This window comes from Camelus ferus, chromosome 16, assembly GCF_009834535.1.
Source record: "Camelus ferus isolate YT-003-E chromosome 16, BCGSAC_Cfer_1.0, whole genome shotgun sequence".
NCBI lineage: Eukaryota > Metazoa > Chordata > Mammalia > Artiodactyla > Camelidae > Camelus > Camelus ferus.
The window spans coordinates 50,853,103-50,921,985 of record NC_045711.1 but is presented as its reverse complement, the minus strand read 5'-3'; the positions used below and the strand labels follow the sequence as shown (position 1 = coordinate 50,921,985).

General features: G+C 48.7%; 5 protein-coding genes across 7 annotated transcripts; 3 read left to right on the top strand and 2 right to left on the bottom strand.

Moving 5' to 3' along the window:
* The first annotated feature begins 3,321 nt into the window (after positions 1-3,321).
* Positions 3,322-12,207, top strand: LOC116669305 (endoplasmic reticulum protein SC65-like). Its single transcript, XM_032498665.1, has 4 exons — positions 3,322-3,349; positions 4,983-5,314; positions 5,438-5,722; positions 7,417-12,207. The coding sequence occupies exons 1-4, from the start codon at positions 3,322-3,324 to the stop codon at positions 7,510-7,512; spliced, it is 741 nt and encodes a 246-aa protein (XP_032354556.1). The 3' UTR covers positions 7,513-12,207.
* Positions 12,208-19,312: 7,105 nt separating this feature from the next.
* Positions 19,313-33,191, top strand: XYLT2 (xylosyltransferase 2). Of its 3 annotated transcripts, XM_032498065.1 has the most exons (11): positions 19,314-19,524; positions 25,900-26,389; positions 26,669-26,844; positions 27,141-27,343; positions 27,795-27,875; positions 28,059-28,275; positions 28,361-28,537; positions 28,810-29,072; positions 29,358-29,553; positions 30,161-30,494; positions 32,018-33,191. In XM_032498065.1, the coding sequence occupies exons 1-11, from the start codon at positions 19,390-19,392 to the stop codon at positions 32,338-32,340; spliced, it is 2,595 nt and encodes an 864-aa protein (XP_032353956.1). In that variant the 5' UTR covers positions 19,314-19,389; the 3' UTR covers positions 32,341-33,191. The 3 variants fall into 3 exon arrangements, 2 of the variants coding, with proteins under 2 accessions (XP_032353956.1, XP_032353957.1); XR_004326526.1 differs by lacking the exon at positions 32,018-33,191 and having other exon boundaries at positions 19,313-19,524; positions 29,358-29,829; positions 30,161-30,299; XM_032498066.1 differs by lacking the exons at positions 30,161-30,494; positions 32,018-33,191 and adding an exon at positions 29,692-30,011.
* A 5,557-nt stretch (positions 33,192-38,748) lies between these two features.
* On the bottom strand, positions 38,749-43,879 carry MRPL27 (mitochondrial ribosomal protein L27). Its single transcript, XM_032498172.1, has 4 exons — positions 43,747-43,879; positions 41,493-41,624; positions 41,003-41,070; positions 38,749-39,161 (listed from the first exon to the last, which is right to left on the bottom strand). The coding sequence occupies exons 1-4, from the start codon at positions 43,784-43,786 to the stop codon at positions 38,955-38,957; spliced, it is 447 nt and encodes a 148-aa protein (XP_032354063.1). The 5' UTR covers positions 43,787-43,879; the 3' UTR covers positions 38,749-38,954.
* On the top strand, positions 43,842-50,139 carry EME1 (essential meiotic structure-specific endonuclease 1). Its single transcript, XM_032498141.1, is given in 10 exon segments — positions 43,842-43,894; positions 45,184-45,994; positions 46,078-46,205; positions 47,358-47,444; positions 47,538-47,659; positions 47,864-47,990; positions 48,222-48,337; positions 49,109-49,163; positions 49,165-49,299; positions 49,531-50,139. Coding segments are annotated over 9 exon segments (1,734 nt in total). The 5' UTR covers positions 43,842-43,894; positions 45,184-45,207; the 3' UTR covers positions 49,708-50,139.
* Positions 49,997-62,939, bottom strand: LRRC59 (leucine rich repeat containing 59). Its single transcript, XM_006177014.3, has 7 exons — positions 62,602-62,939; positions 60,805-60,864; positions 58,853-59,011; positions 58,522-58,626; positions 55,781-55,853; positions 53,547-53,720; positions 49,997-51,981 (listed from the first exon to the last, which is right to left on the bottom strand). The coding sequence occupies exons 1-7, from the start codon at positions 62,704-62,706 to the stop codon at positions 51,737-51,739; spliced, it is 921 nt and encodes a 306-aa protein (XP_006177076.1). The 5' UTR covers positions 62,707-62,939; the 3' UTR covers positions 49,997-51,736.
* Positions 62,940-68,883: the final 5,944 nt, after the last annotated feature.

The window sequence follows — 68,883 nt, the reverse complement described above, 5'->3', positions numbered from 1 at the left end:
AAAAAAAGAAATAGACTCATAGACATAGAATACAAACTTGTGGTTGCCAAGGGGGCAGAGGGTGGGAAGGGATAGACGGGATTTCAAAATTGTAGAACAGATAAACAAGATTATACTGTATAGCACAGGGAAATATACACAAGATCTTATGGTAGCTCACAGAGAAAAAAAATGTGACAATGAATATATATATGTTCATGTATAACTGAAAAATTGTGCCTTATACTGGAATTTGACACAACATTGTAAAATGATTATAAATCAATAAAAAAAAGTCAAAAAAAAAAAAAAAAGAAATTGCCTACAGTTTGCACTGTGAGACTAGGAGGCATCCTGTGTTTAAATCGTTCTTTTGGAGAACATTGCGGGATTTAAGGTAGGATCGCCTACTTACTGGGATTCATGTGCAGGGAAGGTTTCAGTCTACTTTTGATACCATGCTTACTGGGTGCTTAAATGTGATTTACCTACTTAAATATCCAGATTTGTGTCATCCCATGTTCCCTCCTAATTCACTGCTGTCAATGTCATGCATCTTTCACTGTCTAATATTCACCAATAATTTTAGTTCTACCTTTTAAATTATGTGTTACCCTTTCATATTTATATTTTGTATATGTAATTTCCACTTAAGAACACAATTTTCATACTTGTCGTAATTATACATTTTAAGGTGTGCCAGTACACCCCTGCCACATAGTTTTGTCAAAAACTGTTCCACTGTACTGTTTGAAGATTAAATCACACTTTTTAGTGTTTGCTTTAGGGTCTACCATGCACATCTTAACATATTGGAAGTGGCTTCAGATTTATACTCGCTTAATCACAGTGATACATAATAACATGATTCCTACGTAGGCCTATTCTCTTTCCTCCCTTTTTTGTGCCATTATTATTATAGATATGAAATCTATTAATTCACAAATCCAACAATATATTATGGTTTTTACTTCACTATCTGAAACATTTTCGTAGACAACACAACTTTGCTCCCATTCACTCCATTGATGCTCTCTGACAAACACCTAGATGTGTTATAGGCTCAATAATTCATCATATACATATTTCATACACTTGGTTTGAAAATCAGTTAAGACAAAAAAAGGAGAAACTAAGTACTTAAATTGTATTTTATATTTACATAATTACCTTTACCACTGTTTTTTTGGGGGGTTTTTGAGTGAACTACCATCTGGAACATTTGCTTTCAGTCCAAAGAAACTCCGTTACTATTTTTTAAGTCAGGACTACTAGGAACAAATTCTCTTAGTTGCTTATCTGGGAAAGATTTTATACTGCCTTCATTTTGGAAAGTAGCTTCACTGGACGTAGGATTCTTGTTTGATGGATTTGGGGGGTTTTTTGTTTTTGTTTTTGTTTTTTTTAACATTTTGAATATGTTGTCCCGCTCCCTTCTGGCCTCCACTGTTTCTGCTAAGAAGTCTGCTGTTAATGTTACTATGGTTTCTGTGTAAGAGTCATTTGCTCCTTGCTGCTTTCAAGATTTTCTCCTTGTCTTTGCCTTTCAGCATTTTTACCATGAAGGTGTAAGTTTGTGGATCTCTCTCTGTTTATCTTACTTGGGAGTTTGCTGAGATTCTAAATGTGTAAGTATTTTCCAATAAATTTGAAGAGTTTTTAATTAGTATTTCTTCAAATATTTTTCTGCCCCCCACCTCTCTTGTTTCTGACAATCCCACTGTACATGTGTTGGTGTGCTTCATGGTGTCCCACATTTCTCTTCATGTCTCATCATTCATTTTCTCTCTCTTTTTTTTTCCCTTGTATCAATCTATCTACAAGTTTACTAATTCTTCTGCCACTTCTAACCATACTGTTGAGGTCTTCTAGTGAATTTTTTATTTTAACTATTTTACTTTTCAACTCCACAATTTCCACGTGGTTATATTTCAAAATTCCCTTCCTCCTATTGATAGTCTTGATTTGATATGGCACTGTCATTATATCTTCTTTCACTTTTTAATTAATTCATTCATTTATTTATTACTATTTTTTAATAGAGGGACTGGGGAATCAAACCCAGGACCTCGTGTATGCTAAGCACACACTCTACCACTGAGCTATACCTTCCCCACTTCTTTTACTTCTTCTTTTTTTCTTTTTTTTAATGGAAGTACTGGGGATTGAACCCAGGACCTCATGCATGCTAGGCATGCACACTGCTACTGAGTTACACCCAGCCCCCTTCTTTCACTTCTTTAATAATCATGTTTTCCTTTAATTCTATGAATATATGTTAATGATTACTTTGAAGTTTTTTTCTGTTAAGCCTGTCATCTGGTCACTCTTCCAGGTGGTTTCTCTTGCTTTTTATCCTGATGTATGGGTCATATTTTCCTATTCATTTCTACAACATAAAAATTTGTTGGAAATGGGACATTTTAGACAAGACACTGTAGCAACTGTGGGTACTGGACCTCCCTTCTGGATCTTGTTATTATTATTTACTTACTTATTTGTTTAGTGTTGGCTGGATTATTTTATGGCAATCAGTTTTACCTCCACAGTGTTAAGCCTCTGGTGCTGCTCCTAGGGCAGCCTAATCTTGGGTGTGCCTACAGTCACTGTGAACTGATAGTAATATTGCTAGGGCTCTTCGTCTCTTTCCTCAAAATACTCAGCTGTTCAACTCCACTAATTGGCAGCTGGTTGCTCTATGACTTTCAACAATTCTATGGGGCAGAAATTGTCCTACAAACTAATCCAATCAAATTTTGACTCCTTTGAAGGAGTAATGTTTTAGGTCAATGTTTAATATTTGTTCTGTCCCCAGCAGAACTCCTTCCCACTCTTATTCCTCAGTTTTCTAATGCACATGAGCTGGCCTACAGTCTAAACTGTATCAGTCTTACATCCATGAATATCCTCTCAATTGCCTTTTTCAACAAACTCAGTTGTACCTGAGAGCATCTTTTGGCTTGATCTGCCATGTTATGTTGCAAGTACAGTTGGTTCCTGGGAGAAGAGATTAAGAGCTATTTTTGGGGGCTGGGGAGGGGCTGCTTCTATACCGAGGCAAAATCTCTAAGCCATGGCTCTGGAGCTAGGGGTGAGGAGATTTGCAATCTTCTCTCTGAGTGTCCCCCAAAGCCCCGGAAGCTGAGCAGCTTTGTTGAAGTATGATGAGATTATTTCACATTTATTATTCTTATACATAATAACATATATATATATAATTATAAATATATGTGCACCCAAGATCAGAGCACCTAAGTATATAAAATAATATTGACAGATCTGAAGGTAAAAACAGACAGCAAGATAATAATAGGAGGAAACTTCAATACCCCACTTTCAACAATGGATAGATCACCCAGGCAGGAAGTCAGTAAGGAAACAGCAGGTTTGAAAAACACCACAGACCAGATGGGCCTAACAGACACACACAGAACATTCCCTCCAACAGCAGCAAACACACCCCCCTCTGCAGCGCAGTGAGCATTCTCCAAGACAGAGTACACACGAGGTCATTGGGCCTTAACAAATGTAAAGAAACTGAAATCATTGCAAGTATCTTTTCCAAGTACAATGAAATGAAACTAGAAATCAGTAACAAAATGAACACTATCCACAAATCCATGGTAATTAACATTCTTGAATAACCATGGGGACAAAGAAGAAATCCAAAGGAAAGTGGAAAATATCACAAGTAAAATGAAAACATAACATACCAAAACTTAGGAAATACAGCAAAAGCAGTTCTAAGAACTTCGTAGTGATAACCACCTACATTAAGAAAGAAAGACCTAAAAAAACTTTATTATGTACCTCAAGGAACTAGAAAAAGAACCAATGAAGTCCACGATGAGCAGAAGGAAGGAAATAATTAAGATATAGTAGAAAGAAGTGAAATAGAGAATAGAAAACAAATTGAAAAAATTGAAACTCAGAATTCATTTTTTAAAAAGATAAACATTAATTAACCAACACTTGGAAAGACTAAGGAAAGAGAGAAAAGGTGTAAATAAATAAATCAGAAACAGCAGAGGAGACTATCGATGTCACAGACATAGAAAAACAAGTTCATAAAGAACTATTATAAAAAATTATACACAAACAATTGGACACCCTGGAAGAAATGGACAAATTCCTTGAAAGATACAACTTTTACCACGACTGAATTAAGAAAAAACAGGAAGTATGAACACAGCAATGACAAACAAGGAGATTGAATCAATAATAAAAAAAATTACCACTATCACCACCAACAACAAAAACCAGGGCCAGATGGCTTCATTAGTGAATTCTACCAAATATTTAAAGAATTAATATCAATCATTTTTAAACTCTTCCCTTCTCCCCCCACCCCCCCCACAAAAAAAGAGAGAGAACACTTCCAAACTCATTTTACAAGGCCAGCATCATTCTGTGGCTGAGTAGCATCTTGTCCCTCTGGACAAGGCATAAACTCCCCAGTTCCCAGCCTTTACTTGGTGCCCTTTTGGTATTGAGTCTCAGAAGTAGGCAACATTTACTGGATTCATGCAAATATAACAAACAGAAAAAACAAACAAAACAATTATGTTTTTCAGGGAAAAGTGAGTGGCAAGACTTTCCGCACCCACTCACCATCTGCCAAGGGGAACATCCCCAAGGGCAGCAGGTCAGGGACTCAGGACACCGCTGAGCTTTCTGAAAGGAAAGGAGACGCAGCTCTCAGCCCCTCGGGGATCCTGACCCAAGTCACCACCCCATCTTGCTAACCCCAGTGCCCGGCGCTAAGACCCAAAGGGCGGGCCGGGCCCTGAGTCGGCCCGCCCAGCGGGGACGCCAGCTCGGCGGGGAGAGCCGGCGGGCGCGGAGTGGGCAGCGGAGGGGGCCTGGCTCCGGCGGCGTGGTGGCTGCTGTGGCTGCTGCTGGGCAGCGGCGGGGCGCAGTAGGAGTACAGCTTCCAGGGCTTCCCGCCCGAGGACCTGATGCCCCTGGCCGTGGCCCACGGGTACGCGCTGGAGCAGGATGAGGGCGAGAGCTGCCGCAAGAGCGTGCATTACCTCGAGGTGGCGCTTCGAAGGCACCGGCTTCTGCGGGACAGGCCTTCCCCGCCAATTGCAGCGGCTCCGAGCCCTCAGCCACCGCGCCCCCGGGCGGCGGCGGCGGCGGCGGCGGCGGCGGCGGCGGCGGGTGGGCCGGCCCGGGAGCTGCGGCTCTTCAGCCATGTCCTGGAGCGCGCTGCCTGCCTGGGCGCTGTAAGCGTTCTCCTCCCGCCTTCCAGGTGCCCTACCCGCCACGCCAGCTGCTGCGTGACTTCCAGAGCCACCTGCCCTACCAGTACCTGCACTACGCACAGTTCAAGGTGAGCACCCCGTCCGGTCGGCAGGAGCGCGGCTCTCACCCAGCACCCTGACTTCCGAGTCCTCCCGAGCGCTCGGGGCTGCGGGCTCTGGCCTCGCTGACCAGCTCTGTCCCCACCCCGCAGGCTAACCGGCTGGAGAAGGCGGTGGCCGCCGCCTACACCTTCCTCCAGAAGAACCCGAAGCATGCGATCACCACCGACGGGCTCCTCCCGAACTTGGAGGCCCAGCCCGAGGAGGCCGTCTTCCTCCGGGCTGCGAAGCTCTACAACAGCGGGGTTTCCGGAGCAGCACGGAGGACAGGGAGCGGGCCCTGGCCGAGTACCTGGCCATCTTTGCCCGGTGTCTGGCTGGCTGCGAGGGGGCCCACGAGCAGGCGGACTTCAAGGACTTCTACCCAGCCAGAGCAGGTATGCCCTCACCCAGACTCCTGTGGGCACCCCTCTCACCCACAGGCCCTGCTTCCCAGAATTCCTAAGTTCCCTTAACGCAAATATTCATTCCATACACATTTATGGAGCCCCTACTAAGTGCTTGGGAGGCGGACCAGAATACCGTGTCATCCCAGCCGTCAGAGCCTTTAGGCAGCTAACAGGTCACCTGCCACTGGGCGCAGAGGGCTACAGTGGGGAGGATCCAAAGTGCTGGGCATTGGTGCAGAGAGGATGTGATATCCCAAAAGGGTCTGGGGAGGTTGGGGTCACAGGCCTGCCACGCAGAGGGCAATGCAGATGCCAAGGTGCCGAGGTGGGAAGCAGCCCAGCAGGTGTGTGCAGAAAGGAGTTTGTGGCCAGAAATCACCCCTGGGGATTCTGAAAGGCAGAGTCCCTCAGCAACGGCAGAAAGGACTGTCCTGAGGTTCTCTCACTGGGCTTCGGTCCTACTTCCAAACCTCACCTGCCATTTTCCCAGAATGCCCTGGCTCCCTCTGGCTTGGGGGTGGCAGGTGAGCTGTGGGGGTGGTGCCCAGCCCACAGCAGTCTTCCCCAGCATCACCTGTCACTTTACACACATTATCTTATGTGATCAGAAGGCAGAGCTGGGATTGGAAGTCATCTCTGTCATCCTCACTGCTGCCAGCCACTCCTCTCCTCCCCTCCTTGAGTTGCCATCCCTATACCTGTCTCTACCAAGGTTCCACACCAGTTCCTCCAGCTGGGCCGGGACACATGGCCACTTCATTCCTTCCCTTCTCCTCCTCTCTCTCCTGGATTTTCTACTATGCGTGTGTGTGTGTGCATGTGTGCTCATGCACAGTGGCACATGCTCCATGAGAGAAGGTATGTTTTGCCCATTTTATTCACCATTGTATCTATTGTCCAGATCAGTACGTAGCACATAATAGATGCTCAAGAAACTTTATAGCATGAATGAAAAAAAGTGAGTCCAAGAAATCCTCCTGCCCCCTCCTTCAGCACAAAAGCCCATGCCCCCATGTGTATCATTTCAGACAGAAGCAGCCCACAGGGTCCCTAGTCCACCAATTTCACAGCTCAGCTAGAATCAGCCAGGTCCCCCAGCTATATGAGGATGCTGCAATCAGAGCTGTGTTATCAGCACACCCTGGCCTCAGCAGCCTGGGCCCACAAAATGCACACAAGTCACAGGGGCTCCAGTTCCATCCCATTCAACCCTAGGAAGTCCAACCTTCCCAAGCACTCCGAGGATCCACGGGGGCTATTGCCATGTTTCCTTCTGCCGTCCTGTGCCCCTTGCCGCCTCACCTAGCCTTCTGCCCCTCCTGCTGCTCTGCTCTATTCACCCACTGCCCCTCTGTCACAGCCTGTCCCCAGCCTCCCTCAAGCTAACCCTCCTCATCCCCGACACTGGCCCAGACCCTTCCAGGACTTCTACGCACTAGTAGGAGACTAGGTTCCAACTGCTAAAGGTTTTACTGGAAGTTTGAGGGGAGAGAAGAAAAGGAGAAGATAGAGAAACACTTTCTACTGCCTCTCACTGACCCTGGACCCATCATCCAGGGCCTCTGACGTCTCTTTGACCACTCCCACTGGTTGCCACAGACAGGGCAGCTGCCCTCGGGCACATGGCCTGGCCTTGGCCACCACTCCTACCTCGTCTCCCCTCCTTGCTCATCAACTTGCAGCCCTTGGAGCCTTCACTCTGTGCCAAGAATGCAGTCAGCTCACTCCTGCTGCAGGACTTCTGCTCGTCCTGGGACACTCACCCTCAGGATCTTTGAGGATAACTGACTTCCTGGCTGACTCCTTCTGACCTGTACTGCCTTTCCTAACGTTGCTCCAGGAGGCCTTCCCCAAACATACCCTGTACAAGAGCCACCCAGCCCCTCACTGTCACCTCAGCCAGTTTTATGATCCTTGTAACACCTATCACTGTCTAAATCGCTCCTGTTCATTTATCTGCTTGTGTATCATGTAGCTCTCTTCAGTAGACTGTCAGCCCCATGACAGCAAGGGCGTGGTGCTCTGATTTGTGGGCATGTGAACCACACACACATACATACAAGACACAGACCATCAAAAATCCATTCTGAGAAGCTGTGAGTCTGTAGACCGAGGTCCAGTTCTACCCAAATGTGCACCTCAGTAATATTTGGAAGTAGACCACCTACTTCACCTCTGGGCATGGACTGGTCAGTGACTCCAGGGTCCTCCCCAGAAAGGACAAGTGGGAGCTTGCTGGTCGTCACAGAACTCATGTCTTCTCCTGGTGTTTTGACTGAAATAACAATCAGCCTTGGCACAAAGGTGAATTCAAGTGTCCACCACAAAACTGCTTCTACTTTTTAAAAGGCAGTGTGTTCAGGTCTGGTCATCAAGGTTTCCCAAGGCCTCCTGGCCTCCACACACCCGCTTACAGCCCTGCCCTGGGCCTTCTTGTTGGCTCTTCTTCTGCATCATCTCTGGTGCAAACACCTGGGGGGGTGGGGTGGGCTTGATTACCTGGGAATGGCTTTAGCTGTGCTAGCCCCTCTGTGATAGTTTTTTAAATGTTAAAAGCACAGAAGGTGACTCTTTATGTGTTTTCACAATCAGAAAGGGGGAGAGGAAGCCTTTAAAGTCTGAGTAGGCCAAGAACGGAGCACTTGCCAGCAAATGAGGAGTAAGGAGGGGGAGGCTGAGGGATGTGAAGGAGGCGGGCGGGGGAGGGGGAGGGCCCAGGTGATCATGTGCCCACCTCTGCCCACAGAGGGGAGGGCCCAAGTAGTGTTCACCAGTTACCCAGACCCGTGTCTCTTCCATCCGACACTATTATGCAGAAGTCTCTGCCTTCAGTGCCTTTAATCACTGGAAAATTATATCATGGTAACTGGGATAAAAGAGATCCCAAAAGCCTGGAATGTAGCCCAAGAGTAGGAAAAAAAATGAGTTTCCCTGTTTTCAAGTATTCAAGTGGACACAAAAATTGTGAATAAGTGAGCAAAACCCAGCTGGGAATTCCCGCAGGAGGGAGGCATACACAGCACTCTCTGGATATTATTCTTGTCTTCCCTCCCTCCTGGGAACAAAACACCCCGGAAATGGCCATCAGAAAAGGGGACGATATTGGCCATCCACACCAGGGAAACTCGAGGACCCTCTGCCAGACTGCACCTTATGGGACCAAACAAGGCATCTTCGAAAGAAGGCAGCCTGGTACCCCATCGGGCAGGGGCCACGTGTTCAGGACAAAGTGGGGATGCTAGCTACCCAGGGAGTCCCCTTCATACATCAGGTAGGGCTGGAGGCCAGGGTGGCCCAGGGATGATGGGGTGAGGGTGCATACCTGCAGCTCTCACACCACCCCCAGTGCACTCTGGGAGCTTGGCTGGTCACACCTGGGCCCAGTCACAGAGGAGCCCTGAGGAGCAGCTGGTGGCTCCATGAAGCAGAAAAGCAGGCAGGCACCCTGCCTGGAATTCCCTAAAGCCTTTGATTAACTTATTTGCAGTGGTTATGTCTTCCTGAAAACTTAAAAGTAATAAAACTTGCCGTCAGCCCCTGATACACTGCCCCCTACAGGGCCAAGCCAATTATTACCAGGCAAAGAGTAGCCAGAAAACACGCTGAGGACCTGATTTGCCAATCAGATTCCTCTGAGAGTGGGTGGCAGGCACGGCCCACCACCCGCAACTTTAATCTCAACCCCACGTGGAAAAATAAAACCAGGGAAATCAAGGTTCCACCCTGACAGTCACACTGGGTAGACTGACTTTCCTCTGTGAGGATGAGGCAAAGAAAACTCATAGAATCTGGGAAGATTCTGCAGCTCAAAATAAACATCCCCCAAAGGTTCGAGGAAGCTGCCTCCTGGGGGAAAACAAAAAAGGTTTACTGCAACACACATTTTTAAAAAACATCAGAATATCTGATTCGAATTCTCAGTAAGATTCCAAGGTGCTTTGGAAAAGATCTAGAAACTAGAAAAGATCATGATAAAGAGGCAGAAATCTGAGAGCAGGAAGTGTAGCAGGGAGACAGAAACCACAATAGCTGGGTTCAAACCCATGATGAAGGCTGTAAATAGCAGGCAAGACACTGCAGAAAATAAAATTAACATGGTCAAGGGTAAAATGGTAAAGAGATGAAAAGGAAAGAGGCAGGCAGGCAGACACAGGGGATGTAACCTGGGAATAAGAGGAATTCCGGAGAGAAAAGAATAGATGAAGCAAAAACAGTAATCAAAGACATGAGAGGAGGAAACTTTTCTGGGACACAGAAAGAACTCAGTTGGAAATGAGAGTATGTTCTGAGTCCTGAGCAAAGTTAATAAAAAGATTACCACATTTAGACACAACTATGGTAGAATTCTCAAAGAAAAAAAGTTAAGAAAATTTCTGGAACACACACACACACACACACACACACACACACACACACACACACCCTTGGAACAGGAAACTGAAGAGGGAGAGAGATTTTATTTTCTTTATATCCTCAGTTCTATTGTTTGTTTTTTAAAATGTGCATTAAAAATAATTTTAAAAATAAGTTTACATTAGGGAGAGGAGTGATAAATAAGGATCTTACAGACTAGGAAATAAAAACAAAGAGCCTAAATTAAAATGGTCTCAGACTTCTCACAACATCCAGGGAAGTAAATGGCCATTTTTTAACCTCAATTTGTTAGAACTACACTTTACTTTGTTAACATATATAAATATTATATATAGTATTTGTAGCAGGATAAAGGATATCAAAATTTAAATCTTCTTACTTAGAACTTCAGACATTCATGATGCAATAACTATCTTTACTACATTCAATGCACTTTAATATTTTCTATTCTTGTCTATATCATTTTATGTTTCTTAAAATGCACTCTTAGTGTTTCAAATTGAGGGGTTGTGCCCTGTAGTTTGAAATATACTGATCCAGAAAAACCTAAAGGAAAAGCCATGTTGTCATTCATGATGAAGGCAACAAAAAGGCCTTTTCGGATGTGGAAGTTTTTAAAAAAACATAATCCCCTCGAATACTCTTCTTGAATAAATCACATACTCTTCTTGAAAATATATTCTAGGACACTAGAAAAAAAATCAGATGCAAAAACTCATGAATAAGAAAAAAGAATCCAGCTTGAATCACCTGCTTAGAGGTTTAGGGAAAGGAAGACTTTCATACATTTCCCCCCCAAAATATGAATTGCTAGCATCTTTTTTTGCAATCTTTGGCAATATCTTTATTTGCTTATATATATATATATTTAATAGACTTTATTCTTTTAGAGCAGTTTCAGGTTCACAACAGAATTGAGCAGGAAATACAGAGTGTTCACACATAGCCTTTCCCACCTACACATATATACTCCCCTACCCTCAACATCCCTCATCAGTGTGGCGTATTTGGTACAATCGATGAACCAACATGGGCACATTATTATCAACCAAAGTCCATAGTTTACATTAGGGTTCACTCTTGATGTTGTACGTTCTATGGGCTTTGACAAATGCATAATGACATGTAGCCACCACTATAGTATCATACAGAATAATTTCATTGTTTGGCAATATCTTTAAAAAATTAGTATGTACATACTCATCTCAATCTTGGAAACCTATCACATACAAACAAAGACACCAGTATATAAAGATATATGAACTACAGTTCTTCTTGCAGCAATATGTATGGTGGCAAAATAACTAGCGATGACCTACCTGCCCAATAACAAGTTCATGGTTTAATAAATTGTGGTGCATCTATATGAAAGTAATAACCATCATGTAGCTATTTCTAAAGAATAAGCTATATATGTATTAACCTGTAAGACTGTCCATGATAAAACAAACCTAGAGGAGTGTCTATGATAAAATGGTTATTTTAAAACGCAAGCAATTGAATAATTTCTGTGTGATCCCATTTCTGTAAAACATAGAGGGGGAGCCTATCAAAGGGTTTGCATCTGCATGTATTTATGTGAGTAGAGAGAAAAATGTGGAAGGAACAAAGCAAATCGGCAAGGCTGGTTAATGCTAAAGCATCGGAGTAGTGGGGAAAGAAAGGGAGATCATTGCCTGTTCTGAAACACTTTTGAACTGACTTGTTGCAGTAAATATGCCTTACTTTGAAAAATTTAATCCAGTTTTTAAAATTATCCTCTTGGCAAAGGGCAACTTTAGTTACACAACTTAAAGTTACTATATGTGCATTACTCTAAATAATTGTTTTTTTAAGTTTCACGTTGAAGAGTCAAAAAAGTATTTTTCCTTCAAAGATGTTAGCTATTATAAATAAAAATAATGAAGTTTATGATCTCAGATAAAATGAAGAAAAAGTGGGAATGAATTGGGGACAACTTATTTTTCACAACAGGGAGCAAAGAGTACACTTCTATATGGACTCTATTTCTATATGATCTTTGAATGCCATATCAAAAACCTCTGAAAATCTTTAAGGCAAACCAAGTAGAATTAATAAAGAATTCTAATTCTTTTTTTTTTTTTAGAACATCTTTATTGTGGTATGGTTCCTGTACAAGAACTCTAACTCTTGCTTTCTAAATTATTCAGGATTATAGTAAGCAGTCTACACAGCACTAAAAAGAAAATTAACAGCAAAGTGTGTGTTAGGCCTAAAGCTAAGGCCCAGTATTAAGTGCTGCCTTGACACGTGGTGAAACTGGGAGGGCCTTGAATGGCCTAGCTATAACTTCCCCTCCCCACGCTGCTCCCTCCAGTAAAGCCCCCCAGCCAAACAACCCTCCCCATCAAGGGGACCAGCAGCAGGTCCTGCTTACTCCAGAGAAGTGGGTTTCAATTCCCTGCTAGCCTGCACAATTATTACAATAAGCCAATAACATCCTCCCATGAAGACCAGGGTTCATCTCACTCTTTTGATACTGTAATCCCTGCCTCCTACAGTCCCTGGTGGTTCACTCTCCTCCTGAGTGCAACCCCATATGGCCCTGCACAGTATGCTATGACTTCTTCCCCTGGACAGTGAGTTTATGTGACTAATAAACTTCCCAGAATTGAGTGTCATGTGTTCAGCCATCCCCATAATTCTAGGGCGGTAATCCTTCCCTCACCAATGGGGTGAAAAGGTGATTAAAACACAAGAAGGTATAAAAAAAGCAGAAGGCATCAAATAAGTTGACAAAAGCTGTACCAAACCTGATATTACTGGGAGAGAAATGGGAAATAGAAGATTTTATCAATTCAATAGAAGGTAGAAAAGGAGAAGGAAAAAAAAGTGAAGAATAAGGATGGTGAGCAGAAAATACAGCATAATAGTAAAAGAAAGTCCAACTAAATAGTTAATAGTAATAAATGTGAACTGTTTAAACACACTTCGAGAGACACAGATTATCAGATTGGGTAAAAATAAAAATCCTATTGTATTATTAATTTTTTTCTACAATTCTGGAATAATCTCAGCTATCATATCTTCAATATTATTTCCCTGACATTTTCTTTATTCTTTTCTTCTGAAAATCCTATCAGACATATTTTGGAGTCTCTCAAGCTGTTCTCTTGCTCTGCTCTTTGAACTGTTCTTTTTTATTTTTAATCTCTTTTATCTTTAATCTCTTTCCCCTTGCTGCATTCTGTGTAGATTCTTCAGAACTGTCTTCCAATTCACTGATTTTATCTTCAACTATATCCAGTCTAAAATTCATCCCATCTTTTGAGACATTTTCAAATTTCATGACTGTATTTTTTTTACTGAAATTTATAATTGCTTTAATTTCATACCTATATATTCATTTCATTTTCATCGGCATTGTTTCATGATTCTTGTTTATCATGAAACATTTATCTCTTTGAGCATCCTTATTTTCAGGACTTTGCTAGATTAGTCCAAAAAAATCAGTTTCTTCATCTGTGAGTTCATATTTCATTTGTTGAGTTGGTCATCTTTTTTGGCATTTGATCTCTTCATGTGCTCATGTCCTTTGGAATTTTGGCTTACAGTCTCATTATGGCTGGGAATTTTTGCTTTTGCTTTGCGCTCTGTTTTTCTCTTTCTTCTTTCTTGTCTGGTGGATTTAGTTTTGTGGTTGCATCCACAAGACTAGTCCAGAGCTGGTCTTTTGATGGCAGCTGTGAACTTGTGCTCTTCATTGATTTGGGGGTATTGCAGACTCAGTCATAGAGTTGGAAGATGGTTTGACCTAATTCTTGGTTGTGAGGCTGTCTTTGTTCTGCCACCTCCTTAGGCCTACAGTTTTGGCCATAGTTCCTGAGAGCTGGTCAGTTGTCCTTTTTGTCAGCCTCACTCTTGTCTCTGGCTTCACTCTAGTCTCTGTCTTCAACCAAGAAAGGGCCTCACTCTAGTCTCTGGCTTCAACCAAGAGAGTCTGATTTTATCCTCTATTCCTTGTGCAACATTTTAGCTCCCATTACCCCAAAGCCTTTGGCTTTGGCCTTACCACTTTGCCTCCCAGTTACTTTTCTTTCTTGTCTGCTGATATATTTATCCTGTCTTCCAGCCTGTTTATGTCCTATTAATGTCTTTAAATTTCTTTTCTCTCATTGTTAATTGTTTGGAATATAGAGAGTATGTCAAAGCATGAACTTTCCAACCTTCCTCTTGTTAAAGTTGAAGTCCCTTGGAGATGGAATTTCTACTTCTCACAATGGAAATGTACTAGTTGGTAGAGTTTGGGGGTGAAAGAGCTGAGCACAGAGACTGCAACCCTGGGAGTTCAAGTAATGCGCATTTTGTCTGGGCTTAGTGAGCCAGGCAGGGGTGTGCAACAGACCAGGAAAAGCCCATCTAGGCAGCTTCCTACAGTGACTCCATGTGACAGTAAGATGATTTGCAGGAGCAGAACGTTCCACTCAAAGTGCTTTCCGACTTCCATGCTTGGAGGTGGGAGTCTCATTGACACCCCTTTTGTGAACAAACAGCATGCTCCCCCCACACGGCTTTTAAACAACTCAGAGGACCAAAGAGAAAGCTAATACTACATATGGGCTCTCAGCTGGCTAAATAGAAAAATGAAAGCACTATGACCATTTCATTTTGGAATAATTGATACTGTTGACATACAATATATACAAAATAACAGAGAAAGAAAAATAAGAGAGATGTAATGGAGCATTTAAATTCTTCTCCAGAAAAAGATTAATAAATTTCAATATTGACCCAAAAAAGAGCACAAAATTCTGAATACATCAATAACCAGGAGGAAAAAAAAAATAGGAGTTACTGAAGAATTAGCTCCCTAAAGGACTCCTGGGTTATGTGCTTTTGTTGGCAAAGTTTTTCTAATGTTCAAGGGACAGCAGTGTCTATTATTGTTATTATACATCAATTCCCATTGTTGTATAAATTATTTCAATACACAGAATAAAGAAAGAATGCTCCTCAATTTGTGTTGTAAATTATGATTCTGAAGTCTACTAAAAAAAAAAAATAAGAAAATAAAAAAAGAGCAAAGAAAACCATAGACCAGGTACTATAAACTCAAGTGTCTGTAAGAGCCAGAAAGTAACATAACTGGGTGAAGTTGACTGGTGTATGAAATGACAGGGATAAGCTGGCAGGGAGCTACAGGAACTGCAGAGTGTGTGCCCCTTACTCAGGAATTTAAAATCAAATGCTTCAGAGTCCTCTGCTGGTCACATAAACAAGTCCCATGAGTCACCAGTTTGCAGCCTCTGCATAGGTCAATCTCTGTTATAAAAATCCTAAATAAAATACTAGCAAGTCAAATTCAACCTGTACTGCAATTTTGTAAAAAAAAAAAAAAAAAAAAAAAAAAATCTAATACCAAGTTACATTTACTGTAACAGATGCAAAAATATTTTAATATGTGGAAATTATTTTTAAAATAATCCATCACCTCACATTAGAAAAGCCCATACAATCATTTCAAAAGATGTTGTAACTTAATACCTGATAAGCAGAAGCCCAGGGATCCAGAGGTGGGTTGAGCGTGGGCTGGAAAAGGGTGTCCCAGAGGTAGCATCTAGGGGTATCACCAGGGCCAGCAGACAGAGAGCCAGGAAGTGGACAGAGAAGCAGAAATTAGATAAAGGCAAGAAGATAGGGCCTGGGGAGATGCCTGGGAAGCACAGCCTGGGGACTGTACTGCAGTGGCCTCCATGTCCTCTGATCCCGAGCCAAGTCTGAACTCTGGCTGCTGAAACACATTTGAAAACATTCACCATCCATGTCTCATAACGTTTCTTCTAAAATTAAGGCTCTAAGGATAATGCTGTCACATGAGAAAGGATATATCCCACTTAAAACTAAAAAAATGCTTTCCCACTCTACTTTTCTGAGGAGCCATTTTGTATTTTCAAGACTTTCTATAATGAAAGCAAAAAAAAAAAAAAAAAGCACAATGGAAGTTACAGGGGAAACTGAGGGAAGAGGAGACCGGGGGGATCAATGAACCTTGCATCTTATATAGTCAGTCTAAATCAGTCGAGGTATGTTATTGCTACACCTCAATAACTAATTTGTTTTATTTATTTATTTATTTAATTTAGTTATTTTTTTAGGGAGGGAGATAATTAGGTTTATTTACTTATTTCTAGAGGAGGTACTGGGGATTAAACCCAGGACCTTGTGCATGCTAGGCATGTGCTCTACCACTTGAGCTATAGCCTCCCCTTAATTTGTTTTAAAAAACAGTAAAGTCTAAATCAATAGTGGTAGAGTGACAGGGCGTAAGTGCAAAATAGAGACTGCACACCCCCACCTCACACCACACAGACACAAATTCAGGTGGATTAAAGACTTAAATGTAAAATGTAAAATAAATACTATAGGAGAAAATGTATGAGACTATATAGCTCATCAAGGATCAGGGAGATCTACTTAACCAGAACAGAAAATGAGAAGCCATAAAACAAGAGGAACGTGAAACTGATTACACACAAAAAAATTTTAAAGTGTAAAAAGATCTTAAAATGTCAAAGTGCAGTGATAAGTGGAAAGAAACTTTCAATTTTAAAAACTCCTAAAATTGTGAAGAAAAAGACAAATAATGCAATAGCAATAGACAAACTCATGAAGATTGTGAAGAGGCAATTCTGGGAAAAGAAAATCCAGAAACCAATTAAGAGACACTCCTCTGCAGAAAATCACAAATTAAAAACCAAGGTGTTCACTTATCTGCTGTTAGATTAGCAAAAATTAAACAGCAATCATACCTGCTGCTGGAAGGGATGTGGGAAAACCATCCTCTCATACATTGCTATTGGAAAAATGAATTCTAACAGCAATTTGGAAATAGCTATTAAAATTTAAAATTCCCTAGTAATCCGATTCCTGGGAAGCTCTACCATAGAAATGAATGCATCAGTGCATAGGTGTAGAACCATGTTTATCATAGCCTTGTGGTAGTTGCAAAAACTGAAAACCAAATGAATGCCCATTCAAGAAAGGAGTGGCGTATTACGCAGCCATTAGAAAAGAATGGGTGAGACATGTCCCATCTGTCTTGGAGGAACTTCTATTATGTATTTACCCTTAAGGTAGAAAATCAAGATGCAAAGTGTATGTGAAATGATTTAGCTTTTAAAAATGTGACACCCCTCACCCCACCCCACCCAAAAAAACCTGCATCTGTATGTGTGTGTGGGAATTGTTACAGAGCTGGAAGGAAGGAAGGTAGGAAGGAAGGATACCAAGCTGTTAACCTGGAGGGAAATGGGAGAGAAATACTTAAAAGCAAGTTTCTATATTTAAAAGCCATGTGTGTAGTGTAAGGCCATCCTTACACATGGAGATGGGGAAAGGATCATCACCAAAATATTAATGATGATTATATCAGGAATGGGATTACAAGTAACTTTTACTTTTTTCCTTATTTTTTCCATTTTAAAGGTTATATGAGTATGTTATTATTAAGTATATATATGAGTATATATTATGACTGTATGTTATTATTAAAATCAGTGGAAAATAAAGCTATTTGCATTGTTAGGTGCGGGGGAGGGAGGAGTATTGGCAGGTAGGCAGTCCCTGGGGGCCTAATTTAATGAGCACACAAGATCGATATTTCATTAACATATCAATTGCTGGCAGGCCAACTAAGGTTTTCCAAAATCTTGAAATGTAGGTTCTCTTAAGTAGCCAAACTGTCATCTGAAACATTGTTTACAATTCTCCCACTTAACTAATGCTGAAGAATGGAATGACTACAAATACCAAAGGGGCAGGAGATGATTAAAGGAGGTTTTATTTAAGTGCCATCAAATAACTGCATCTCCTGTACTCAACACAGTTTAGAATTCCTTCACCTAAGCTCATCTCCTAGCAATTTCCAAACCCTTTTATCATTGCTTTCAAATCCCCCCCCAACCATTTCTTTTTCCATATCTCTTGTGTATGGTTCTTAAATCTTCATTATAAATCTTAAATCTTGGCTTTGCTCTTTTTATTGGTTCCTTCTTCACGGTTGGGCGTGCACCTGGCTGTCCTGCGCACGGCTCTTCCTCTTCTCCCCTTCCGTCTCTCAGTGGTCCTGCTAGGTTCGGGGGAGGGCAGCAGGGGTTCAGATCTTGTCTATGCGGTGCTTGAACACGCCAGGCTTTCCAAAAATGTTGGGGTCAGCTGGTGCAACAGGAAGTTGGGCTTCACCTGCTCTTTATTTCCACATTTATTGAGCATTGCTGGGTGTCCGTTGCCCGGCTAAGTATTCAAAGGTGAAGAAGGCACGATGCCAGAGGAATCACAATTAGATATGTGATCAGTTCTGGACTGTCCAGTGCTGCGTAAGCATTGAGGGAGGAGGCCACTGATGGGGAGGGGGAGTGAAGTAGGGGAGGAGTTGCTAGGGCTGGGCGGAGGGAATAGACAGCATGCGCAAAGGTCTAGTTCTCCAAGTGTGCCCCCAGACTAGCAACATCAACATCATCTGGGACTTATTGCAAATTCTAATTCTCAGCCCCCCACCCCCCACTCCCCATCTATCAAAGCAGAAACTCTGAGAGTGGGGACCAGCAATCTGTTTTACCAAGTCCTCCAGGCGATTCTGATGTATCCTGGAGTCCGAGAACCAAGGCTCTAGCAGAAGATGTTTAGGATAAGAGGGAAGGAGAGGAAACAAGGCTTTGAGAAGGGCCTCAGATGCCAGTTAAAGGAGTTAGGCTTTGCCCGGCAGGTGCGGCCTGCAGGGTTTTTAAGCAGGGACTGTGGCACTTACACAATTTCTCGCAACTCAACTCGTTTCTGAAAGTTCTAGCATTTTCTGTGCGCCCGAGGGCCGAGAGAGTTGATCCGCTCCGCATGGGGCTGAGTTCCCCCACCTGACGCGACACCAGGCGGCGAGCCAGAGAGGTCGGGCCGCAGACCTCTCCGCACCCTGGATCAGCGGGCTTGCCGTCCAGGAGGAGGTGGGCATACGCAGGGGCTGGGGCACGGACTGAGGCCGGGAAGGCACCGCCCGGGAAGCTGACCCAGCGCAGGAGGCCAACGCCGGGACCCAAGGACGGGGCAGAGGCGGCGAAGCGTCTCTCCGAGCCCCGGATCAGCAGGCCCAGGCTCAGCCAGCGGCCTGCGGGGCGTGGCGTTTCGGGCCCGCGGGCCCCGCCCCCGGCCCCGCCCCGACGCGCGCCAGGCCCGCCTCCCTTGGGGGAAGCCGTCTCGGCCCGCGCCCGTGCGCGCGCCCGCGGCCGGGTTGCAGGGCTGGGCGCGTGCCCCGCGTCCCGGGCAGGAAGATGGTGGCGAGCGCGCGGGTGCAGAAGCTGGTGCGGCGCTACAAGCTGGCGATCGCCACGGCGCTGGCCATTCTGCTGCTTCAGGGCCTGGTGGTGTGGAGCTTCAGCGTCCTGGAGGAGGACGAGCCGGGCGAGGTGCTCCGACAGCCGGGCGGGCAGGCGGGGAGGCCGAGCTCGGGGGCGCGCGGGGTCCTCGCAGGGCTGCGGGCGGCCCCGGCCGGAGAAGTGGGACACCGGCCGCCTGCGTGCCGCGCGCGGGCGGCCGACTGAAGCAGGGCATCAGACTCCTGGCGCCCCCTTCCCGGACGGTCCTGGGGGCCTGCGCGCGGGGGCGGTGCGTGGCCCCGAGGCCCGGATCGCAGGCCTGCAAGGGCCCGGGGCGGGAGGAGTGGGTCTTGTTGGGATGGTCTCCAGCCCGGGGAGCAATGAAGGTCAGACGCGGGTGGCTGGGAGCCGGGCCGGGAGGCGGGGCTGGGCCCGAGCCTGCTCGAGGGTGGGGAGCCCCAGGCCAAACTTTCTGAAGTTGGGAGGGGGCAGGGGTGTGCGCGCCGTGGGCTGAGGAATGGGGATGAGGGACCCTGGGCATCGGCGCCCAGCTGCGCCCGAGGGGCAGCTGCCGGTTAGGAAGTGGAGCCTGGGGGTGGAACTCAGTCCTGACACTGAGGGAAGAGCGAGTGAAGAGTGACCCTAAGGGAGAGAACTGGAGAATCCCTGAGGCGTGGCTTCCACAGCCAGGGGTCTGAAGAGCCTGCATGGGTCTTCTGGAGAGGACGGCAGGGGAACTGAGCTGGTGAGTTGGCCTCAGACCATTAGGGAATTGGGGACCGGCCACCTCTGACTCTAAGGGAATGGTGACAGCAGCAGCTGGTTTAGTAGAGCCCCAGCCCCTGGAGCAGGGGCAAACCCCGTCCTGCTCTGTCCCCAGGGCCTTGCCTCGAAGGCCTCACTCACTCTCGGCCGATGTGGTTTCCGCTGGAGGCCCAGGCATGTGTTCCCCGGTGTGGTCAGGAGGGTCCAGTGGGGTCTGAGACCATCCTGAAAGGTAGAGGAGGATAGGCCAAACTCTGGCACTAAGCAGCGATCCAGAGGGCAGGGCTTCCCCACCCCCACTTCTTGGTCCTGGTTCCTCGCGCTCTGAGTCAGACACTGTGCTTGCTGTGTCCCCATGGGCCTCTCCACCTGGCAAGGTGAAGGCCAAGGGAGCCCTGGTGTCCACTTTCCTTTCCTGCATCTGGGCAGTCTGGGTGGCCCGCGGTGGAGACTGGGAGAAGAGCTGCCCCTGCCTTTTTTTGGGAGAACCAAGAGACTGGGATGGTGAGGGGAGCTGGGACAGAGTCACAGTGAGACCATAACTCCAAAAGGAGCTGAGGGTGGGGGTGGGGGAGGCTGGTTCTGTGACATCTGAAGGGAGTGAGCTTGTTCTTTGTGGTCCAGTAAGTAGGAAGAAGGGGAAAAGAGTGTTCTGGGCTCAGTGTATGATGATTCTTTGGGCAGATGGAACGTTGTAAGATAGGATGGGCTGCTGAGGAGTTAGGGAGCCCTCTGTCCCTGGAGTATGTGAGCAGAGGTTGGTGACCACACTGGGAGGGGCCTGGCAAAGCACTGGAGGCTTCTCAGAAACAAACAGCCCTGGACTGCATGGCTCTGTGAATCTCCGGGTGGGCTGAGAGGTTGTCCAGGCCTCCAGGTTCCTGCTGCCCTGCCCCCATCCCGGGGTGGACAACTGCCCCAAGTAAAACACTCGGGATCCCACCTCTCCACCCCCTCCTCCAGCTTCCTAGCAGAACCTGCTAGGGGAATCCCTGGACTAGAATGGAAGGAAGATCCTTAATGACCTAAAGGTTGTGCCGTCAAGCAGCCATTGGTGCTTGGACTCCTTGAGCAGCCACCTCAGGGTTGCCAGGCAGCGTAACATTATACTTGGGAAGGTGAGCACTGAAGTTGGACCACCCCCCTTCTCCGTCCTGTGTCCTAGTCCAGCGCTGCTACTAGTAAGTGATGTGACCACTGGCAGGTCACCGAACCTCTTCTCATGTCCTCGTCGGTATCCCCTCCCCAAGATGAGGGTAATAACAGCACCTCTCTCTTTCTGTGATGCCTGTGAAGTGTTTGTGGGAGCTGCTGGCACATGCTAAACGGTCAGTAAATAACTCTTATTTTTATCTCAATACTGCACAGTGGTAATAGGGATTTATTCGTTCATTCAGTCAGTCAGTCAGTAACAAATATTTATTAAGCCTTACTTCATACCGGGCACTGTGCTGACACTGGGGATACAGAAATAAATAAAATAGAAGAGGTCTCGGCCCTCCTGGGCAGGCAATCTGCAGGGAGAGACTGACAGTGAAAAGGAAACTCAAACACAAGGGGGCTGGTTTAGATAGGTGGTTGGGGAAGCTTCTGCAGGAAGTGGCCTGTGAGCTGAAAGACCCAGTCAGCCTGGGGAAGAGGTAGGCAGAGTTCAGGCAGAAGGCCCTGAGGAGAATGGGCTCAGCTGGGTGCCTTCGAGGAATGGAAAGGATGTGCGGTGTGTTCCCTGGAAGAAGGTTCAAGAGTTAGTCCAGGGCACATCCTAGAGACCACAGTGAGGGGCTGAGGTTTGATTCTAAGTGCAGTGGGAGAGCGCTTACACCGAAGGGGTTTAAGCAGCGATGGGATGAGAGGTGCATTTAAGACGCACACTCTGCCCGTCTGTGAGGGGCTAGAGTGGAGACCAGAGATGACCATTAACATCCAGAGAGCCATTTTAATGGTTTTCAAACCTTTCACAAACATTGTCTCACAACTTACTTTAAATGCAGTCTGGGAAGTCCAAAGGTGTGGAATAAGAATTGCTTCTCTGTCTCCGTAGCTCAGAGAAGGATTCCAAGGAGAAGCTGCAGAGCCAGGAAATGGCAGAGGACTTTGAATTCCTCCTCAGTGGAGAGGAGGGGGCCACCTGGGAGGCCAGAATGCATCCAGACAGATGTCAGAGGGCCAGTTCCCATCCTTAGTAATTAGAGGGGACTCTGCCCCCAGGAGCTACTAGGGGCAACTCCTCTAGGGGGCACAAGTATGGGGCCCTGCTGATGCCCATATAAAGATGCCTGGGATGGGGCAGTGGCTGGGGCTGCTTCCCAGTAGGGGACGACCCCTTGCTGTTCCTCACTGCTGCCTTCTGGTCCCCCAGCTGCCTCTGGGACTGTCCTTCTCAGGGTCAGCCAGTTCCCTGCTGCAGTGCAAGGCACCAGCATGCCCATCTCCTCCCACATCCTGTCCCCCACCACAGCCAGCCTGGCCCTGTGCCCCTTGCCTTGCCCTCCCGACCAGCTTCCTGACTCGCAGATACTGGCTTCCACCCTGAGAGCCCACAGCTCCTCTGCTGTCTCTATCCACCTCAGCTTGAGAATGTCTTTCTCTGCCCACTGTGTGGCCAGGTCTGACATCACCAGCTTCATGTACACTCGGTTCAGTGGGGCTGCAGCCACCTTTCCTGGGGGCTGCCCAGTCCAGGGTGCCCTCCCCAGTGTGGGTACAGAATGGGGTCTGCTGCCTCCTCTCCACCCTGCCCTCCCTCTTGCAGGTGTCTCTTCTCAGATAGGGGTAGACACCCCCACTCTCACTGGGCACCTCCCAAGAGATCAGAGGGCTGGCTGGATGCCAGGCACTGAAGGCTTGGGTACCAAGATGTAGAGGTGGGGCCCTGGCCCTAAGGTGGCTGTCCGTCTGACATGTGAGATGACTGCCCTGCTCTGACAGGGGAGGGGAGGGGCAGGGAAAACTCAGCCCAATGGTCCAAAGTATCTGAAGGCCTTGGCTTCTCTCCTGCTTTACGTGTGACCATTTCCTAGTCCCCTTCCATGAATAATAATAATAAGGATGACAGCATTTACTGAATGCTGAGCCTATGCCAAGAGCTTTTCATTCATTCATTCATTCACCAAACATTTATTGACATTCTTCTGGGCTCTGGGAATACATCCGTGAGCAAAACAACAAAACGCTTTGTCCTCATGGACATGACATTTCTTAAGGGGAGAAACACAGAAGAACACAGTATACACGTAGACACAGAAGTACATTTCAGGACGAGAGGTGGTAATAAGTGCTGTGGGAGAAACTAAGTGGAGGATGAGGGACGGCTGGAGTTTTAAATACAGTGGCCAAGCTGGCCTTCCTGAGAAGATGCCACCTGAACAAGGAATTGGAGGCAGGGAATTCCAGGCGCAGGGGACAGTGAATGCCAGCTGGGATGGAAGGACCTTGAGAAGGCCCTGGTGGCTGGAGGAGAGTGAGCATGAGGAGACGCTAGTAGGAGATGAGGTCAGAGACTGGAGGGGCAGGGAGTGGGCAGCCAGACGCTGCTCACATAGCCTTCCTAGGTTCATGCTAGGGCTTTGTCCTCAGAGAGGGAACCATGGGTGGCTTCAGGCAGAGCTGAGGTGAGATGGGACTGGTTTTAACAGGAATACTGGCTACTGTAATGAGAAGGGATGATGGGAATCCAGAGTAAGAGCAGGGATTCCAGGCAGGGGTGGTGGTGATGGAGGTAGTGAGAAGTGGTCAAATTCTAGAGGTATTTTGAAGGTAGTCCCAACAGGATTTACTGATGATGGAGTATGAGGAAAACATGACAAAGTGTTTTGTCGGAGTGACTTGAAGAATGGAGTCGCTATTAACTGAGATGGGGAAGACTGAGGTAGGAGCCGGCTGCGGGGAGATCAGGAACTCGCTGTTGGATTTGTGGGGTTGGTAGCAAGCTCCCAAGGGAGGCATCAAGGAGGCTGGCAGCTAAATACATGAAGGTTCAAGGAAGAGAGAGAAACCTGGGAGTGGATGGGGTTAAGAGACTGTAGTGAGGTCACCTGGGAAGCTCAGACAAGGACAGCCCCAGGGTGGCCTTGGGAGATAAGGAAGGGTCAGTCTAGAAGGCTGATAAGGAGTGGTCATGGAGGCAAGGGGCATGAGAAGCACCAGGAGGGCATCCTAGAAGCCAGGGGGGAGGGTGCTTCAGAGGCTGTGGTCCAGCGAGTCATGCTGCTAGGCCAGGCCAGAAGAGGACTTGCACAGAGAGTGGAGAGAGGAAGGGGACAGCTGGTGGAGACAGCTCTTCCTAGCTGCATTATCTCATGCTCTATCTCACCGGACACTCACACTTCCCTCCTGTGTTTTATAGCTGAGGGAACCCGCTCAGGGAATGTAGGTAACTGGGGGAATGGCAGAGCTGGGCAGGGGGCCCTGGTGATAGTCACACAGTGCCTCTCGCTCCTCCATCCCTTCTGTGTCTCATCTTCCAGACACCAGCCAGACGTCCTATGTGCCACCTACACCGCCGGGCACTGAGGAGATGGTGCTGATGTGACAGCTTCTCCCCAAGGAGTGTGGTGTGCTAGAACATCCGACTCCCAGGCAATCAGGGTGGCTTCACACATGAGGACTCAGGGCTGGGTCTTGGAGGATGGATGGGATTTGGTCAGGCAAGGAAGGTCACAAAAGGGGGACAGGGAAAGCTGGGAAGAGGGTGGGCATATACACTTTCAAGTGTAATGGGACCATCTAGGGAAGTGTCTGGGTGTGACGAAGAGGATGCAGGAGCCAGAGAGCAGGGCTGTGGAGGCACAGCGCTCAGCTTTCCCTTCGAGAGAGACCCTGCCACAAGGAGCAGTGAGTTGCCAGCCTGCAGCTGCAGGTGGTGCCTTCAGGCTCTGCCTCAGCCTCCCAGCCATGGCCAAGCACCTCCTGGGCCACCCCCAGCTCTGGTATCAGAGCTCCCATCTCCAGGCTGTCTCTGCCCTGGAGCTTCCCGTTAGCTGGCCAAGGTCCTCTCCAAGCTGAGCTGTTGTCTGAAGCTCTTCCTTCCTCTTCCTTGCACGGATGTCAGGCCAACTTGGTGGTCTGAAGTCTTTCCCTGCTGGCTCCTACTCCTGCCTCCTTATTGTCCAGAAGTGTGACCCCCCCGGTGAATCTCTTGCACTCTGACTTTCTCTTGGTCTTTGCTTCCCAGAGAACCGGACCAATAACGAGGTCTTAGATTTCACCTCTGTCCTCCCCACTGGGCAAGACCCCTTTGCTCTGTTGCGGCCTCAGCACACCCACTGTGGAAATACTGTATCGGCGGAATGCTTTCCCTCTGATGAACACTGTCTTCCCAGCCAGGCCCGGTGGGAGTGCTGGGTGGACACTCTTGTGTCGTCTGCAGGGTCTTTGCACACTTCTAATAAATGTGGATGTTGATTTTCATATTTGCTGAAAAAGAAAGTGGTATCTGAATCCAAAGCACAAAAGAGATACAGTGCCCTGTGATATGTGTGGCAGCGGGAACGTGGGTGCGATGGTGCCACAGGGGAGGGCGACATTTCCTCCCTGGCCGGTTAGGGAGGCCTCCCGGCAGAAGTACTGTTTGTGCAGAGTCCTCGGGTGAACAATGCTTTTCTAGACAAAGGGTGTTAGGGGCTTCTAAGCCTGAGGCCAACAGGGAGCTAAAAGCAGGAGAGTGACTGTCCCAGTGACCTGTCTGCCTATCTTTTACAGAAAGGAAGGCAGAAGAAGCCACGGCCGCTAGACCCCGGCGAGGGCTCCAAGGACACAGACAGCTCAGCTGGGCGGAGGGGCAGTGCAGGCAGAAGGCATGGGCGCTGGCGGGGCCGCACTGAGAGCCCCGGCGTGCCCGTGGCCAAGGTGGTGCGGGCGGTAACCAGCCGGCACAGGGCCAGCCGGCGGATCCTGCCCACCCCACCCCCAGAGGCCCCGGGCCGCCAGAACCTGAGTGGGGCAGCCGCTGGGGAGGCGCTGGTTGGGGCAGCTGGCTTCCCACATGGAGACACAGGGAGTGTGGAGGGTGCCCCCCAGCCCACAGACAATGGCTTCACGCCCAAGTGCGAGATCGTGGGCAAGGATGCGCTGTCTGCACTGGCTCGGGCCAGCTCCAAGCAGTGCCAGCAGGAGATCGCCAACGTGGTGTGTCTGCACCAGGCCGGGGGCCTCATGCCCAAGGCTGTACCCCGGCACTGCCAGCGGGCTGGTAAGAGATGGGCATGGGCGGAGAGGTAGCAGCGTGGGAGGGGGCGTGGCAGGGATCCTCACCCCCATTTCTCTGGGATAAAAGCTCGGAGGGGCCCATCTCCCAGCCCAAGTCGGTGATGAGTGCGCTAAGTGGCAGAGATGGAGCTGGGGCCCAGGACCATGGGGCACCAGGTCCAGAGTTCTTCCTTCAGAAGACGGGCAGCCCCCTCTTCCCATCTCGCCTCCCGCCGGTGACCTAGGAAGGGGCCTCACCGATGCCCCTGTTCTCTGCTCTCAGGGAAGATAAGCCCCGGCATCCAGTGGGATGAGGTCCGGGCCCAGCAGCCCGTGGATGGCCCCCCAGTACGAGTCGCCTACATGCTGGTGGTTCATGGCCGTGCCATCCGCCAGCTGAAGCGTCTCCTCAAGGCTGTCTACCACGAGCAGCACTTCTTCTACATCCACGTGGACAAGGTACTGTGGCCGGGGGAGACCAAGGGCAGCTGAGTGAGCAGAGCAGAGACCCAGAAGGTCATGGACAGACAGTGTCTCCAACCTGCTCAGGTGGCCCAGAGGGGAACAGGCTTGGAATGGGGGACAGCCAGCACCAGGTGACTCGGCCGCTTTGGAGCTGGAGCCCTGGCCTGTGCTGTCTCCATTCCACGTCACTTGTACTCTGCCCCAGTACAAGGGTGGGGTGGGGAGGTTGTAATGCTGGGGAGCTCTTTCTGCAGCTGCTGAGTTTCCCCTCTTCCCCGCACCTCCCACAGCGCTCCAACTACCTGCACCGTGAGGTGGTGGAGCTGGCTCGGCAATATGATAATGTGCGGGTGACGCCCTGGCGCATGGTCACCATCTGGGGTGGGGCCAGCCTGCTGAGGATGTATCTGCGGAGCATGCGGGACCTGTTGGAGGTGCCTGGCTGGGCGTGGGACTTCTTCATCAACCTCAGTGCCACCGACTACCCGACCAGGTACAGGGTGGTGATCTGAACCCTCTGGATGGGAGGGTGCCCATCTGGGCACTCGGGGCTCGAAGGTCCTGAGGGACTCTTTCCCTCCACCAGGCCCCATTATGGGATCGCACAGCCCAGACACGGTCCCTTGGCCCCAGCCATGTCTTAGGGAGGGGGTTAGTGAAAGATGATTATGTGAGGATTGAGAGGGACAAGAGATGGGGAGGAGGAGCCTGTACTGGGGAGCCTGGGTCAGACAGCAAGGGGTGGAGGAAGGAGTGGTCTTCCTTGGGGGCCTCAGGTGCTTACCACCCCAGAGCATCAATCTGGGGTCGGGCATGTGGCCAGGATGGCTCTCCGTGAGAAAGGAAGTGGCCATGGTGTGAAGATGAGGAGTGCTGGAGGGGCTCTGCTCTGGGCCAGTGACAGCCACCTCACACACGCTGTCCACACTCCATTCCCTCTTCAGGACCAATGAGGAGCTCGTGGCTTTCCTGTCCAAGAACCGGGACAAGAATTTCCTGAAGTCGCATGGCCGGGACAACTCCAGGTGAGGGGGTGTGGGAGGCCCTAGGGTCTTGCCACACACCCGCATAGGGGGCTCGGTGGCCCCAGCCCTGGGTTACAAAGCCACCAAACCAATCACAGATTGAGGAATGCCAGTTCCTGGAATGATGAGCACCTGGGTCCCACCTTGCAAAACCCTCAGCCACGGCCCGTCTGCCTCCCACAGGTTCATCAAGAAACAGGGCCTGGACCGGCTCTTCCATGAGTGTGACTCCCACATGTGGCGCCTGGGCGAGCGGCAGATCCCCGCAGGCATCGTGGTGGACGGCGGCTCTGATTGGTTCGTGCTGACGCGCAGCTTTGTGGAGTATGTGGTGTACACAGACGACCCACTGGTGGCCCAGCTACGTCAGTTCTACATGTACACACTGCTCCCAGCTGAGGTGGGTGACCGGGGCCCGCACCAGGCCAGGGAGGGTGCAGTCCGGGTGCCCGCAGCTCACCCTCTGCCCACCCTGCCACCCACAGTCCTTCTTCCACACGGTGCTGGAGAACAGCCCGGCCTGCGAGAGCCTCGTGGACAACAACCTGCGGGTCACCAACTGGAACCGCAAGCTGGGCTGCAAGTGCCAGTACAAGCACATCGTGGACTGGTGCGGCTGCTCCCCCAACGACTTCAAGCCGCAGGACTTCCTTCGGCTGCAGGTGCTTCCCTACGGCCCCCAGTCTCTGCCCCTTGACAGGGCGTCACCCCAGCTTTTTGCCATGTGCTTTCCAGGGTCAGAAGTAATCCAGGGCGGTCCAGTCAGAATTTGCAGTCCCTTCACTGGGCGCAGTCCTCAGGGATCTGAGGGCTACACTGGCAGCAGGAAAAGCACTGGGAGGCTGGGCTCTCGGCAGCGCTGGGCAGGCCCCTCCCCTGCCGTGCTCTTTGGAACTTCCAGACCCCTTCACCCTCCTTGCCTCTCCTGCTCCAGCAAGTCTCCAGACCCACCTTCTTCGCCCGGAAGTTTGAGTCGACTGTGAACCAGGAGGTACTGGAAATCCTGGATTTCCACCTGTATGGCAGCTACCCCCCCGGCACCCCGGCCCTCAAGGCCTACTGGGAGAACACCTATGACGTGGCCGACGGCCCCAGTGGGCTCAGTGATGTCATGCTCACCGCTTACACTGCCTTTGCCCGCCTCAGCCTGCGCCATGCCACCACCGCTGCATCCCCACTGGCCAACCCACTCTGCAGGTGAGACCTCCTGACGTTTTGCAGACTCCCAAGGTGTGGTGCCCTATGGGGAGGCCAATCAGAAAGAGATAGCCCCTGCCCCCCAGGGAGCCCCCAGTCTGAGGCAGGGAAAAATGCAAATAAAACAGATACAGCAAGAGCCAGGCACATAGGTGCTGTGGGTGTGAGATTTGGGACAAAGGAAGCGTCTGGGGATGGGACTCCCCAGAGCCCCCTCCCTGAGACTCCAGGCCAAGTTGGGTGTGCTGATGGCATCTCCCTTTCTCCCTGCTGGAACCTTCTTAGGTTTGAGCCCAGGGGCTTGCCGTCCAGCGTGCACCTGTATTTCTATGACGACCATTTCCAGGGCTACCTGGTGACGCAGGCGGTGCAGCCCTCAGCCCAGGGGCCGGCAGAGACGCTTGAGATGTGGCTGATGCCCCAGGGGTTGCTGAAGCTGTTGGGGCGCAGTGACCAGGCCAGCCGGCTCCAGAGTTTGGAGGTGGGACAGGCCCTCCCCTTGCTTTTTCCTGACCCCCAGCAAGACTCAGGGCAGCGGGGGGAGAGGGATAGACACCAAGGGAGGGCTAAGGACTGGGCTAGGTCTTTCAGGACTGGATTCATGGGTCTTCTTTCCCAGTGATGGCAACCTTGGGATGCACAGAGGACATGCAGTCAGCAGGGAGGGGACTGTGGTTCCACTACAACGCAAGCCCAGTCTTCTACACTCCAGGGATTTTCTTCTAAAGGGACTTGGACATTCCAGTCGGGCCAGAAGGTTAGGCTTTTGAGTGTCTCCTCAGTCTCTTTCTCAGAGGCCTTGGCTCCATGTGGGGATGGTCTCTGGGCAGGGCTTTGAAACTTATCTCTGCCTTACTGCCCCCAGCACTGCAGAACAGGAGCCTAGACTGATTCTCAGAGCTTAGAGAGATATTAAAGAAATCCTGAAAAAAAAAAAAATCCTAGTCTGAGCCCATTATTTTGCAGATGGGGAAACTGAGGCCCAAAAAGAGACAGTAACTGGCCTGAGGTCACAGGAGTTAGAGGCAGCAGCAGGTAGAAAGAAGGACTTTCCCCTGGCCCCTGCCCAGCTGCCTCCCTCCCTACAGGTTGGCACCGAGTGGGACCCCAAAGAGCGTCTTTTCCGGAACTTTGGGGGGTTGCTGGGGCCCCTGGATGAGCCTGTGGCCATGCAGCGCTGGGCCCGAGGCCCCAACCTCACAGCCACCGTGGTGTGGATCGACCCCACCTATGTGGTGGCCACGTCTTACGACATTGCAGTAGATGCGGAAACCGAGGTCACGCAGTACAAGCCCCCACTGAGCCGGCCCCTGCGGCCAGGGGCCTGGACTGTTCGACTGCTTCAGTTCTGGGAGCCACTGGGTGAGACCCGCTTCCTCGTGCTGCCCTTGACCTTCAATCGCAAACTACCTCTCAGGAAAGGTAAGGATCTAGTTCCTAAATGATGCCCAGGAGCCAGACAGAATAGGATTTGCCAGGAAGGTGACCCCCAGAAGCTAACCATTAGAGTAGGGAAGGAGGAAGGTTGCAGCCTTGATCATCCAACCCTAAGCATGCCAGGGCCCTGCACTGTGGTCTGTATGGTGCTTGGGTGTCAGGCAGACTTGGCTCTGAAACTTTAGCTGGGCTGTTATCCTTGGCAAATTACTTGGCCTTCCTGAGCCTCAAGTCTTCCTACACGTACAGTAAGAGTTCTACAATTGCTAGAGACCTGAGTTCAATGGACACAAATCCACTCAAACTAGCTCCAGTGAAAAAGAGGAAATTATTGGGAAAATGCAGGGCTCTCCCCCACAGAACCCAGGAATGTTCTCACTGGGAACCAGAGGTACTTTCTCAGTCTCTCTGGGGCCACTTTGTCCCTCATCCTGTGCTCTGTGTTTATCAGCCTCAGGGTCTGGCTCCTCAATACATGATACATGGCCTCTCAGTGTAACAGAGACTGACCAGGGCCTCTTGGTCCCCAAGTTCCACATTCTTGGGACAGCAAGTCTGACTGGCCATCCTCCCAGTCCATTGTGTGGCCAGGTGGGCAGTGCCACATGGCCCTCTGCCCACTGGGCTGAGGCTAAGAGAGCAGACTCTGACCATAGGCCTAGACTGCAGGTTCCTGCAAGGGGGTTCTAACACAAGTAACTACCCCCTGGGAGATATTACGGATGAGTATGTGGGTAAAAATGGCTGGTATACAGTAGGTGCTCAGTAAGTAGATAGAAGTTTCCTTCCTCCAGTCACATCCTATTGCAGAGAAGGTGGGTCAGAGCAGGGATAACCCAGAGGATGACAGGGTACTGGGATGGGGCAGCGGCTGTGGCAGATTAGAGGGGTAAGCCACACCCCTGCTCTCCTAGGACTCCGAGCCTGATGGAGGAGACGGAGCAAGGAGGGGGTGAGAATGGAGGCAAGCTTTATAGCAGGCGGGTATTGGAGCTGAGCTTTGAATGAGCTGGACTTCTATAGACAGAGAAGGGAATTCTAAACTGAGGGAACGAAGTTGGCAGGTGTCTGGTGCATGAGGGGAGCAGGGGAGTAGGCAGGCGGTGGTGGGAAGGGAGGCTGACAAAGTGAATAGGGCCCCACAGCTGGGAGGCCTGGGTACTAGGCCTCTGATGGCTCTGGGAACCACTGGAGGGGGTTGAGAAGGTGCATGGGTGACACAGACCAGAACATTACCAGAAAGTAACCTTACTTTCTAAAGTGCCTTAAGCCCACTGTTTTATTTAATCCTTAAGTTGGGAATCAAGGGATCACTGTCTTGATTTTATAAAACTAACAGTTTTACAGGCACAGAAAGTTCTGCAGATTAGCCCAAGGTCACTCAGCAAGATGAGACTCGGTTAGTAGAATTAGGACAGGAACTAGGGTGCCCAGACCTGACTCCCATGGTTTGGCCTTCGTGGAATCGCTGGGGCGGGGCATGCTCACTCCCTGCTCTGCACCCCCAGATGATGCCAGCTGGCTGCATGCCGGGCCACCCCACAACGAGTATATGGAGCAGAGTTTCCAGGGCCTGAGTGGCATCCTGAACCTGCCTCAGCCAGAGCCTGCGGAGGAGGCCGCCCGGCTGCATGCAGAGCTCACGGGCCCCGCGCTGGAGGCCTGGGCAGATGGGGAACTGAGCAGCTTTTGGTCTGTGGCTGGACTGTGTGCCATAGGCCCCTCCGCCTGTCCCTCCCTGGAGCTCTGCAGACTGACCAGCTGGAGCTCTCTGTTCCCTGACCCCAAATCGGAGCTGGGGCCTGTCAAAGCAGATGGGCGACTCAGGTAGCAGGGCCCCAGCCAGCGCCCCCGGATGACCTGGGGAATTGCACCTTACAAACAGTGGAGGGGCGTCCTCCTCACAGGCAAGAACCAGAGGCCCAGGCAGTGCACCCATGTCAACCATCAAGAACGCATGTGGACGGCAGGGAAGGTGGCCATAATACTACTGCTGACGGCTCTGCTAGGGACCAGACATTGGCAGGAACATGGGCTCCAGCTTCCAGGGCCCACTCTTCCTCACCTTCCCCTCTGATTTTTTTTTTAAAGGAAAATGGGTGGTGGAGGATGAACTGGAAACAAAAGATGTGCAATAGGGCTCAGAGCAGCCCCAGGAAGTGGGCCATGGCCCTGGGGAGCAGGGGCCTGACGAGCCCGTCTGCTGTTGCTCCGGGGGTGGCTGGGCCTGCCTTGCTCTCCAGGACCTCATTCCCCAGCCTTGGCCTGTGGTGCTCACGGCCGAGGCTCTGTGGGGTGCAAGTGTGGTGCCAGGCTCTGAGGGCCAGAGAACAGGCGATTTAGGGGAGCACTGTGGAGCTGGATGCTAATGGGTCAGCCTCTCCTCTTGCAGCCAGGGGACCACAGAAGAAGGGGTGGGGCTGGCTCCAGGGCTTTCCAGCATACCCTGCCCCTGATGAGAATGGCAGGGCACTGGGACCTACTGGGACTACGGCAGAGTCTCCCAGGTACCCTGAACTGCAAGCAGGGCTGGGGCTCCCGCCCTGCAGGGGCAAGCCCTCGTGAGCAGCATGGGAAGAAGACTCTGCTGGGGCTCTCAGAAGAACCTGGAGCAGCATTGTGCCTGAAGCTCAGTGTCGAGTCTGAAATATGCAACAGAAGAAATATATCTATCTCTCTAAACCAAGCCTCTGTTTTTCCTCCTGGCTGACAAGTGAGCCATCACTGTTGGGCCTTCTCCTGAAAGTCTTGGCTGGTGCTTTGGCAGAAGGTGGAGGTCTCATGCCCCCAGAGTGGGAGCAGTTTAGAATCCATTCAAGAGCCAGAAGGGACACAAGAAACCATCCAATCCAGATCCCTCTTTTTCTGAGGGGTAAACAAACAGGCCCAGAGATGCTCAGAGACTTCCTCATTGCCACCCAGCAGGCCAGCAGGAGAGCCAGTTCAGTTTGTCAGGGTCCCAACCCAGCGCTTGTTCCCTTGCAGCCAGAGGCTGGCTTCTCTGCGTTTGGCGTCACCAGGGCCCGTGAGTTATCAGGCACCCTCAAGAACAGAGGCCATCCCAGCCAGGGCCTGGTGGTTTTCATTGCCCCTTTAGAGGCAGAAGCAGTGGTAGTTTGGGTTCCTAGCCATTGCTTTAGGACCTGGGAGGGCCACATGGGAAGGTTTGTCCGACCTCCCTCTTTTTCTCAAGCCCTTTCTCCCCTCCGACTCTCCTGCCATTGTTAGCAAGGGGTATCATTCCTTACTTTACGTGGGAGCAAGGGTGAAGGTTTCTCAGACCTTTAAAATCACCCTGTCAGCCAGTCACCAGGGCCTGGTCAGCTCAGCCTGGGGAACAAAAGGTCCTGAACATGTCAAGTTTTTCAAGTTGCCAGGAGAGGGCACCCCTGACCACCAGTAGCAGCCTTTGGCTTTCTGCTTGTTCAGCCACTGTGCTGACCCTGCATGCAGTATCTCATTTAATCCTCAGAACCCTGTGGGGCGGGCACTTCTATTATCTTCGTTTAGCACATCAGGAACCTGAAATGATGAACCCAAAGTCAAAATGATTAGGTGGTGGCTGCGGGCTTCAGATGGAAGCAGGAGGACTCCACACCCCTCTGCCACCACATTCTCCTGCTCTAAGGGCCGGTAACAGCAAAAACTCCCAAGGAAATAGTGCTTGGGTTCAGGGCCTGAGATGATTGCTTTTTTCTGGCTCCAATTTTAGTCGAGCTTCCTATCTGAAGCTCTACTCTGGTTCTCTAAAACTTTTTTTTACATCAACCTTTACGTCAATGAAAAGAAAAATTAGTAATGGGTTTAGCATATTAGGCACAGGCAGTAAATATCAGAACATTTAGAGTCTGCTGCCTAAGGGTTCACAGGCCAGCCTGCAGGCTTAACCCAGGCTACGGCTATGCTATGGACTAGCGCACCTTTTTCCAGTCTTATTTTTTGAACTTGGGTGGGACATGCAGTCTGTTTCAGCCCCAGCCCCTGCCAGGTTCTAGTTACTGTCACTGCTGTGAACACTTTGAGCTTGCACTTTTAGCCCAGTGGATTGGGATCCTGACTGAGGGTTCTGCGTTAATTGGTCTGAGGTGGCAACCCACCCTTGCTATGGATTCGAAGCTCCCCCAGGCAATGCTGATTCACAAAGCCCAGCCCCACCCCCACTGCTCTGGCCGGCTCATCTTGGCCCTGTGAGTGAGAAGTGTCTGTGGGACTGGAGTGGTCAGAGTGTGGGGCTGGCGTGCAGGCCCTCCTCTCCTGTCCTCTCCCCCATCCAGATCACTGAAGCAAGTGCGAGTGCAGCTTCTCTGCCTGAATTCCTGGTCAACAGTGTTTTCCACCTTTATCTTTCCATAGGGTTGAGCTTTTTTAGGCTTTGAAATCCTCCCCTGGCTGGGCCCCTGGGGCAAAATCGGGAGACTGGCTAGGCTAAGGTGGGGTGGGCTGGGCCCCTGGAGCTGCACAAGAATTCCTTTGGAAGGAGAGGGCCTGGGGAGAGAGACTTGTATTTTGTGCACAGTTTCCAGGACAACTATGGACACCTCAGTTCCATTAGAGATGGATGCAAAGACCAGAGGACAGCCAACTGGCATGTGGCGCCCAGTTATCTGGGCCAATGGGAAGTAGAGGAGGGGCCAGGGGCAGAGTCAGGCTAGAAGGGGATTGGGACTGAGAAGCATAGACATCTGGGTGAGTTGGAGCTCCCCTGGCTGTCTTCTGGGTTTAGCAGAGGCTGAGTCTTCCTGCCCACCCTGTCCCCTGCCAGTTGTTGAGGGACCCTTATGTCTGCCAGGCCTGCAAAGTGGAGTGCCTTCCCATCTATAGGACATCTATAGGTCCTGGCATGGTATCGACCAGGACAAGCAGAGGCAGAAGCTGAGAACCTGTAGAGCTGCTCAGATACCCTGGCTCTGAATGAAGTTGCTTCTCTGGGCCAGGGTCCCTGAGTTGGAAGGTTGCCCGGTGGGGACAGAGGAGAGAGCCAGTCCTGTGGCCCTGCTGGCTGTCTACAGGGTCATCCAAGGCCGATGCCCTTACTTGGCACTCCTCTGCCACTGCTGCTCACTGTGGACGACAGCCTCCTAGCCACAGTTGTGGCCACTGGTGAGTATCTATTACTGGCCCAAGCCCCAGGGTTGGGGCAGATGCACCCTTGGCCCCTACCAGAGGCCAGAAGCCCAGCCTCTTTATCTATAGGGTCACCTGGAGCAAGCCACTTGGGAAGAATGCTATGTGTGGTTGGTCTCTGAACCCTGGGGTTCCTTCCCTGCTGAGTTCTATGATGCCACAGTCCGTGACAGTGGAAGAAGAGCTGGGCACCAGGAGTCTGAGTTCAGACTGTTCAGTCCTACCCTACGTCCTCAGATCCAGTTTCTAAGGATATCTGCCCCTGCCACAAACTCCTTCTCCTCCCTAAGTCTGTCCCTCTGTATACTCCCTTTCATACACCACCCCTTCCTTGGGCTGAGCAGGATAAAGCTGCTCTGTCCTCCCTCCTCCCTCTGCCACAGGGAACTGACACACAGCAGCAAAGGGGAGCTGTCTGCCCCTCAGTTTCCCCTGCATGTCAAGCTGATACTAGTTCCAGCCAGGTCATTCCTACCCAACTCCTGGAGTGGAATTCCAACCTGGAAAGGTGAGATGGGACCGTGCATGCCAGGTCCAGGCTGAACCCGGGACATTGCCTCCGGGGAAAGGATCGTTTCATCCCAGTGTTCATCATGGCTGTTCTGCTGCTGTACCAGTGCAAGCCCCACTACTGCCACGTCCTCTGCTCCTGCCACTTCTTCTGGGGCCCCAGCTAATATGTAAGCACCGTGACCCATCAACCCCTTCCCTTCAGGGCCCCCTACTCCAATCCCAACAAAAGGACACCTGCTCTCTGCTTAGTATGGAGGGGGCCTTTGAATCTACTCTATGCTCTCTGCATCTTCCAGTCTGGGTTCCCTCTGGGCTAAGGAAGCAGTATGGAAAGGGTTAACAACATCCTGGCTAGCCTCCCTGGCCATTGTGAAACAGGACCCAGTGCTGTGAGCTGCTGGTGAAGAAAATGGTCTCAGCTCTCCAAGCCAACTGGAGGCCCACATTCTCCCTGGCTCCCAGGGGAAAGCCCAGAGCCAAATTCTGTGGGAGGAGGTAGGTGGTGACTAAGGTATTGCCAGTCCTCTCCCCAGGGACAGGGCCCCACATGGGATGCTGGGTACAAAAAGCAAAAGAAATCTTGGGACCTGCAGCTTCCCCAGGCTCTGACTCCAGCCGTGAGCACCAGACAGGTTGGAGAGGTGGGGACGGATAAAGTGTTCTCTGACTCTCCCACGAAGGTCATCAGAGCTGGCTGCCACATCATGAGAGACTGAACAAGTGGCCAGAAAAGGGTGGAATTTCTTCACAGCTGAGTGCATTTCAGAATGCTGAGGGGCCGAGCTTTGTGCCTCGGACTGGTGGGAAGAGAAGTAACGAGATGAGGAGAGGGACATGGGGACAAGAAAGGTTTTGCGTTCTGCTCTCTTGCTCACTGGCTGAACCCTGAGCTTCACGCTGACGTCCCAGGCTAGCCCTTGGTCACAGGGCTACTCCAGGGCGGGTGAGGTATTCTGTGCAGGGCTGCCCAACGGCTATCAGCCACCCCTATGGAAACCGCTCCCCTGCCCAGCTATGAGTGTTCAAAGGGACAGGCAGCAGCTGACTGCACAGCACTTCTGGCTCTGGGCCTGAGAGGTGAATGTTCAGCCCTCCCACCCTTGAGTGCCCTGGAGAGCTGAGCTTTTTTCCCTGTATTACTTTTTTACACACAATGCCCAATTAGAGCCCCTGGAACAAGGAAAGGACCAAGGATGGAGAGTTCCAGGATTTGGCTAGAGATGCCACTTCACCTCTCTGGGTAGAGGATAGGATGGCAGACCCCAGTACAGGGAAGCCACTTAGGATGGGCTTCGCAGAAGAGCTACCCATAGAAATGGAGCCAACAGCTCTAAGATCTATGTAGTTCCCAGGAAGGACCATCACTGCAGGAGAGGAGACGCAGAAAACAAAGACCAAAGAGCATATGTGAACGGAGGCTGTAAGGGAATGGCTAATGTCTTTGCTCTCCTACCTTTCCCAGCTGCCAGCCAGCTAGGCCTTCAGGCCACTGCCTGCACTACCACCCATCCACGGCTCTGCTTACCCACCCCAGGAAGCCACCGTCTGCCCCACTCAGGAAACACTGTGTAAGAGGGAGCAAGCTCCTCCATCCTGTCCCCTCCTGCTTCTCCAGGGGCCTGGCAGGGACAGCACTGAGCCTACAGAGATGCCTCCACCAACCTCCCCCAGCTGGGCCTCAGTACATGAGACCCTACAAGAAGGAAGTCAAAGTGTACCTCAACAAACCCTGGGTCACCTTTGCAGGAGGCAGGAAATCTGGGGTCATGCCCTGAGAAAACAAGGTGACAAGTTCAAAGCAGACCTCTACAATGAGGAGACTTCTCTGTCCTTAATCCCTGGAGCTCCTGCCTTCAGGGCAGAGGAGTCCTTGGGAGGAGGAAGTCACTAACTCTGGAGCTCAGCCCTCTATGGAGCTCAGCCAACACTGCCTACCTCCAGCCAGGAGGACCCTCCACCCCAGCAAAGACTTCCTTCCCCGCCCTTCCACCTGAAGCCAAGTTTCTAAAGGTCTTGGGTTGACAATGAAGACCTGCCCCCAGCCCACTCTAGGCCCAGACTGAGTATTCCTGAAGCCAGATTCTTTGCTGCTGTTTATGGCTTGAGATAAACCAAGAATCAGAAAAGAATGTAAACTTGTGTCTCTGATGCCCATCTGTCACCGATTCTGCCTTATCTTTGGAAGGACCCTGGTATTCCAGGCCACACAGGGCCTCTATGCCCTGGACACCCGGGGCCTGTCATGTGGCCATTTCTGGGGCTGCTGTCCAGCTCCCTCTGAATGTGCTCCAGGGGAGGAATCTGACGCTGTTGGCTTTCTCTATTGGCCTCTCCACCCACTCTCTCCAGGGCCCTGTCACCTGTGGGATCCCGGAGGGGATGGAGCAGTGATGGCCTCAAGCACAAGCTCTCCCCTACATCCCTCTCTGGAGGATGGTGCTACAGCAACCTCCTCTCCTCAAAATGAAGTCCTCTCTTCTTATTCCTCACTCTGACAGGGCTCTTTCCTGCTTTGAGGGTCCCCCTGGGTGTGCACTAGAGAACATGGGTAAACAAATCAGTAAGCCACTCCATCCAGGTTTGCCCCCAAAACAGCACAGACTCATGACTCCAACTAACTTTATTATTGATCCCTAGTCAGGTCTCCCAAAGGGCTTCCCAGCCAGTCACTTCACAGTCTCCTGCAGTCACCATCAAGCAGACTTCTTCCTTGGGAGGCCTTGTCATCACTCTAACCCTTGACAACTTCTGATACCTCTCTCCTGTCATCTGTGTTCCAGTTTCCGTCCAAAGGCCTCAACCAGGAGCTCAAAGCATAGCCACCAGTTTGAAGGTGCCCTCAGGCTTGGCAGGAACCACGTGGACAAAAGTCTTATAGAGCACAGCGCCCTTGGGCAGCCTGGTGACCAGATCTACAGCCTCCGAGTTGCTGGGACTGGGCACGTAGACCTCCTTAGTGTAGCGGACTACCCCCTCCTCCAGGGCATACAGGCACTTCTTCTTTCCCAGCCCCACCTGCAACACACAGACCTAGTCAGCTGGACAGCCAGGTGGTCATCCCGCGGCTTCAGGACAGACTTTTCACAAGGATTCAGGCCTAAGGCTAAAGGGGAGGATTCAAAAAGCTCCATTTCAGGCTTCCTTCCCCAGTGCTTTAGTAGTTACTCCATGACAAAGGCAGGACAAGAAAATTCCAACAGTCAATCGTGGTGGTTACTCAGTTCCTTAGGACTGATACCTGGACTCGTGTCTGTGCAGCTAGTCAGAAGCCACAGCGGTCATATTCCCCAACCAGGCCCTGGAAAATGCCTCTAATTACTGCCCTTGAGAGCTTGCTTCAGTTAGGCTTAACACAACACTAGTTTGATACACATTTTCATCTATATGGTGATCTATAAAGTTTAGGCTCAAAGCTATATGGATAATGCATATGCTAATTAAATAATAATAATATCAGTTAATAATTATGTAATACTCACTGTGTGTAACCACTTTTCCAAGCCCTATTATATACATTAACTCATTTAATTCTTACCTTGTAAAGTAGTTACTATTTCTAACCTTGTTTTTCATAATAAATAAATATGAGCAAAGAGATTAAATAATTATGTATCATATATGTAGTTTTTTAACCATCCATATTTTAGCTTTTTTCTTTTAGAACTTGAGATTGGATGTGTGCACCCAGGCAGTCTAGCATTATTCAATATTTCTCTGATTAAAAGAACAGACTGGTTCAAATCCTAGCACTACTACTTACTGTAGGGTGATCTGGGCAAGTTAACTTACTTCACTATGTCTCAGTTTTTTCATCTGCAAAATGGGGATAAATATTAACTATTCTATGGGATCATCCTGAGGATGAGATGAGTTAGCAATCATAAAGAGCTTAGAACACTGCCCAGGTCAAAACATGTTAACTTTTTAAATTATTGTTATCATTATTTTATTAAGTCCCAAGAGTTAACAGAGCCACATAGTAAATGTCTTAAGTTCTAAAAAAAAAAAAAAAAGCTACTACAGATACAATCAATTCACATAGAAATCAGCATTTAAAAAATAATTATAGGTTACTATCAGTCTTTCTGTGCCTACTAAAATGCCAAGAAAATAGTAAGAAGGGAGAAGGAAACTGATTACAGAGGAAACAAAACTAATATTTAAATTAATGTAATAATTAAATTAATGTAATGTAATATTTAAATTAATGTAATGTAATTTTAAAAAAAAAGAATATATAATATAAGCCTGTGTTAAAGACCCTTCCTACCTCAGAAAGTAATACCAACTTACTGAAACTGAAATCCCTGCTTGGTACGGACCCAATTTCTGATTCACACACTAAATTCTATTTTATTAAACTTAAGCTGTCTTTCAGCCATCTAAGAATAACTCTATGTAAAGGAGGAATTCTTAAAAATAAGAGAAAGTGAATAAATTGAAAAGGTTAAAAAAAATATCTTAAATCACTAGAAATCTCCTCTTCTAAGAACTGGAGGTTAGAAAAGACACCCAAGAGAACCAGGCTAATGTTATTACCAAGGCAAAAAAGTGATTTGGTAGTCAGGCAGACCTGGTTCAAATCCCAGCTCTGTCACTTGCCCCCCCACCCCGCGCCCCATTCCCCACCTTTCTAAGTTTCTGGCATCTTACCTGTAAACAAGAGGTGATATCTACCTACCCTAGGGATGGAGGTATGGATGAATGGAGATAATGTAGGCCCAGGAATCAACATGACACTTGGCATTTAATAAGCACTCAATTTAAATGCAACTGTAAAAATTACTATGCTTAGGAGCATGGAGAGCTCATTTTAGAGAAGAAAAAGTGAGGCAGGAGGGTACAGAGCAACTCACATGAGCACCTGGGTGCCAGCGGAAGTGGCGCTGTGTTGCAAGGATGTTGCCAGCATGAACGTAGTGACCTAGAAGAAAAGTCCACAAGTGCACTAACTAACTCTGGGCCCCCAGGATGAGGCAGGCACAGCAAACTGGTAAGAAAACATGGCAGCCCTCGCTTTCCTAGCCCAAATGCTGTACACCACCCTCTAGGCCTGCCCCTGGATAAGACCAACTCCCAAAAGTCTGACATAAGCAGCTCCCTGTCCCCCACCTGGCAGCCCCCTCTCCTGTTGCATGGCCAAGCTTCCCACTTATCTGCTCTTCCTCAGGCCCCCCACCCCACCTCAGTTCTAATCTGCCTCTTTAATCAGGAGCCAAATGTTCTGGTAAGCAAAATGGAGAGTACAGGGCTGGGCCCTTGCGTGTTTTTCCTGCTCTTCATAGGAACGCCAGGGGTAGCAGGGTAGGTGCTAACTGGGAAGTGGAAACCAAGCCACACCCTCACCCTCCATTTTCTTGACGCCAAAGCGTTTGCCTGGTGACTTTCCACCCAGGTTCTTGGAGCTGCCACCTGTCTTCTTGGATGCATATCTGACAGCAAGAGCTGCAGCCTGAGGGGGGTTCAGCAGGGCTGTAACTGCAGAGAGAACAGAAATGTTGTTCAAACAGGGAGGCTCCCAATCAGACTCTCTTTCTGTCTCAATGGGCCATCTGCTAAGCTGAGAGGTGGCAGTGGGTAGTGGCAGGGGAGGTGAGGAAGATACGTGAGCAGAAATGCCACTTGACTGTGTGGGCTTTCAGGGAGTGTCTGAAGTCCTTGGCCTTCTCCCATGACAGGGGACAAGTCATTCCTTGTATTGTCCAGGGTGTAAGCACTGCATGAAATGTGCATGTGTGTGTGTGTGGCTTTGGGTGGGTAGGGGGTTAGGAGAGGGGGGGACGGAATAACATATTAATGGAAAAAAATAAACACCATGTGCCCTAGGTCCTGACACATCCAGTCCTAATGAGGAGAAACAAACACCACAGAAACAGAAGCCCGCAAGCAAGAGGACACCACAGAGCTGCCTGTTTCAGCCTCACTCACCATCATGCCCTCAAGGCTCCATGCACTGTGTAGGGGCCAGACCACAGAGCTCAGCACAGGACACCCAGGGAGAGGCGCCTGCTTTGACCTCACCCACCACTTTCTCAGCCATCCATCCAACCATCCATCCATGGCACACCATACACTTGTAAACAAAAAGGGCAGCCTTTCTGAGGGAGGCTACCACAGGCTCCTGTCCATTTCAGAAGGCTGGGCCCTTTCTTCATTCGGCAAGCCCACCAAGTACAAGTCCAACCAAGAAGGCTGACACCCTGCCCTTGTTAATCTGATGTCTCCATTTTCATTCCAAAGTGGTCAACGGCATTTATTTTAAAAAGGAAAGGGAACTAAAATTCATACTAACCAGGATGGAAGCCTTGTGCCCCACGTAAAGCCGAGGAATGGCAGTCCCTGCCCTCAGGTCTGCAGATACAGCTATGCTTAGTCAGGGTGATGCCAGGATCTTTAGAGCCTTTGTGGGTCCCTGGAGCCCGTAAATTCAGATTTCCTAAAACCTAGGTTTCTGAAGTTTTAATGAGAACACAGACTAGCTGGGGCAAAGGATCAAAGATAAGGACTTAGAGCACAGCACCAGGATCTCCCTACCTTTAAACACCTATTTATTCATTCATTCACTTTCTTACTAAGGTCAGGAACTAGACTTGCTTTATCTACCTTATCTCATTCACAAACCTTTGCCCTTCACCCTATTTACCATCCTCCTCCTTAAACAATGCTCAAAGGAAATGCAGTTGCTCAAGCAGAAATCAAGGAATCACTGCTGATTCCTTCCCTTTGCTCACCTCACATATCTAGTTCACCAGCAAGTCCTGTGGATTCTAACTCCAAATGGATCTCAAATCCACCCAGTTCCCTCCAAGTTCACTGACAGTACTAACATCTCGGCTAAATCATCTCTCATCAGGGCTACTATTAAAGCTTCCCATCTGGTTTCCTCATTTCCACTGCTATTCCCTTTAAATTCACATAAAAACAAGTTTACTTCTCAAGATGTAAAACTGGGTCAAGTCACTCTCTTGCCTCTCTTACAAAGCCAGGCCTCCTGTCATCCTTTAGGTCTTAACTTACATGTTACCTCCTCAGAGGGCTCCCCTGACCACTCACCTTAAAAAAGAGAAACAGACACATTTTTTCCTTTCTTTCACAGTACTTGTTACAATTTACAACTATTTTATTTATGTGCTTCTTAACTGACTTATCCATTAGAAAGGACCAGCCTTGGGGGAGAGACTACGTCTTTATTTTCTCTGCTGAAATCCTCAACACCTACCACTGTGTCTGGCACAAAGACAGACCTCAGTCTGTTGAACGGACGGATTCGTTTTTTGGGCTCCAATGAGCCTGAGGTAATAACTCATGTTTACAGATGAAGGAACCCAAACAAAGCCAGACAGGAGAAGCGGGGAACTTAAGTCACCAACCGCTAAGGGAGCTGTACTTGCAAGCCAGGCAGGGATGGTCACCTGACCCTCGCCCCAGATGTCATGTGATCGGCGACTGCCGCCCCTCAAACCTCTTGGACCCCGCACTATCCCCCAACCCTCCCGCCCCCAGGGTCCCCCGCGGGGAACGGCCTCCATCCCCCGGCTCCCGGCAAGGTCTCCATCCCGCCTCCACCCCTCGCCCCGCGACGGCGACGGCGTCCCGCTACCAGCTGTCCGCGTCCTCAGCGTCAGCGCCGCCAACGCCATGCTTGCTGTACGCGCGCTTTCGGTCTCCGAAACCTTCCGTTTCCGCTACGGGAAGATCTACTTCCGGGTCCTACGTGGCGGTTGAAAGAGTGGCGCGAGAAGTTGCTGGTGAGTACAGCCCGGCCTGCAGGCAAGCTGGCAGGCGGGCGAGGTAGGACCTCCCTCTTGAGCTCTGCTCCGTAGCGGCTTTGTGGCCGGGGCGTCCGGGGCCTCTGCTGCGGCGTGTGGACGAGCTGCCTGCCCTGATGCCGGCTGGAAAGGCGTGGAATATGCCTGGCAGGGGCCGGCTTGTCCGATCTCCGTATTCTGCCAGTCAGCAGAGGCCCGGACGGGGACAGGGGTGAGGTCCCTCTCTAGTCGTTAAGCTTACTTTACTGAACTCTTGGTGATTGCTGGGTACTGTACAGAGTGCTGTTGATGCATTAAATTTTTTTTTAAACTCTCATAACCTTGTAGTTATTTTTATTATCCCAAATTTACTGAAAATGAAGGCGAGGCCCCCAGGAGTTACATGGCTCATCCCGGGTCACACAGTGTTAGTGAATATTTGTTCAAAGAGTGACTCTTGTGCACGACCCAGCAACATGTCCTCACAAAAATTTGGACATGGTGTTCATGCAGCATTATTCATAGTGGCCAAAAAATGGAAACAAGCCGAATGTCCACCAAGTGATGAATGGATAAACAAAATGTAGTATATGCATACATTGGAGTATTATTCAGCCATTAAAAGCAATGAAGTGCTGACACGTGTTATAACATAAATGAACCTTGAAAACATGCTAAGTAAAAGAAGCCTTTCACAAAAGAGCACATGCTATGAGTCCATTTATATGAAATATCCAGAATAGGCAGATCCATAGAGACTGAAGATTTATGGTTGCCAGGGGCTGGTGGGGGAAGGGAAATGGATTGACTGCCTAATGGCTGTGGCATTTCTTTTTGGGGTGATGAGAATGTTCTGGAATTAGATGGTAGTGATGGTTATCCAGCCTTGCAAATATACTGAAACATACTGAACTGTACACTTTAAAAGGGTGAATTTTATAGGATGCAAATTATATCTCAATTTTTAATGACTCGGTACTTCCATTTTAAATGCAGAGATCAACAAAGGGGTGGTGTGGAATCTCGCTTCTACTCCATTAAGACTTTTTAATAGTAGCATCCACTTTGTTTATACTTCACCTTGACCTAGAAAGGATTTGAGGAGGGTTCCTGTTAGATTACAGACAAAGCTGTTCTGAGTTCCAGGCTGACCTTGCTGGGACCATGCCCTATTTCTCTATTTCTCCATTTCTCTGTGTATCATATTTATTTCTATAAAGCTTGGCTGTAGAACACATCTAGTGGACTGAATTCAATGCTACAGTCTGTGTCTTATCTTTTCCTTTTAGGGAATTAATCGGATAGCATTTTTGATGGCTCTAAAGAAGTCATCACTCTCACTGGATTCCAGTGAGAGTGACTCTGAGGAGTTGCCAACATTTGCCTTCCTGAAGAAGGAACCATCTTCAGCAAAGAGGAGGGAGCCTCAGAAAGAGGAGGAGATTGTAGTGGTTGACATCTCAGATTCTGAGGCCTCCTGTCCTCCATCACCAAAATGGAAAGATCCACCACCTGTCCCAGACACAGCTCAAACTGTCTCACAAACAGAGCCAGTTAGGGTGCTAAGCAGTGGAAGTGACGATGAGGAGGAATTTATTCCCCTGGCTGAGAGACTTACTTGTAGATTTTTGACCCACAAGCAGCTGAGCCCTGAGGACTCCAGCTCCCCAGCTAAAAGTGTTTTGGCTCATCAGACTAATGAAGGAGCATCATGTGACTGGCAAAACCAGCCCTTTCCAAGGATCACTTATATTCCCCCCCATGACACCTTAGCAAGGCGTGCATCCAAGTGCAAGGACCCTATGTTAGACCATCCATGCCATCGGCTTCCAGCCTGCCCAACTACCTGCTGTGTCCAGAGCAACAGCTTGACAGTAGCCCAAACAAATGAAGAGGTACCCCCGCCTCAGAAGAGAACCAAGCATAATCAGAAGGTCCAGAAGAGAGACTCCCAGAGATGCCAGCAGCGGGGACTAGCAAGCCAGAAGGAAAGCACCCTGAGGCAACAGGAAAGGAAGAAGAAGGCAGCCCTGGTCAACAGGCTGAAAGCTCAGAGGCCAGAGGAATGCTTAAAGCACATCGTTGTGCTGCTGGATCCAGGTCCTCCAGGCAGCCTTCTTTACCCTGTGCTGTGTGAACTGCTTCCTGGGCCCCACTGACAACCCCTTTCCCCTCTGTTGCAGTGCTCTTACAGATGGAAGGTGGGGGCCAGCTCCTCGGTGCACTGCAGTCCATGGAGTGCTCCTGTGTGATTGAGGCGCAGGCCGTGCCTCGCAGCATCTCCTGGAGGAGAAGGGCTGGGCCCGCTGAGGTAGGGCTTTTCTGGCTGCTGTCTCTCCTCCTCCTGAGAGTCACAGAATAAATATGCTTTTATTCTAAGGGACATATAGCAGTCAGGGCCCCAGCAGGAAAGCAGATGGCACACTCAGGATTTAATAAAGGGACTGTTTTCCAAGGCAGGAGTGGGACACAAGGAAACTACAAGGGACAGCGCAGTACCTCAAGGTAATAATGATGTTAACTCGCTTTCTCCTCCTCAGGGACTGTTGCCATTTCAGATTGGTTAGTTCCCTGTTGTGCCAGCCTGTCCTGTGCATTGTAGGACATTTAGCAGTGTCCCTGGCCTCCACACCCTAGATTTCAGTAGTCCACCTCCGAGTGGACTCCAGATATTGTCAGGCATCCCTTGTGGTGGGGAAAGATCGCCCCTGTTTCTCTCACAGTTATCCTATAAGGAAGGAATTCTCATCCCCACATCACAGGGGGGAAAATGAGAAGTTGGAAAGCCTTGTTAAGGATCACAGCTGAGTGGTGGCGGCGGTGGGCGGGGACTATAACCCAGAGCTCTTCCCACTTGTGCTTTGCTATATTGTGGGACTTGGCTTTTTCTTATTATAGGGACCTAATCAGAAAACTGCACTCTGTAATACTGTACTGCTGTAGGATTGTGGACCACAAGGCGGCCCTGGCTCTGTTTGATTACGCCCTAGTATGGCAAAGAGGTGCTCTCACAGACTGAAGTTTCCCTAGTGGTTCTTTGTCACACAAAACCTGTGTGTTTGTATGGGCCGCTCAGCTCATACTTAGCATCTACCCTCAAAGCCCAAGTTACTTATTTGTTCCAAATCTTTTGGAAGAGTTTCCTTCTCTCTGTCTCCCTGTTCAAAATGCATAGAAATATTGGCAGTTATTTCTCAATCCATTTCAATTCACTAATGTTCTTTTCTTATTCACTGCCTCTGAGATGCAGTACACCAAGGTTGAACAGTTGAGACTGGGAGGGACAGGATCATGGATCACTGTTTCTTGTAACTGTGACTTCATTTCAGAAGAAAAAGGGTAATGCAAAATGGACTAGGCTGATGGGGATGTGTTCATTCACCCAAAAGGCCTGGGTCACTCTCACAGGTGCTGAGCACCTGCTGACCTGCCTCCCTCTGCTGGGTTCCATGTCCTTTGACAGGATGGAGAGGACTGGGTGGAGGAGCCAATGATCCTGGTGTTGCTCTTGGCAGAGGCATTTGTACCTATGATCTACAATTTCAAACAGGTGGGCAGAGCCAGAGGGGTTGGTGCCGAGGCATGGGACAGAGGGATGACCCTAGGGAGCAGGCATTCATGCAGTTTCTGCCCATTTATACAGAGAACTCTGGGCAGCACCGAGGAAGGGAAGGAAACGCTTCAGAGCTTTGTAACTGACATCACGGCAAGGACAGCTGGGAAAGCTGTGTCACTGGTGGTTGTGGATCAGGAGAACTGTTTCAGGTTTGGATTTGTCCTTGAGACTTGGCGTTAAAAGGGGCAGCTCTTGGGCCAACAGGGTTGAATTTATTTATCCCAGATCTAGGTCCCTCTGCAAACTAGTGTCCCTGACCAGCCCTGTGGGACTCTCTGCTCTAAGCTTTGCATACCTCTTCTGCCTGAGCTCAGCCTGGAGGTGTCACTCTTTGATTTCCTCCCCTGCTCCAGTGCTCCGAATCCTCCGAGGAGAAGGAAACAGGGAGTGGCCACCAGAGAACAGGCCAAGGAGAAGAGGAAGGAAAGACAACTAGAGGCCAACACAGCGGCCGGGGTGACCAGGGTAGACATAGAAGAGGTAAGAACTTCTGTTGCCTGAGTCAGCGTGGGTGCCCACTCTCATCTAACCCAATTTGCTGCTGATAAAGAGTAAAATGCCTGCTGGACACTACTTTATGCCTTGGCACTAAGAAGGGGCCAAACAGGGAGCCAAGGGGCTGGGGTGCAGCTTCACTGAACAGGGAGAGGAGAGCAGTTTCAAACTAGTCTCTCTGTGCCCTTCCAGTCCATCCTGCTTTTGGGTTTCTAGGCACTGGTGGATCTGCAGCTACACACAGAAGCCCAGGCTCGAATTGTGCAGAGCTGGAAAGAGCTGGCCAACTTTGCATGCACGTTCACAAAGGCTGTGGCTGAAGCACCCTTCAAGTGAGTGCCCCATCAAGTCCTGGCTCCGTCGCTGGGCCCTGTCCTTTACAGTGGTTCTGGTACCCAAAGATATCCCTTTCCTCTGAACTCTGCTGCTAGTCTGTGGTCACTCAAGCTAGAAGCAGAAGGAGCTGACCTAACCCTGGGCATTCTTGGAAAGAGCCCTCTAGTCCCCTTAAAATGTTCTCCTTTACCTTATGTGTAAGTTTGTGTCCTGCAAGGTGGTACTGGGTCACCAGTGGGCCAAGTTACCAGGACTCACTGTAGATCAGGTCACAATGTAATAAGCCCTTGTCAAACACAATTCTAGCCTAGCTAGCTCAAGGACTATTCATAGCCAGAATTTAAAATTAATGAGACCTCAGAGACAATCCAGTCCAAGTCCCTCATTTTATACCTGAGGGAACCGAGGCCTGGAGAGACCAACTTGTCAAAGTTCCTAGCAAATTAGAACCAGAACCAGACTCCAAATGGCCTGATACTCAGTCCCTTGTGCCTACCCTGTGCACATGGCCTCTCTGATCAATACAACCCTATCTCAATATAAGCAAGGGTCTCATAGTTCTCTGGTACCTTCTCTTTTAATGAAAAGGAATAGATGTTTTAAGAGGAATCATCAACTGGCACTGCTTGGGAACAGTGAGCGTTTAACTAGGCCAGATAGACCATTGTGCCCACCTCTTCTGAGGTCAGTGGAGGAATTATTAGTTAAGGGGACAGGTGCAGCAGAGTAACAAGTGACTCGTAGCTCCTCAACTGTGCTGTTTTCAGAAAGCTCCGAGATCAAACTAGTTTCTCCTTCTGCCTGGAGAGTGACTGGGCTGGAAGGGGCAAAGGTGGACCGCTGTGGCAGGGGGCTCGCGCTGGTCTGGAAGAGACAGATTCAGCAGCTGAACCGAGTCAGCCTGGAAATGGCCAGTGCTGTTGTGGACACCTATCCCTCCCCGCAGCTCCTGATCCAGGTATGCTGTTCCAGGCGTCACTGCCTAGTGCACTGTGGCCTTAGTGGGGTGCCAGTTTCCAGGACCACACCAGTGAGGGCCCAAGAATACCTTGTATGTCACCAGTGTGGGTCTACTGAGATCAGAGTCAACACTGACCAGGGAGGGAGGATGGGTTCTTACCCCCCAACCCTTATTCATGAGGAATGGCTGTGTATGGTGTGGTATTAACAGGTCATTTACCATTTTCAGGCTTATAAGCGGTGTATTTCTGAGCAAGAACGCCAGAATTTGCTCGCAGACATACAGGTGCGCCGTGGAGAAGGTGTGACAGCCACCTCCCGCCGTATTGGGCCAGAGCTCTCCAGGCGCATCTACCTTCAGATGACAGCTTTGCAGCCAGATCTCTCTTTAGACACTGCAGACTGATGCCAGCCCTCAGGGACAAGGATGAAAAGCTGGAGATTTCCACCTCCCCCACCTGGAAGCATGACTGCAACGCAGGGATTGAAAACGTCACCCGCAGCACAGGCCTGGGTCCTGCCTACAGCAGGCTTTCGTGGGCGTCACTATTTGCAGTTATCTCCGTACCTGTCGACGTACGGGTGAAGGCTGAGGTGCTTGCATTTGTGCTCACAGGCATTTAACATTCCTCTCCTAGCTGCCATGCAGAACCCCCTACCCCAGCCAGCCCTCAGAACACAAAGGAACAAAGACAGACCACTCAGACACGTATTTAATAACAGGAGAAATCCAAAAGAACCTCAGCATCAAATCTCGAGGTCATGAGTGAACTGCCCTTGGTGAGCTGCTCGACAGGACTGAGTGGGCCCCAGCCTTCCCCCACCCACTGAAGCTGCCTCCCCCAGCCAGGGAACGGGGTCTGGTCACTGTGCTGACTGCTGTATGCTCTTAATCTCATTTTATGTACTATGTGTTTAGTTTCAGTGAAGCATATACGCCAACGGCTCTGGAGCTTGGAGGAAGACTAAAGGAATGTGTAGTGATTCTGAGTGAGGTGTGGGCCTGCGCGGCAGAGCTGTCCTTGAGGGAGAACAAGTCCTCTCTTCCACTGTCAGGACAGTTGTGTGTCAGTCCTATCCAAATGGGCCACTAGTGCTGAAAAGCTGGATCCCGTTCTGACTGAACATGGCAGGTTCTTGCTCTCCCTGGGGAGAGGCAAAGAGCTCGCAATCCGGAGTTTTCTAAGAATGAGCACCATGACATGGCCATTTCTGATCCCTCCGTCCAGCTGTTGTGAAAAGAGGCAAAGGAGGCCACAGAGCAAGAAAATGCTTAACCTGGCAGATGAGAACAGACAGTTCCCCCCTTATTTGTGCTAGTCCTTAATGTGTCACTTTTAAACTCCACGATGCTACTTGTTTCCCTTCGTTGTATACATGTAGTGATGTCTACAGTCAAAACAGTTCTACACCTCATTGTCTATGAAGCTTGAGTTTCCAGGTTGCTCTGAGGTATTTAATCACACCAGTTACTTAACAGAGCTGTCACAGACAGTGTGGCTTTGCAAGGGTCCACCTTGTTTACTGGCAGTCAGGGAGTTCATGCTCTCAAACTGACGCCAGGAGCCTGGACCATCCCCGTTTTATAGAAACCACATAAGCTGCGGCAGGACTTCGCAGGAGCTGCCCAAGACCCTCGTAGCTATGAGATTTGTTTGTGAGTCATAAATCTGTTTCCCAGGAAAGAGTCTATACTCCAGCCAAGAGATACACAATTCTAGTGTAAGTTTTGTTTTCTCAGGACATTATAAAGGAGGCAAAATGATGGAAAGGAAAGGAAGGACACCAGGGTGGAAATCCAGTTCTGCCTCAAACTGAGACTGCAGGCAAGTCATGGAAGGCCTCAGTTTCCCCATCTACAAGTGTTATATTGGACTGGATGGTCTTGAAGTCCCTTTCACAGCCTGAGATTTTGTATGATCATTTAAAATACCTGAAATGTCTGAGGTCCTTAAAAATAGGTATGTCCCTCCCCCCAAATTTAGGCTAGATTTGCTGAGTATAGTGTTCCCCCTAGTCCCCAATAACACACTGCCTCCTGATCTGCCCTGGCTCCCCAGGGAGGAATGAAAAAAAGGGTCTGTGACATACAAAAGTATAAATGGAGTGACAGCTGACCTTTAGTAGAAATGAGTCTTGCCTTTACACAGCTTCGTATAACAACTAGAAAAGGCTGTTTTTTCCTCTCCCCACCTCAAGCCTATTCTTTTAAGCATGCAGGTTACTGTCCCTACCTCTTACTTCTCCCTATTCAACCAGGGAACCCTGACTGAGGAACAAGGAGGTCTTACAAAGAGGAGGTCTAAAGTACCAAATGGCAGCCATTTGATGATGGCAGGTAGGTCTGACACTAAAAACAGGTTGTGTCCAGCAGAACCCAATTCCATAGGAATCCAAGCTCCAAGGCTGGGAGGCAGCAGGTGATGAGGACAAGCTCACTGCTGAGAATCGGTCTGCAGGACCCACCGGAGGATGTCATGGCTGCGCAGGCCCCGGACCGCATTGTCATAGATGGTGTTCACGCTGGTGCAGAGGGGCTGCTGCTGCAGCTCTGTCACCCGACAAGCAACCAGCCCGCCAGCTGCACACAGCAGCAGCAGCAGCAGCAGCTTCAGCACAGCCCAGGACCGGGTGTGTTTCCGGGGGGGCGGCTTACGGGGCCGAGAGCCGGACTTGGATTCTGGAGGGACAAAGTCATGGGAGACAAAAGGTCCAGTCAGTCTGAGGAGACCCACACGCTACCAATCAATGCTCGTCTCCTCTGTGCAGATCCACTTACACCCCAGTTCTGCTGAAAACTCCCCAGGCCCTGAGGAGAAAACGGTTTTAAGAATGTCTGAGCTCTTAAAAATGTTGCTATGCAGAGACTAAAACACAAACTCCTTCTCCCTTGGATCTTGAGGAGTAGATTCAAAACTGGACTCATTCTGCCTCACATAGCGCATAGTCCCGAGGGTCCTAAGTTCTCCTTCATAACATGGCGATGATCTGGGCCCCTCGGGATCAAGGGAGGTGCTCACCAGGAAGCATCTAGCATGGATAGAGCGTCTCCCATTTGGGGAAACAGGTTTGAAATGTATTAATACTGTTAATGTCATTATTATTATATAAGATGCATATAAAAAGAAAGCCTGGAAAACGGTGCACCATATTGGTAACAACGGCTGCTGCTGGGAATCGGGGGGTTACAGGCAATCGCCATTTCCTGATATATACAGAAATTATTTGCAATGAACAAATGTATGTATAATTAGAAAAAAAATTGGCTTGGGGACTTTTAGGCAACATTTTAAAAAACTCGACTGAGCACCCACAGGCCAAGAACTACATGATTCTGTCAAGTAGCTTTTTTCACTTCCTATCACTACCCTATAAGGAGGTATGATCCTCATTTACACAGAGGAAACAAAAAGGTGTGAGGGGGTGACTTGCTCAAGGCCAGTGGGGATGAGCAGGGACAGGTACAGGCCTCCACTCCCTACAGAGCTTCTTCCCTGCTCAAGCGCCTCTCCCTCAGGGGTCCCTTTTGGCCCAGAGGATACATGGTCCTCCCTCATCCGTGGATCCACACCACTACACAAATCCAACAGGACATATTCAGGTAAAACACTAGTGAGTATTTTTTATACAACATGGTTCCCTGAACACAGATTAAATGATTCCCCTGGTGCTCACCAAAGAGAGTGACCTGGTCCAACTTGTAAAGAAAATCTCAGGCAGTGCAGGTGGTACCGAGATGGCACCACACACTCAAAGCCCAGTACACCTCATGGGTGACATCAGGGACTTTTTCTTTCTTTTTTTTTTTAATAGAGAGACTGGGGATTGAACCCAGGACTTCCTGCATGCTAGGCACGCACTCTACCAGAGCTATACCCTCCCCACCTGACATCAGGGACTTTTAAGAGTAATGTGAACATATGCAGTCTTCACCATTCTGGGTGACTTCAGACTATAACCCTTACAAAAAGGGCAACACCCTGTTCTGGGAATGTTCTAAGCCACATCTGACCCAAACATCTGCACATAAGCATGTGACACTGGGGAAACAAACCAGCCAGGGCACTTGGAGGGTCCCCTTGCTCCCTGCAAGCAGACCCTCCAAGTTACTCCCAGGCCTTAGAGTATATTGCATCTGACAAGGTTTACAAGCTCATTCTCTCACTCGCTCATCTATCCTGAAAACACAGGCAAGTCCCCCCACTGCACTCCTGCTGGAACCCTGCAACTGAGAGGAAAACGTACTCGGGGCCTGGTTTGTTTCCTTCTTAGGTTTCTTCTCCTGCTCCCGCTTGGCTGCTTTGAGGGCGTCGTACTCCTTTCTCCGGCGCTCCTTCTCTTCCGCCTTCTCCCGCTTCCGCAGCTCCCGCTCCTGAGCCTCCTTAGCTCGCTGCTTGGCCTCCCACTTCTTCTCGGCCTCTACGAGAAAGGAGATCCAAAAGTGGCTTCTCCCACAGACCTCCAGCTTGCTTTCCCAAGTGATTAAAAGTGTGGATTCAGGCTCTTTCCCTTATGCCGTGGCTCACATAAGGTGTATTAGAAGGCAATCTCAGGGAAGTAAGCCCTCCCTAAAATACAATAAGCTGCTCTCAGGGTTTATCGAATGGATCCTTATTAAGGGGTTCCTAGCCACAAGCAGCAGAGATTAGGGGGATGTAACTAGCAGGGAATAAGAAAGGCGGAGGTGATGAATCTGGTGCTCCTTTAGAATTAGGTACTGATTCAGAAGACACAGCCATTGACAGCCTTGCACAACGCCAACTATGAAGAGAAGAAATAATGGAGGTGTTGATTCCTGTCTTCGCAAGCTTCAGAAAGGAACGTGGCATGGAGAGGGCTAGCAGGAAGAAAACTGAGCACTCAGTTCGGGGTTAGAGAGGATGGAAATGTTCTCCTGAAAAAGCAAGACTAACACTTTGTCAGAGGGTGCTCTCTCGACTCCAACTTGGGAGCCTATGTCACGCTCAGATTTACTTCACAGCCCAAGTATGTTTACACAGTAGCCAACTTACAAATTACTGGGTTCCAAAAATGCATTTCCAAATTAGTTATCTGGAAGGCTGCATTTTTCCAAAGCCAGAATGCCACAAATGGTGGTTACATGTCCTTTTAGGGCTCAAAAGCCTCTTTGAACTATCCTGTAGCTGAAAAGTAGCACTCTTAGTACTGTAGCTTTCCACTGCTTCTCTACAGACAAACAAGCTCCAAGTTCCAGCTGGGCACTGAGAATGCCAAGAACACACTCCATGCAGCCTCGGGACGACACGTGCCATCCAGAAGCAAAAGCAGCAGCGGTCAGAGTAAACACAGGCGGTACAGCAGCCACGTGTGTACAGGGATGGTCATGAGGTTCCGATCTCAGGGTCCGCCTGTGATCAGTACTGTGTATGTCCCTCCAAGCACAGGAGTCCTCCAGTAGGCAGGCTCAGAAGTCAGCCAGCTGGCCGACATAGCGCCTGCTGTGTGCCAGGCCTTGTTCTAAGTGCCTGAGATACGGCAGTGAAAAAAAGTCAGGCTGCAGTGCCTAAATCGTCTGCCTTCTCGAGGAGGAGACAAACAATAAATAAAGTGAACAAAGAAAGACAGTGATGTGAGCCATCGAGGAAATAACTGAGGATATGACAGTGACAGATGCACTGGCCATTCTAGTCTGGGTGGTTGTGAAAGGGTTAAGGTTAACCTAAGGCAACATATGAGCAGAGACAGGAGGGACTACACGAAGCTGAAGCCGGAAGCCAGGGAAAGGAAACCAAGCAAAGCCCCTAAGATGAGACTGTGCTTGGTGTGTTCAGGCTCGTGTGGCTCAAGTCGACTGCATCCTCTCACTGGTGTGTGGAGTGAGGCCAGAGAAGCAAACAGGTGTGTGCCACAGTGGCCTTGTCAGCCATGTGACTGAGTTTGAATTTCATTCTAAGTTCAGTCGGAAGCCATGAGAGGGTTTTAAGCAAATGGCAGCAGAACTGACTTATGTTTTAAAAAGACCTCCCTGGCTGTTGTGTGGAAAATGGCTTTGTGGAGAGGGCACAGGTGTGGAGCCAGGACATTGTGCTAGGAGGTCCTGTGGCAGTCCATGAGGTGGTGGCCCTGAGGAGCCACTGCTGACAGGTGGGATGGGAGAGAATCAGAAGAAAGGAATCGTGGACAGCTTTCCAATTTCAGGACTGAGTAACCACAGGGATGGTGATTTCTCATTACTGGGGAACACAGGGAGATGCTGAAGAGGACCCGGCTTAGCCATGTTTAATTTGAGATACTTATTAACCCTCCCAGCAGGCAGAAAGACAAGCAGTTGACTCTGACCGCAGGGCCAGTGAGGAAGCCAGGCCTGGAGAGAGATCTGTCAAAGAAGATGTCGTCTCTTACCACACTGTTCCCCACTGCTCAGCATGGCTCCTCTGCTGGCTCCGAGCTCCAGAAGCTGACGGCCAGTTGGCTGGGATAAGGACCCGGCAGAGACCAGAAAAGAGATGGCTACCTACCTCGGTCTATTTCCAGCCGCCGCTGCCTCTCTCGTTCCTGATCCACCTGCACGGCCTTCATGTGCTGTAACACCTGCAAAGGGAGAGGAGGGCGCTAGACTCAAAGAGTCATTTTCCTGGGGGAGTCTCAAAAAAAGAGACTGCTTTATTCAGGAGCCCAGATCACCAGAGGCCCTGGAAGCAGGGCGGAGCTAATGGAATCTATCTTTGTATCTTCACTGTTCCAACCTTGGCTGGGTAAGAGTCATATGCGCCCGGTTCAGGGCTGTCAGGAAAGAAGTCTGTGAAACACAATGCCAACTGGAACCTGCAAGAGTCCTGCCGTTTACAATCACTTCATGTAAGTCCCCCAGCAACTTTCTGTGATGAGCAGGGACAGCACTTATTCTGAGACACTTCCCTGACCTTCCCCTCCTCTGGCTGCCTCAGCCCCCACCCCCTCCGGGGGAGTTTTCTTATCCATCTCAGTCCTAGACTGTGTGTTCCCTCGGGGTAGGGACTACTGCCATTATAGCTCTGTAGAGGAACACTGGGCTTAGCTAATTACAAGTACTCAATACAGGTGTGATGAACAATGGACTGGATTCCCATTTTAAAAATAAGAAAACTGAGGCTCTGATGTCACAGCTAGAGAGCAGCACAGCTGAGAGGGCAGGTCTCCTGAGTTCTTAGGCCAAAGCTTGTCCCTCTTATTTCTAGGGCACAGCGGCAGAACTCCAAGAGAAAGGCATTATGTGTGCTTAATAAACACTGTTGCTTTTTTACCTTATCTTCTTGACTGCATTAGTAAGATAAGAAAACCTTAAGTATTCTAAATTAAGACAGCAAGTTGTCTTAACTGTCTCTTTCACTGCTGTACTAGACAACCTGCAGGACAGACGTATATTCAAATGCAATTATTTTACTTTGTGGAAACTTCAGATATGCATACATCTATCATATGAGGGCTCAGGAGTTGGCCTACAAAAGCTGCTCCCCCTGAGAGCCTAGTTTAAAGCCACAAGGAACCATGTCCTGAGTAACCCAGGACCTGCACCTGCTGGCACCTCTCCAAAGGGTTAAGGTAACTAACAAATGGCAGCTCAACAAGGAGCTGCAGGATCTGGAGGAAGGCCCAGCGCGGTGGAGAGGCAGCCCAAGTTCCAAGTCCCTGCCTCATGCTGATCTCTGAATTTTAAATAAGCACCAACCATTCAGTTGATTTTAGCGGGTAAAAGCTGGCTAAATGAAGAGCTGGAACATTTAAGAGCCGCCCTTTTAGCTTGGATACAATACATCAGGAGTTAAGTTTTCTGAAAACACAGCAAATTCAGAAATGGGAGTGGCTCTTCTAGATGAGCTGTGAGCTTCTGGAGGGGAGATCTTGTCTACCTATTCCAGTCCATAGCACGTAGTAGGCACTGCTGAACTAACAAATTTATTTTTAAAAGGTGCTAAGGTATTTTATTATGCGCCGAGCTGATCCGTTACTATGCATCCACAGGGTCAGGGCTGGTGAGATGTAAACTAACTCCTGGAGACAAGTGACCTCATTCTGACTGGCCCACGTCACGTGCTTCAAGGTGCAGCAGGAGACAGCTCTGGGCAGCGGTGCTGGGAGCGTGGCTGACTCACCACTTTCACAATGCACTCTGCTCCCTGGAGCTTTGCCTGGAAGGTATATGTGAATGCCAAAGACCTCTGCACTCAATAAAAGTTATTTTTGTAAGTCAAACACTGGAATATCAGCAACTTCACATGGTTCAACATACTATTAGTTGAATGAACAAGGGCTAAATGAAAGGTGCTGTGCACTGAGGTCTCTCACATCAGAAGTAGGGGAGTCATACCCACTTCCCAGGGTTACGAGGATTATGAGATGAAACGTGCAGAGCTAGTGCGACAGAGGAAGAGTCCGTGGTAGCTACTGTCAGTCTTCAGAACAGACATTACTCTGAAAGCACCAAGTTTTCCAAACAAGATTTCACTGATCACTTGTACAGTTCTAGCCTTGGGCAAACTGTTGTCTTGGCTTCTTGGATGCACTGACCTTGTGCTGGGTTTCTGGTAACAGTGGATGTTACAGATATTGAGATTATGTAAGCAGCCCTGAGCTAATGATGGGCACTATGCCCATCTCTCAGAACCTCTAGCCATAGTCATTTGTTCCCTTCAGCGTTAGAACAGATTGCTGCTTCTTTGGCTGAGTGACAGATGACTTATTTGGCTTTGTTTAGGGGTGTTGTGAACCAAAAAGACTTAACTTTAAATGCTAGAAACAATTCTTAAGAAACAGTATAAATCATCTTCAATGTTACTGGTGATGTTTGCTTTCCAGGCTGCCAGTTAGTTGCTTCCTCCAGATGATGTGACTAAAACCAAATGCCAGATCTGTCCAGGATATGTCTGCTTACAGGTATAAACTTAACAAATATTAACACCTTCATTATCAAAATTCCTACAATAACCATGAAGAAGAAAGGTCACAGCCCCCAACCCTCTTGTTCCATACAGACAACTGTCAACAGTGCAATGTTGGATCACGCAAGGTCCTGGTTTCTTAAGCACGGAAGTACCACAGTAGAAGAGACAACAGTATTATTCCATTACTTGTAAAGTAAACAGAAACAAAGGTGCCCTTGCTTGACAGGCTCAGAGATTTGTGCCTCAATCATCACACAGTTGCAGATGCCCTAGGAGGGAAAACCAAGAGGCAGCAGAGGCAAGTCCCAGGGGACTGTGTGAAGGAGCCACCTGCTTACCTTGTTGGCACACTGCTTACACTGCTTCTCATCCAAGCAATCCCCTGCCACCTTGGCCAGGACAGGATCCAGGGGGTTATCCTTCAGGTCCAGCCACTTCAGGCTCTAAAGAGATGGGCGGAGAGGCTGGTAAGCCCAAGTGCACGTAAAGAGCCCTTCAAAGTGGAACCAAATGAGCAGGAAGAAAGCCCCTCTGTGTTCCAGCTGCAGGGAAAGCCATCTGAGGGTGTGGTAACAGGTGACATTTCTGGCAGCCTTTCTCACAGCCACGCTCTCTCAGTCCCCAAGCCCTCTGCCACACCTGGCCATGAAACATTGGTTCAGTCGTTACCTTGAGCTGAGCGAAGCTGACAGGCAGGGTGACCAGCCTGTTGTTGAGGAGGTCCAGGTGCTGGAGGTTGACCAGTCGGCCAAAGTCCACTGGCAGCTGCCGCAGCTTGTTCTTACTCAGATCCAGCTTCACCAGGTGCGTGAGGCCGCAGAAGTCCGCCTAGGACCCAAAGAGAGAAGACCTAAGCCTTGGGCTCACACACTGTGATGTAAGCGTCCAGAAGCCCCCAAGTCAGAGAGCACCTCTGAGCAAACCCCGACTCTACCTTTTACCAGCTATTCCACCTCAAATAAAAATAGGGATGTGCAGCCTTGCTCCTGGTAAGTGGTGAGATGTGTATGCAAAAGGGCATAGCTTGAACTAGGCAGAGAGAAGGTGTGGTTTCCCTCTCCCTCGGACCTATCCTCCATGCTGCCCCCGGAGTGACTCCGTCCTCCCACAGCACCCTACATTCACCTTCCGTGGAAGCTGTCAAAACATGGTGCTACCATCCACTTTCCCCAGAAGATCAAGCGCCCTTTGAGTTCCCAGTGTTATTCTTCCTTTATTTTTTGGAGCACCTATGATATGGTAGTCCCGCAAAACTCAAGGAGTGGTCTTTGACTGACTGGGCCCATCCCACCTATATCCTGGCTCTTCTTTAGCACAGTTCAAAACATCCCTTTTGTCATTAAGCCTTTGCTCAGCACCCATCTGCAGTGATGCTCCAACCTCAGCTAATGAAGCGCTATGTGTGTTCTCTGGGGGCCTGTGGATCTGCACTGCAGAGGAAGGCAAGACAACTGAACACTCAGACTGAAAAGTGCACTTAGGGGTGTCCAGTGACAATCTGACAAAGTGTATAGCAGGGGTCAGGGTCAGGCTGCAAGGAACTGCTACCCGTCTTTAACTGGAGACAAAATACTTCCTGGAAAAAGTGGGATCTCAGATGCTTTTTCCCAAGAAATGGAAAATGGTTCTTTTGTTTTTGCTTTTTTGTTTTGTTTTTCAGGAGGGGAGGTAATTAGGTGTATTTATTTTTTTAGTGGTGGTGCTAGGGATTGAACCCAAGACCTTATGCATGCTAGGCATGGCATGCACTCTACCACTGAGCTATACCTTCTCCCCCTACAAATGGTTCTTGATGAGCTGCAGGAAGATGCTATAAACAATAAGTGAGGCTCAGAAGAATGTTGAGACAGAAATGAACTAATGAGCCAATGAAGAAACCGCCAACTTCTGAGATTTGATCCCTGAGCCAGAGCCCAACAGAGTATGGCAAGGAGTGATGAGGCCAGACTAATGGATGGAAAAGGCAACAAGGACAACAAACTTAGGCCTGACAGTGAAGGAGCACTGCCACGGAGAGACCAGCCATTGCCCAGAGAGGCTGAGGGACTGAATGATTCCTGTGTTATCACAGCTGAAGCAAAAGGAGAACTGGGAGAAGTCGCAAAAGAAAAATCAAAAGGACTAGATCGGACATGCTAAACAAAACGTATCTTAAATAATTCAAGTACTGGGAGGATAATGATATGGCAGTCCCGCAAAACCATGCTTTTTCCCATACTCCATCAGAAGATGCACAAGGAGGCTGTTCAGAAACAGCTTTCTCTCTGGAATACAGAGCAACTTAAAAAATGGTCTTTAGCCTCCTCTATTGTAATAGGGAGATAAATTATTTTTCAAAGGAATAAAATAGGCAGAAAAAAAGATGAGACCAATAAGTGTCTAAGCCAGCATCCTGCTGACTTTAGTTTTCTGGGACCTGGCTTTCCCAATGTTCTAAAGAATGAGGCCTTTCTTCCCCTCCCACTAAGACAAACCACCTCCCTCTAACCCCAACTCACTCCAATCTAGTGGTGGCCTGCCTGCAGGTCTATCCTGAAATTATGCCTTTGACACAACTCCCCCAAACAGGAAAGAGAAGCACTGTGGCTCTAGAAGGAATTGTGCTTGCTTGCCAGTCTTACCGGTAGAGTTGTCAGTTTATTGCAGGACAGATCCAGGATGGTGGCCTTTGGGAGGGCAGCCTAGGAAAGGGAATGGGAACAAAATGTCAGATCAACACATGGAATGATTCAGTAACATCTGAGTTTCTGGAGAAAGCTCTCACAATTAGAAAAGGCCTTAAAAAAAAAAAAAAAAAAAAAAGCTCTAAAGTATAATATTCCTGGAGACAGGAAAGAAAAAATGAGCCAGTCAACCACGACCCAGAGAAGAATGCAAAGAGTAGAGACTTGGCTGTGGAACATTCAAGAAAGGAAAACAGATTCTTAGGAATTCTCCATAGCACATTTAAGTTCTCTCTAGCATCACTCCTTATTAGGTTTTAGGGCAGGGACTGTGTCTGATATGGCTTTGTGATTTCCATAGTCCCCATTCAGTGCCTTCTAGGCACTCAATATATCCGTTGGCTGATTCATGACTGAATGAGTGAGTAAATGAGTGAATGCAGAGTGAACACAAGACCCTCATAGCCCACCTCTACTTCCCCCATGGGATTTGGGCTGGAGAGGCTCAGCAAGACTGACCCTTCTGTCTCCCAGGGGCAATGCTGACCAGATGCCTAGAGAAATGTTTTCAAATAGCAGTCCTAGGGCCTGGCTGAAACATGGTTGGCCATCTTCCTGGGGTGGGGAAGAAAGCAAATATTCAGTTAAGGACACTGGACCAACCTGCACTTTCCAACGGTCAGGAAGTCCCCAAAATTAAGTTTGACCACCTAAAAAAGTTTGAGGTTTTACAGTGGGAAGAACACTGGTAATAGCTACATGCCTCAGCATTTGTCTGCCAAGTAGTCTACATTACAATCTTATCTAATCCTCCCAACAACCCTGTGAGATGGAACAATCATCACTATTTTATAAGTGAAGAAATCTAGACATAAAGGTTAACTAGCCGGCCAGGGGCACCCAATTCATAAATCAGCAATGGAGCTGGTTTATGAATTGGGAATCCTGTTCGAACCTCCATGCTACACAACCAAGAAAGGAAGACTGGGCCAAGTGCCAAAGGTAAATGTAATTCGTTAAAGGCAGTGAGGGAAGTGCAGGTTATCCAAAGTGAGGCTACTGTGGGGGGTGCGGGACCAGGTGGGCAAAGGAGGGATTTAGGGTCTAACTCCACTTTGGCAACATACTCCTAATGTCCCTGGGGCCTCAGGCCTGTATCCCGGTTGCGGGTGTGGGAGTAGGTGGATGGAGGGATAGGTGCAGGATTCACACCTGTTTCACAGTTAGGGAGAGACTTTGCCAATCAAGCAGTGAGATTTCACATTCTTCAAGGAAGGACGCCTCAGGGCTGGGGCAGTGAGCTTCCTAAATTGCTTCCTGGGATTGCTGGCTTCCTAGAAAAGCCAGGTTCTGGGCCACACCCAGGTCTACCTGGAGGCCTTCTTGGACAGTCATTCATTCATTTCTTCATTCATTCTCCGAATACACAGTAACTGCTCCGTGGGGGCCTACTTTGGGTCCTGCACAGAGCTGAGCGCGGTGAAAGCCCTTGAAATGAGGGCAGATCACGCCTGACCCGTAAAAAGCCCATGGCCGGACAAGCAGCTCCTCCCCATCTTCTGGAACTGCGCCAAAGTGACACGTGTACTTCCCAGAAAGAACACTGGGGCCGGACGCGGCCTCTCCAAGGGCTTAGTCCCATTCCCCCGACCTTGTTTTAAGTTATGGAAACTGAGGCAAGGAAAAGGAGGAGACCCACGCAGGGGCCAGCGCCAACCGCGGGTGGGCGCCTGGGCCTCGCGGGACTATACTGACCAGCTCCTTGACTGGGACCTCATTCAGGTCGCTGAGGCTCAGGTCTAGCTCATTGCCGTCCAGCTTGTCGCGGAGGTTCCCGCCCTTGCTACCGGTCTTGGTCATGGTGACGCCGGCCGAACGGGTCCCGGCTCCGGGGCTCCGACTGGCAGGAGAAGGGCTGAGAAGCCGCTCGTCGGCTCGGCGAACTCGCACTCAACCGACAACGCTTGCGTCCTCTGCCGCCGCAAATGCGAGACCGCCGCTACCCGTCCGCCCACCGGCTGTACTCTGAGCTCCGCGCCCCGCTCCCACCGGTGCCGCCGCGACGACGACCACTTCCGTGTCCACGTCACCTTCCGCGGCCACTGAGACGAGCCGGGCCAGAGCGGCCCGAGCGTGTGCGGGGGCGCCCTCTGGCGCCCAGGACAGCGCACTGCTGTTGTCGCCACTGCCAGGGGCGTGGGGTTACGGCTCTGAGTTCCGGTATCCCGCGGAGCAGCCGCGTTCCCCCGTGACCGCGAAGACAGCTGTCGCTGGCAGCACCAGGAGGTGAAAAGACTAGGGGCCAGAAGACCAGAACTCGCATCCAAAACTGACCTTATTTGATCTCCCATTCCCCTGGATTAGGAGCAGAAACTGGGTGCCCTTCAAAATTGCTCTCCGTCCTCTGTTTAACAATCCTGAAATCATCAGCCGGAAAACTGCCTCTCTCTCTTATTCCTCTGTCCCAGCCTTTATTCAGGCGACCATCAGCTCGCGCCTGGATTACTACTTTTAGTCTGTCTTCTCCTATCCACCTTCACCCAGCTGCCCAGATGATCTTTCTAAAAATCTAGCCAACACTCCCTTCTGCTTAAAACCCTTCAAACCTCTGGCTACCTATAGGATGTGAACCACTCTTTCTTCTAGACAAAGTCCCGCGTGCTCCTGCAGCGTCCTGACAAGCCCTGGCCTGTGTAGACTTCCAGTAGATGGTCTCCACACCTTTCCCTCTCCAGGAGGCCCTGCCTTCCCCACTCACCTTCTCTGCCTAGCTAATTCCTAGTCCTTGAGGAAACCTTTGCTGAGGTTTATGGAAACCTTAAGTAATCACCACACTTTATCTGTGGACACATGAGAAACATAATAATGGTACCTGGCTGGTAGTTCAGAGAGGATTGAATGAGTAAGACACAAAGAGCTCACAGCAATGTGTGACACTTAGTAAGTTCCCAATAAATACTAGCTATCACTCATAATCCATCTTGTGTTATACTTACCTTTATGTGTCTTTCCTACACTCTGGACTGTGATGGCCGAGATTTTATCTTTGTATCCCCAGTGTCTGATGCAAGGTAGTTGCTCATTCAGGGGTATGCTGAACGAATGAAACACTTTACCCAATCTAAGTCTCAGTTTGCTTATCTTTGAAATGGGGATATTAAAGATTATCTCAGAGGGGAACTCTGAAGACCAAATGAAGTCAGTGCAGTGGCCTAACTCATTTAACAAATCACTGTGTGCACCCCTTCCCATCCCCAGCAAGGCGCTGTGCTCTGGGCTCCTGGGAAATAGACAAGAGCAATCAAGTATCGATATGTTAGCACTTCGCAATCTCTAAAGCCCTTGAGCATCCATTCTCTTATTTTGATAATGTACAGGAAGAGACTGTGAGGCACATTGTTATTGTCATCTATCTTTTATGAAGGAAGAAACTCAGGGAGAAGTCATTTGACCTCAGTCATGTAGCTGGTTGAGGGGAAGACCCCAATTTTTTATTGCAAATCCTGTTTCTTTTTACTACACCCTATTTTCCCTACCCTCCACCCCAACCTGAGCCTACACAAGCAATTATTAAAGAAGGTAGAGATAATAAGGGCCCTAACAAATACAGATAAAATCTATGTGTGTATATTTGAATGTGATAACAACAAACTAACATGTGTAAGAGCATCCTGTGTGCCTAAGACTGTGCTTTACATATAGTCTTTCTTTTAACTCACAGCAACCTTATAAGGCAGATATTATTTCAGTTTTACAAAGAAAGTAATTGAGGCTCAGAGAGATCAACTATTTAAATAGTTAAGGATAATCACAGGAAATAAATGAGTGTATTCTGAGGAAGGTGGGTCACACTCAGCATGGCAGAAAGGAGGAGACTGGGAGGAAGGAATAAATCAGAAAAGGCTCTGTGGAGGAGATGGCATTTAAGTTAGGCTTTGAAGAACAGATAAGATTCAGACAGGCAGAGATGCACCCCAGGGAAGCAGGGCAGCTGAATGAGGAACTGACAACAGCTCTTCACTTGGAGAAGGATTTTTTAATTCCCTGATGCTGGAAACCCACAGCTTCATTAGAAAGTGAAGCTTGAGAGGGGAAGGTAGAGCTCAGTGGTAGAGTGCATGCTTAGCATGCACGAGGTTCTGGATTCAATCCCCAGTACTGCCATTAACTAAATAAATAAATGAATACCAAATTACCCTTCCCCACCATACCAAAAACAAAACAAAACAAAATGCTGTTTTAAGAAAAACGTGAAGCCTGTTGTCTGTTGGCAGTTTTCCCTCAGGAACAACATACTGGCCTTGTGCTGCAGCCCCTCAGACCAAGTGCCACCTTGTACCTGAATGTCAAGGTGGTTTAAGCAGCTGCCAAAGAGAACACTGGTACCACAGCCCTTGAGAAGCCAAAGATCCGGACCAGGACAGGAGGCAGCACCTCCCCGGACAAACCTTGGGCATCACTACTAGGTCCAGCGTGATCCTGGCAAGTCACTCCAGCTCTCCCAGCTTCTGTTTCCCCTTCTGTCAAATTGGGATAATAAAATGGGAAAGTGTGTCAAGGACCCACAGAAAGACACATGTAAGAAAGAGCGGAATGGTACCATGCCTTTCTGAGCACGGCTGGCCCCCTTCATCCTTTGTCCGGTAGCCAGAGATGGACTGAAAAAAAGGCAGACTCAGAGAGCCCTTGAAGATTGGAAGCCCCAAAATACCTTTTTAATGCAAATGATCTCTGCTTATATAGTTTACTTATTTACATAGATTTGCTTTAAATGCTTTCACATGTATAGAGATACACTATGTTGCTATAAATGAGTCCGTCCCAAGGTAAACTTCAAATTTAAAGCAATTGCAATTAGAAATCTCGGCAAGATTTTTGTCTTATATTTAGAACTAGGTAAAAATGGTCTTAAAATGAGCATAAGAGGGAAAAAAAATCTAACATGGGAGGATAAATGTATGAGAATTGCCAAGAAAACTTCATGAAATTAAAAATAGCCATGAGGCTCTTGTTCAACCTGATATTAGACATTACAAGAAAATTAAAAACAGTCTAGCATGATCATGGGCAGGTATCAGTGAAACAAAATAGAAAGTCTGGAAACAGATACAGATTTTCAGGAGTCCTTAATATATAATTAACATTGCATTTAAAGTCAAATCCATCATAAAGAGAGTAGTTGAACAAATTAGACTGTATTTATACAATGGAACTTTTCTGTAGAACATTATGCAATCATTAAAGAGAATACATAGAACTATATATATTGACCTGGAAAAAAAATGTTTGTTGTATATGCTCAAGCAAAAAATGCAAGTCACTGAGTAGATGCCTGGCATGATCTCATTTTTTAAAAAGTTTAAATTTTGACATTGTTTCAGACTTACAAAAAAGTTGCAAGAATTGAAGGAAGAATTATTGCATACCCTTTAGCCAGATTTCTGAACTGTTAACATTTTACTACAGAAATACATATATATTTGAACTATTTAAGAGTGTGTTGCAGACATGATACCCTTTTATCCATATATACATCAGTATTTCCCTCCCAACACAAGGAAATCTCTTCTATAACCATAGGATAGTTATAAAAATCAGTTAAGTTAATACTGATGAATACTATTATCAATCTATGGACCTTATTCAGATTTCATCAATTGTCCAGCATGATTTCATTTTTTTGAAAAAAAATATATAAAGGTAGAGGTGAAAAAAATTTATATGTGTCTACATGTTTGTATAAGCTTAGGAAAGGTATGGAATATCCACACTTTTAACTTTGCTTACCTTTTTATTTGCTACAAGGTGCACGTATTACTTCTGTAATAAATTATAATGAAGAAGAGTTTAATATAAACAATGAATGAATGAATGAAATCACTGTATGTTGGAGACAAACTTGAGCTCAAATCCTATTTTGGACACATCACCTAATCTCTCCAATCCTGGATTTCCCCAATCATAAATTTCCATCTATAGAGGAAGCTCTATTTTTTCAATAAGAATTAAATGGGGGGAAAAATATAAACTTCTCAGTCCCTAGAAGGCACTTAAAAAAATAATTCTTATAAAACCAATCAACTCATCTCCTCTTGTATGTTCCCACCTCCTCCTCTTTTCTCATGCCGTTCAGCTTAGAATGCCTTTCCCCTGCATTCCATTGTTACCATCCTGCTAATCCTTCAAGGTCAAGTCTCGATATCACCTCCTCCAGAAATACTTGCCTGATCACCCTGAACAAACGTGAGCTATTTTATGCCCTATGGCTACCTCATGCCCTTAGCATAACATCTGCTTTGCATTAGAACTGTTGGCTGGGATAACACTGACTGAACCCCAGACAGTCTGCTAGGGAGCTCAAGAGAAAGGCTTTCCTTGTTAAGCAAAGGCTGTCATGCTTCTTTCCTTGCTCTGTTTGTGCCATGGTGAGACCACGAGGGAAGACACTAACTGTACACTGAGAATGGTACAGTGACAAGATGGATTAACTTAGGTCATGGTACCAGCATCTGGAAGCATCCTGACACAGTGCCCAGGCCTTGAAAGACCTCACTTCTTGGTCATAGGGTTTGAATACTTTTTCTATTTATATCTCCAACAAATGGATAGCAGGCATTCTAAGAATATTACTTGTTTGAGTCATTCATTTGACTCAAATCACTGAAAATATATTGAATACTTACCACATGACACATGTTAGCTAAGGGCTTACTAGAAATAAAATCTGTAATCATTATACACTCTGCTCCTGAGAGAGGAGGATTAGGCAGGCTTGCTGACCCACATGTTTGTGGGCTTTCCAATTTGGGGAAGATCCCTCTCTATCCGCTAACAAATGGCGCCCAATGTGGGGCACTTGTGAATGCTGAATACTCGGGGTTCCCTGAGACTGGACATCGCAGACTGGACTGAATAGTATGCCTGCCTTTAGGACTCCATTTTGTCCTTTTTGTTCTGTCTTGATGCAACTCATGGATGCTTACTCAACTTAGGTAAGCATACAGCTGCTATATTTGCTCTCCTAGTCTTCTGTACTTCTTGCAGGCCCCTATACCTGTCCCCTCCTACTTCTATTTTTGGTTTCTCATCTTCTTTTTTTTCTCTTTTTCAAAGTCCTGGACACAGGACACAGGTGAAGGTCTTCAGTAGATACATGGGTTTGATTCCCACCAGAGCCAAGGAATTAGGGCCTGATCAATCCCAATGGGCAGAGGACTTGTTTTTGTATACTTTCTGATCTGTTGGGCCAAGTCCACATACCACTGCAAAAAGGGCCTGGGGAAAAGTCCCATAACGCCTGTGCACCTGGTGTGGTATGGAGACATCAGTAAGGCCACCATCTTCTTTCCTCTTCCCTCCCCCTCAAACTGGCTCACTCTCCTCTCTCTCTCCTTCTCTCCCTCTCCCCCCAACCCAGCTCTCTTTCTCTCTCTGTCTCTCTTTCTCTCTCCTTCTATCTTTCTTCCCTCCTCCACAGAGCGACAGAGCTCACAGGGCATAACCTTGATCTGCCTATTGGGCTATGGCTCCCCTCCATAGTGGGTGGCTGGGACTCATCCTGAGTTGTGTAGATTCAAGTAGCTCTTTGGATAGTGGCTGAAGCTACCTTCAAGATTTGGGAGAGAACACCCCTCTAGCTGTGAAGGAGCCCACCAAATCTGAAACTCTACTCATCTCTTTTTTTTTTTTTTTTTCTCTTTTTTGCCTTTCTCTAGTCAACAGACTTGTGATATCAACTGTTTCTTATCTCCCTTCTTTCCAAGACCACAGTTCCAACTATTTCTATTTTCTGTGAGTCAGTCCTGGAACAAAATATCTTGCACTTCTGCATACAAAAAAATGAACAGGGATGGTTAGCTCAGATCAAAGAAACAAAAATGGAGAATAAATAATTAACAGATGACAAGATCTCTTCCCATATATGGAAAAGTCAGCTTCAGAAAAACATCTTTTTAGAATTCTGATCTTACAGAAGCAAAGGCCCTTCTAGGAGGAACTTGCATTTCTCTTCCTGTGCCTTTGTAATACAAATGTTCT

Coding starts and splice junctions, on each gene's coding strand:
- LOC116669305 (XM_032498665.1), top strand. CDS start 3,322: ATGGATAGATCACCCAGGCAGGAAGTCA. Junction 5,315..5,437: donor TGCACTACGCACAGTTCAAG/GTGAGCACCCCG, acceptor CCCACCCCGCAG/GCTAACCGGCTGGAGAAGGC. Junction 5,723..7,416: donor CTTCTACCCAGCCAGAGCAG/GTATGCCCTCAC, acceptor ATCAACTTGCAG/CCCTTGGAGCCTTCACTCTG.
- XYLT2 (XM_032498065.1), top strand. CDS start 19,390: ATGGTGGCGAGCGCGCGGGTGCAGAAGCTGGTGCGGCGCTACAAGCTG. Junction 27,344..27,794: donor GCCACCGACTACCCGACCAG/GTACAGGGTGGT, acceptor TTCCCTCTTCAG/GACCAATGAGGAGCTCGTGG. Junction 29,554..30,160: donor GCCGGCTCCAGAGTTTGGAG/GTGGGACAGGCC, acceptor CCCTCCCTACAG/GTTGGCACCGAGTGGGACCC.
- MRPL27 (XM_032498172.1), bottom strand. CDS start 43,786: ATGGCGTTGGCGGCGCTGACGCTGAGGACGCGGACAGCTG. Junction 41,625..43,746: donor GCTGAGGACGCGGACAGCTG/GTAGCGGGACGC, acceptor TTCTCTCTGCAG/TTACAGCCCTGCTGAACCCC. Junction 39,162..41,002: donor GCTGGCACCCAGGTGCTCAT/GTGAGTTGCTCT, acceptor TGTGTGTTGCAG/GTGGGGCTGGGAAAGAAGAA.
- LRRC59 (XM_006177014.3), bottom strand. CDS start 62,706: ATGACCAAGACCGGTAGCAAGGGCGGGAACCTCCGCGACAAGCTGGAC. Junction 55,854..58,521: donor GTAAGCAGTGTGCCAACAAG/GTAAGCAGGTGG, acceptor CTCCCTTTGCAG/GTGTTACAGCACATGAAGGC. Junction 53,721..55,780: donor GCGGCTGGAAATAGACCGAG/GTAGGTAGCCAT, acceptor CCTTTCTCGTAG/AGGCCGAGAAGAAGTGGGAG.